This window comes from Vanellus vanellus (assembly GCF_965231255.1).
Source record: "Vanellus vanellus genome assembly, chromosome: Z".
In the NCBI taxonomy this organism is placed as follows: Eukaryota; Metazoa; Chordata; class Aves; order Charadriiformes; family Charadriidae; genus Vanellus; species Vanellus vanellus.
The window spans coordinates 13,492,112-13,564,200 of record NC_138908.1 but is presented as its reverse complement, the minus strand read 5'-3'; the positions used below and the strand labels follow the sequence as shown (position 1 = coordinate 13,564,200).

At 41.4% G+C, this 72,089-nt stretch overlaps 1 protein-coding gene across 1 annotated transcript; it reads left to right on the top strand.

Moving 5' to 3' along the window:
- Positions 1–14,506: 14,506 nt before the first annotated feature.
- Positions 14,507–52,972, top strand: MOB3B (MOB kinase activator 3B; the record flags this gene model as incomplete). The annotated part of the gene is made up of 2 exons (XM_082497218.1): positions 14,507–14,924; positions 52,690–52,972. 2 exons carry the CDS (start codon positions 14,507–14,509, stop codon positions 52,920–52,922), a joined length of 651 nt encoding a protein of 216 aa, XP_082353344.1. The 3' UTR covers positions 52,923–52,972.
- Positions 52,973–72,089: the final 19,117 nt, after the last annotated feature.

Sequence of the window (72,089 nt, the reverse complement as noted above, 5' to 3'; positions counted from 1 at the left end):
AAGGGGAGAAAGAAAAAAAAGCACAAGGCAAATGAAGAGGATATTTTGGAAGAGAGAGAGAGGACTGGGAGGAATAAAAATTCCTTATAGAGAAAAAACAATAGGGGAAAGCATTTCTGAATCTTTGTCTGATCTTACAGCATTGCTGAGATGTGTGTTTTCAGCATATGAAGCAGTATGGGAGAAGCTGCCTATTAACTGCCATCCAATTTGCTGTAATCACACAGATACACCTCCAGTGATTTGTACCTTGGTACTCTTTGGGTATTATCTGTGGTTTCTGAAGAAATATCAGTAGTCTAAGTTTCAAGTCTTGCTGGAGCCAGAGTAGTGGTCTGCAAGACAGTAACTCCCTCAAAAAACTGCTTGCTTAGAAACTCAGCTGTGTGGCTTGCCATCTTGGGTTCTCACTCATTTTTCTAAAGAAAACTTGGACTTCTGTCCCTGCCATGTTAGGATATGGATTCAATCTTCTCAGTTAGTCACCTGGGTGGCATGCTTTTCAGAGAGCAGATGTATTATTATTTGGGAGTACTCTCAGGATCTGTGGTGATTGCTGCCTCAAAAGTTATGATGGCATCTGCCTCTCTAATAGCAGATATTGTGTGTGATACAGCTGGGTTTACTCAAATAATTTGGGGCTGGATCAAAACCATAATATTTGGAATGCATGGGTGGCAAAAGATGTGATTGAAATGGGATAAAGAATAGCAGGGTAGCAATGCAGTTTCCTAACCATTTATTTGTGTAGCAACCAGAATGATGAAAGCATCCTAAAGGGGAGTAGGTCTAAGGCTGTTTTGGATTGATGCCAATTTAGGAATAAATTATAAGTGCTAAAATTTGTGTGACCATAACCAGCATTCTCAGTAATGTTAAAGATTCTGTAAAGTTCTAACGGATAAATTAAAATGTTAAAATAAATATAACAAAGTAATGTACTAGAAGTACTAAATGTATAGTGAAAAAAAAAATCTCAATGCCATTATCTTCTGGGTGTTGCAGGATGTGTGTTTCTGGTAGGAAGTGGGAGAAGGAAAGAGATACAGAACCTGGGCATGGATACACTTGTTTCTATTATGATGTAAACCAGGGTATGTTATCTAGGCCACGATCTGGATGAATGGGTGAAAAATGTGTTTCTGATCCAAGTTCTTCCCATTTGGAAGATTGTACAAAAGTGAGGGGAGGGCTGGGGTAGGTTAGAAAACCTCAGGTGCTAATCACCTTCTAAGACCAAACAATAAGCGATGTTTTGGGAGGATATTCTTTGGTGTTGTTTTTCTTCAGTTAAATACAATTTACCTGATTTATGTAACGTTCTCCAAATGATCTGAAAAAATTGTATCTTGCAGCCTACCTGGTAATACTTTTAAGTCAGTTTTCCAGCAGCAGAATAATGGATAATGAAGTGCCATATATTCAGATTCTAAAAGTGGGAGTGAGCTGTTAAAAGAATAAGATAGAAGACTCAGAGTCTTGAGTGCAGATAGTGCAGGACTGTTTATTCCAATGACTTCTCCACACATTTTGGTGGGTTTTGCGCTTCTGATCTCACAAAGCCTCTTTCCTCTCTTCAGTGATCTGGGTGGTTGGTTTTGGTTTGTATTTTTTTTTTTTGCTATAATTACTCTGAACCAACCTCTGCTTCTGACGTCTTAAGGGTTATGTGAGTGTGTGAGTCTTATGAAATCTTATTTTGAGGGAATAAGAATCTTACTGGTGCATGGGTTATACGCATGTGCTTAGTGCTGATACTGGAGGTGCTGTGAATTCCTCCACTGCTGTAACCACTGTTGGTTTGGATGTGTCTTTGATAAGACAGCCTCTCGTGCAACATATGTTCCCCAACATCTACAGCCTCTTAGTGAAAAGTGCCAGGACTTAGGTGACTTTTAGCAGTTCCCTCCAAAGCTCTTCTGTTCAGCTCTGCTTTAGATGTGAAGTCATGGAATGAGGTGTGGTGGAAAGTGACCTTAAAGTTACAAAGATTCATTAAGAAACACCACCACAGGACCTCCCTACTGACATTTTAGTTATACCGGGAAATAAAAGTTTGTAATGGTGTTGCTCTGGTCAGGTACTAAGACAGACGGACACCTTCCTTTTGAGTGACAGCATGTGCTACACACAAATGTACAAGTAGAAACAGGAAGCTATCAGGTTTTCTTTTTTCCTGGTCAGAAATTGTTGGGGAGTTACTGAAATTATGGTTTGGGAAACACACTGCATAAACTAGTTCTGTAGGAGGAGGCTTAGCCACCTAGACAACTCCCACCTTCAGACTGTGCCAGCTTCACAGTCAATTTTTGATTAAAATCAGCAACTGGCTTTCAGTTAGAGCTGAACTGAGCAGTGCCAGGCTGTGGGGAACCACTCTAGTTCAAAGCAGAATCCTTCAAATGGCACCTTCCAGAGATTGCCGACCGTGCTTTCCCTGTTTCCTGGCAGCTATGGCTCCACAGACCACAAGGAGTAGTACACTGTTATTTTGCTTCAGAGTAAACTGCTTGCTATAATGGTCGGGAAAGAATGCATCTTAATGGTCCCTGCTGATCATTTTTGCATGTTGTATGAATAATGATTTTTTGTTCCCTTCTTTCTGTGATATTGGGTATTTACTGGCCATAGCTGTGAGCAACTTGGTTTGAAAAGCCAGCTCCTTAGCTTGCAGTGAAGGAAGTTTTCCTCTTTTTATACCTGTTAAGAACCTAATTTTATAGCTCTGTCACAGTAAATTTTTTTTGTGTGTGGTTAGAAGCAAAGTACTGCATAATACAAAATAGTTTAGGGGAACACAAAAAACTGATCTCAGAGCTAGTGCTGGATGAGAGTTACTCTGACCACAAACCATAGAGAGTAATCAAATACTGTACTTCTGCCTATAAAGTGCTTGTCACAAAGACTAATTAAAAAAAACACTCAAACCCTCCTTCCAGGTCAGTTTGTGAGTAGAAGTTTGGTTTGCTGTGTTAAGTGCCTTTTGTTCCTTACAGCGTATTGCTACGGCATTGCTCCTCTAGTGCTGGTGCATTACAGTCTGTGCAGAACTATCCAGTCAAAATGGTCCTTGCTACTTACTATCTGCTAAACTGCATTAAAGGACAGCACATTTTCTTCTGTCCTGTACTCTCCCCAGGTGAGCAATCCTTGTTACAGCAGCAGTTGTATCATGAGTTGGAGAGGAGCCTGGTGGTCCTTGGAGGAGATAGTTAACTATCCTCAATGTTCTTTCCAATATTAAGTGTTTGATATATCATTTCTCTGACTTCATTTGCTTGCTTTTGTTATATTTCAGGTATCACAGATGGCAAAGAAAACACTGGGTTTTTTTTCCAAGTGAGTTCTGCAAGACTGCTGATTTCGAGCTCTGGAGAGTGGATGATTACCTCACCTCTGTTTCTAGCCTGGTGTGTGGGGTGTGTGTGTGCATATATTTAGCAGATTCTGTTTTTCCCCTGTGCATAAGAGTAGGCCAATGATAAAGTTGAACGTGATAAAGTTGCAGGGTGGTGATCAGAATGGTTCTCTGGAGAAAAATCTCTTCAGCCATCAGGTCAGTGTAGTCCTGCAAATTAAGACGAACATGTAAATCAACAGGGTGGATAATTTATTTCTCTGAATTTTGAAAGCACAGATCACACAAGAAGACACTTCTGACCCTACCACCAACTGCATAGACTATGCCTTGTGACTGCATGCTGCTGAGGCACAGTATGACTTGCCAAGTCGCAGGCTACCAGTACACCAGACCCTTGACCTACAAAGTCATCATCATTCTCACATCTGTCAAATCTTTTGTATTCTTCAAAAGACGCATGTACAAATACCTTGACATTATGCCTGCTTGGTATGAATTTGAAAACGTCCGTAATCAGCTGTAGTTGCTGCCACTCTCCCTGTCTGCCATATTGATGAGCACTTTGATGCAAACCATGGGAAACAAAGATTCCTTCTGTTGTTTCATCTACTTAGCTTTTCTGATAACCATGCAGAACTGTGGTTTAAAATCAATGGATAGGGTCCTACAGCTGCTGGAGCTCCATTTCAGAACAAGGTTTTAGATGTATGGTATAAATAATTGAAAGATATTTGCAATTAAATTATTGTATTTTTTCATATTCCTCCATTTGTAAAGAACTATGCATTTTGTCTTGTCTTGATCAGCTCTGCTTTATAAAGACAAATAAATCCTATCTCCCTTTTATTAATACTAAAGCTACCTTTACCGTCTTCCTACTGGAGTGTTTAGTGACCATAGCAATCCCACTCAGTTTTGAGTTATTGGCAGTCAATTTGAGGGGCTGCATAGGTCAGGCTTGAACTCAACTACTGACTCCCATGTGATTTTAGGCAAATTTTGTCTCTCAGCAACATGGAGTTAAGGGTGATTTTTTATAACTGAAAATCACCGTGCCCATGTTGAGAATTGTCACTGTTAGTAAGGGTGCAGTGCACCAACTGAAGATGCCATAACCTCCTTGCACGCCTTTGCTTTGGAAAACATTTCTAAAAACCTGAGCTTCTTAGGACAGTTGCCGAGGCACTGCATCACCAACATGCCTCTCCCCTGTCCACCCTCCCAACATTAACTTGAGCTTTGGTAGGAGAAGACAGACTAAGGCTCAAGGGTCTGAATGGATGGCCGCTGACCTTCTTACGTCTGGTTTTCAGTATCTATGCTTGAAGGAAGCCATTTTTTCTCCGTGGAGTGTTAGTTATTTGTCTTCGCCAGCATAGTGTATGTAACATGGCTCTGCCTTTGTATCTGTTTCCTTGCATGCTTTTCCTGGACAAAGAAATGAGTGGTTTTAATTAAAATGTCACTGAAATGGAATGTATGATTTAGATTTTTTTCCTTAAAGCAGAACACGTACATGGTTTTCTAGGGCTAAGATTTAGACCAAAACTAAAACTTCCTTTTAGCAGAGAAGCCATTGTATTAACTTGGGCAGAGAGACCTGCCCTCTGATTGATCTTTACACAAAGGAGAAGATTAAGGCCTTGACATGAGGTCTGAGACCACATTTTTGTGTGTGCATATTTTGCTGTTCCCTATCACTCATATGGCCTGATGGGCATTTTCTAACGGACTTCAATGTACTTAGTTTCAGGCTTTTGTATGGGAATTGTATGGGCGTTCTGAGAGTGTAGGAGTGACCAAGAAATCATATATCAACTCTTATGGTCTACTCAATTGTGCCAGTGTTTTTAAAAGCCAGAATGCTGATTTAGCAGTGAATTAAGGTGAACGGAACAAATTGATTTGTGAAGTTGAACCATAGTTTAATAAGGAGTTCTTATTGTCTTGTCAAATGAGAGTGTTCAGAGTGTAAAAGTAAAATTTTAGCTCTGTTGAGGTCAGTAAAGGAATGAAGAATAACAGTTCTCAGTTGCAGCAAATGCTGCAATAAGCATGCTACAAAAGTGTAACCACCCTACGCTGTTGTGGTGAGGGCTCCATCCACAGAGACTGAAAGATTTTGGCAGAAGCAGGGTTAGCAAGCTGGTTTTATTGCTACTTCTACCGCAGTAAGGAAGCTGAACCACCCAATCCACCAAGAGCAGCTGGCGAAACAAGGCACATGCATTCATGAAGGCTTTGTTTTATTAGTGGTGGAAGGACGTAGCAGGCCACAAGGGATAAATGAAGGCAGAGGCTGTTTGTGTACTTACAGAGAATGTGGTTTAGTGACTGCTTGCACAGGTGCTAGCCACAGCTCAGACCAGTAAAAGCCTGTGAACCAGGGGGAGAACTGGAAGAACCTGGGCATGTAACAAAAAAACAGCATTCAAAGGGACTGTCAGAACTGCATGCTTCACTGTGATCTGTCACTGTCAAACTTCGGCCCCAGTAGTTGCCTAAGCTAAAGGGAGTTCCCCACCTGCTTTAAAGGTTTGGGAGGTCTGAAATGATCATGGAAAACAATGATTCACTAGAGTGGCTGTGGCTGAAAAAGCACTCCCACAGATCTCCTATTCCCTCTGTCTCATCTTCTGCCTTCCACACAGACCTTTTCTTATGCTGTCCTCTTCCCTGTGCTGTCCCTTTCATCCCCCCCCAAGTAGGGGATGAAAGAAATTGACTGAGATGAAAGAAATTGACTGAGATGAAAAATTGTTTGTTTAATTATTGCAGTTTATGTGTTAGTCTCATACTGCTCTCTGCAAGGGGATCTGTAAACACCTGGGCCAGGTATCATAGGGGAGATGGCAAGAAGGCAAGAACTTGAAAGGGAAGGAGGTGAGGCAGGACTGACTTTCTAGAAAAAAAACTGTAGCCATACATAGCCCTGCATGACTATCAGTCTGAGAGGGTCAAGACCTTAAATTCCTCAGTGAGAGAGGAACAGAGGCTGAACTTCAGTGTGATCTAAACCAGGCATTTTTTTCAGTTTCTTTACTGTAGCTCTGAGAGATACCTATTTCAGTTCCTTAAACTGTATGCTGCAGTGAGGCCATGTTCCTGACTGGATTGACATGGATGCTGTTACAATATAAACTTTCAGTGAAGAAATAAGTGCCAGGGTACTCTCGATATCTTCACAGTGATCAGTGTACCTTTACAGAACTTCAGATGAGGTGTAATTACATTTAATGCTTGTAAATGGCGCTAGAACGATACTGGTTGAGAGGCGAGTCCCCTATTAAAATAAAAACATTTATCCCCATGGTGAAAAGCACGCTTAATTTGGGTTAATAAACATCACTTATCACCTAATATTTGAACAATCATATCTGATTCTGCTGCTGTCAAACAGCTGATGTACTTCATTGTAGACATGACTGTTGTTTAAGTCAGCTTCTAATTGTTTTATTGTTCTAAGCATTCTAAGTTTCCTAAAAGGGAGGAGGGAATTCTCCTTTTTGTAGTCTGTATGGAAGGAAAATTTGTTGAAAGAAGTGGAATTATTAAATGGTTGTTAAAAAAGCATTAGGATACTGAAATGCAATAGTTCTACCTAACATCGCCTCTGAAATCTGCTCGTGACATATATGATGAAAATATCATTAATGGCATTTGTCTAAAAAGGCCTGCAAACGTCATGTTTTATCCCCTGATGTCCACCCAAGCCATTGCTACTCATTCACAACAGGGACAGACCCTGTTCTTTAGCCATTTATTATTTTTCAGTTTTATCCCTATGAAAATCTCTGTATTCTAGCAGAATCATAAAGCATCATTTTATTCCCTTTGTCAAATGTTGCCATAATATTATCATAGCTTAGAGATATTCAGGCAGAAGCTGATCCAATACAGTTACTGTTTGTCATATGTTACATAGCTGTCAATTTTTAAAGCACCCAGTTATCCATTGTATTTTGCTTTCCCTTTCCAGTCTTTTACCTTAGAAATGGGGTGGAGTGGTTATTAGTCTAAACAAGAAAAGAATCAAAGGTCATTTATATTTACTTCATTGAGCCTTGACAGTTTGATTATGAAAATACTAGTTACGCTGTTTTCAATGCTTTTACAATTGTGGCTTTTATGAGTCTCATGAAATCACTTGCTCCTTTTTTTTTCCCCTATGCACAGTCAAAACAAAGGCTAGTTACTGCATGTCGAGTGAATGAATGTTGCTATGTATGAGAAATGTTTCCGACTATGGGAAGGCATCTTTCCAGTCTGCGCTTTCCACCTGGGTACTTTGAGGCTTCAGTGTTGGTTTATGGTTATCACACAGGGATTAGTGTAAGGTAATCCTAGTAGCTTTAGAGGAAAGGGAAGAACTTGGAGAAACCCCAGGAATCCTTTCTTGGGGAGGACTTTAAGCCAAATTCTGATTTTTTTTTTTTTTTCTAAAGTTTCTGGGACTTCTACCACAATAAACAAAAGCAAATTCTTGTCCTGAAGCATCAGTAAACTTCCTTTTACTGGTTGCTATCATTTACTATTGTTATTTTGTGTATTAATTGACATGTTCTAGGTTTCGTGTAAATAACACAGAAACCATGGACAAAGGCTGCAGCAGGACATTGTTGTCCTTAATAGTGATGGCTCTACCTGAAAACTTTCACTGTAAAAGCTGTGGAGAAGCTATCCAAGCCAGCACCTGGGAAACTGAGACGTTGTTTACACATATCTGTGTATAGTTCTTCTAAGTCTTACAGTAATAATCAGACACGCTTAATTCTAGGACCTTAGCCTTTAGTTTGGAACTTGCAAGATTGTTGAGGATAGGATGGAATGTAGAAAAAGATACACTGACCCTCAGAACCTGGTTCCTGTGTTTGTGCACTTTTAAGAGACATTTTCTCAGTAACCTAAATTTGGTTTGATCCTTTTTGCTTTCCCTTTCAACTCTGGCACAACCATAAGGCAAATCTTAATCTTCTTGTGTACATTATAGGTTAGTAAGGCAAGGAGGTTTTGTCCGAGAAGGTCTTATCATATCATGAAGTTTTCACTATGAATACAAATAATTGGAAGTTTCTTTTTCCTTGTGATTTTGGGTAAAACTTATCCAAACTGCACAAATTTATGTATGTAAATAAGATACATGGAATGTTACTGTTCCTACTCACTTGGCTGATTTTTACTTTGTAAATAGGAAAAGTGTTTTCAGATTTCAGAACAGGCCTTTCCTCACTTTGTACTTCAGTGTGTTAAACAGAGAACCTGTTCATTGTACAGTGTAAAACTGGCTCTCAAACATGAGCCTGGAAGTAGAAAAAGTGTATGTTTGCTCAACCAGAAAGGGGAGTGGTATGTGTATGTGCCTCCATATAATGTGTTTGCTGCCCCAGTTGTCTGATGTAGCCGTAGTAAAATGGCCCCTTGTATGGACAGTGAAGTATGAAGGCAAACATGAGAGGTCTACAAAGATGTGGGACCTTAACAAGATTTGGATCCAATGTGTGCTTTCCTACAAGCTTCAGCTGGTTTTGGATCAGACTATGCAAGTGCTCAAAACTGAGGCTTATATTTTGGAAAGAAAAATGTAAAGATCAGCTGATGAAGAGTTGGTTTTCAGACAGTGTCTTGCTGGATAGACAACTTACTGTGTGTTTGATGTCAAGTCATGTCTCCTCACTTTCTTGATTAATAAAATAGGAATTATACCAGCCACCTTCTCAGCAGCCCTCTAAAGCTTGCATAATGCTCGCTAGAGTGCTGTGATGAAGGTGTGTGTTTATGAACAGTATGTTATTTAATGTTCTCATTGCCTGTGATTTAATAGAAAATATATGATGAAATCATATAGTATGTTTTTAACTCAGCCATGATGGTGAACGTGGTGTGTGATTTGTTGATTTGTTGTGTGCAGTTTTTTTAGTGGTATCTGCATGGGTAGGACTGGTTTATGATTTCCATATATTGACTTGGTATACCTGATATTTAGAGTGAGTTGCTGTCTCTATATGTGCGTGTTTCTGCATAAGGCTGGGGACAGCAGCATTGATTACTGTGGTGCTGATGCCATGGATGAAGCTTGTGAGGGTCTGGTTCTCTGTTCTGAGATTATGTCCAAATCTGCCGTTACCATCCTTAGCCATGGCTCCGTTAGCAAGGGAATTCACCCAACTGCATTATTCATACCATGGAACAGTCCTTCAGGAAAAGCTGTTGGTGATTGTCACACATTTTCAGAAATACATTGCTCTGAAAAGAAAGAAGAGAACTTGAGATGGAGGAGTTGTCTGAGCTGCCCATACCATATATTAAGCACCTAGTTCAGAAGAGCATCCAGAAAAATAGCTTTGTATACCATCAAACCAAACACCATGAGCCACAATGCCACTCTTTATGCCCTGTTGTATAGTTAGTACCTGTCATAAAGATCAGAAGCCTGTTTCTATCACCTTGGACACAGGTGTAAGTCAGGAGCGGTTCTGCTAACATTACTATAATATGAGAGGAGACTGCAACATATCTATTAGCAACAGTAAAATTTAATTTTACATGGAATGAGGGTGGGTGCGACTGTACCACATATTTCAAGGAGTTGTGATCCAATCTAACCAATACTACAATGTTGTTTGTAGTGTTTCATCTCTGAAGTAACTCTTCCAAGGTGAATTGAGATAATGAAACTCATTCTCATCAGATGAAAATTGTCATGAAAGTGAAAGTTACATTCCCAGTACTTTAAAAATCATAGAATCATGGAATGGTTTAGGTTGGAAGGGGTCTTCAAGATCATCTAGTTCCAACCCCCCTGCTATGGACACCTCCCACCAGACCAGGTTGCTCAAAGCCCCATCCAACCTGGCCTTAAACACTTCCAGGGATGGGGCGTCCACAACTTCTCTGGGCAACCTGTTCCAGTGTCTCACCACCCTCACAGTAAAGAATTTCTTCCTGATATCTAATCTAAATCTACCCTCTTTCAGTTTAAAACTGTTACCCTTCATCCTATCACTACACTCCCTGATCAGGAGTCCCTCCCCGTCTTTCCTGTAGGCACCCTTTAAGTACTGAAAGGCTGCTGTAAGGTCCCCCCAGAGCCTTCCTTTCTCCAGGCTGAATAACCCCAACTCTCTCAGTGTATCTTCATAGCAGAGGTGCTCCAGCCCTCTCATCATCTTCATGGCCCTCCTTTGGACCTGCTCCAACAGGTCCATGTCTTTCCTGTGCTGAGTGCTCCAGAGCTGGATGCAGTACTCCAGGTGGGGTCTCACAAGAGTGCAGTAGAGGGGCAGAATCACCTCCTTTGACCTGCTGGCCACATTTCTTTTGATGCAGCCCGGGATACGGTTGGCTTTTCTGGGCTGCGAGATCACAGTGCCAAGATCACAGTGCCGGCTCATGTTGAACTTCTCATCAGTCAGCACCCCCAGGTCCTTCTCCTCAGGGCTGTTCTCAATCCATTCTCTGCCAATTCAAAAGGTTTTGCTCACCACTTGTTATCTGATGAGTTTTCCTTTCACTAATGCTATGCGAGATTTTGAAGCAATAGCTTTGCTTTGGAAGTCTACATTACAAAGTTTTAATTGACAGTATGTGATCTGGGATGGAATGACAAGCCCCTCATCCATGATTGTTGATTCAGGCACATTGCAGCAACGTGTTGGAAGTCTAATGGTGAATGAGTTCCTGCAATGGCTTAGTGATTCAGTCCAAAGCAGAGGAGTGGCTGTCTTACCATTAACTACCACCACGTTATTGCCTAAGCATTAAAGGTGCTTTTAAAGCCCACAGACTGGCTAGAGCTTTCCCATTAGCTTCAGCCTCTGAAGGATCCAAACCTAAAGTGTCTGTGTTTAATCTCTGCTGAAAATCAGGTGAGCCTGTTCTTTTGTGAGTAAAGTGAAAGCTTCTTTATTCCAGGGAAGTAATGGTGATGCTGTTTTGTAACTGTTCATAAAAGCCTAACCAAGCTGGTTGCTTGAGTGAGGGGAGTAAAGGGCAGCTGTGTAACCTACAGGAAAGCAGTCTGTTTCAGAAGTGAGGGGGTGAGTCTCAAAATTCTTGTTTCTTTCTTTTCATTCATTTCTGTTAGTTTCTGAGTGAAGACAAGGGTTAAGTAGATAGCAAATACTCTCAGGAAGCAGGATGCAAAGAAAAGTATTTCAGAGGGCTGATTCACTGCAATGTTTCTGTGAAATTCAGGTCATACACTTTCTATTTTGTATTCTTGCATGTGAAAATGCATGAGAAAGCAAGTCTGTCCATCCCTTGGCTTTGCACAGCCTTCAGTTGCATTTTAAGAGAGAGAAAAAAATCAGCTCTTAGTAGAGCTGCGTCTAAGAGAAGTTAAACAGTGAGTTTGACTTCTACGGTCCGGTTTGTGCAGATAGTATGTAGTTTTGTATTATGTATAGTGATAGAAAGATGAAAGAAGAGCCTTAGCTTTTATTTCAAGGTGCTGAACAGCAAACTTTCTGGATGGAAAATGTCTAGGAAATTCTTGTTCTGATTCTGCCTTGGTGTGTTAAAGAAGAGTTTCATCTGGCTGCGTAGTAGTCTTTTGGATTAGTTTTTGGGTTGTATTTGACTGTGATGTGTGTGCTTTGACAGACAATTTCAACGTAAGACTCCTAGTACACAGAAGACTTGAGATAATGAGTTGTTTGCTGAATGTTTTGGTTGGTTTTTCTCTGCATTAATTGGTTTTATGCAGACTTACTAAATGTATGGAGAGGAGTGGGAAAGAGTACATATTTAATATGATTAATTACGCTTGCATATTCAGTAGAAAATAACTTTTAAAATATGGTGTCTTCTGTTTTTCTTGGAAAAGGTTTAACAGCAGTGAGTACTGTGCTTCAAAATGTGTCTTTTGAAGATGAGTTTTATTTGGGGCTCAGCTTGTTGTTTTAATTAAAACTCCTTGCATGTTCTAGTCAATATTTCCAGGTGAGGAAGGGAGTCAAAGCAGCCACATAAGAGCGCCAGGTATATTAAAGTGGGAAAAAAATAGTTACCTGAGCTGTAAAACTCCCCAGCTAACATCCTTATTATTGCAAACTGGAACATTGGCTCTGTGCCACCTCAAAGGGTGTCAGTCACAAGCTCCGTCTGTGCAGCAGTACTCACCTATTCTTTGAAAGGCTTTTAGATAAACAGCTGACTGCCACAGAGCATTTGAGAGCTGGAGTTCATGAGTCTTAGTAACAAACAACAAACTGTAGGGCAAAGTTGTCTCTTTAAAGTACCTTCATTTCCTGCCAAGAACACTTCACTAAATTGTTCCAAGGCTAGTTTTGCTTAAAGTCTTCTTTCCCTGACCTTTGTCAGGTTTCAGGTTCTCTGGATTTGGACATTCAGGATCTCTGTTTTTGAACATTGCTCCAAGGGTCATATCAGCTATGACAACAGTCTCCTTGGAGTTCATCCCTGAACTTCTTGTATTTTACTGGCACAGAAAGAATAACTGTTTATGAACTCATGATTGGAGTATCCCTCCATCATGCCATCAGGAAAAGGAAAAACAGGCACTTCTCTGCTGATTTTGTTTAGCTGCTTCTTGCTGGCATATTGACTGGATGCTGACCTTTCAGCTATTTGGGAGAGGATTTTTTATGGCATACACATTCTGTTGTGTGGGGACGGGTTCTAGCATACCAGATTTCTCTTTGCTTAGGTACGTGTTGTTTTCTTGTGGTGCTTAAGAAAAAAGAAGCACCTTTTTCTTTTCCTTTCTCGCCCTCAGCAAAGCTTTTGGCAAGTGTCTTCAGAAGAATTTAGTGCTTTCCACACACAGCCTACTAAAATTTGCATGGACTTGATTTCTGTTAAGGGAACCAGTGGCGCATACGTAATCCCATGATGAGAATTCATCAGCCACTGATACAGTAGGATTTTTGTAGTGCTGTGCAAATTTAAAATATATTGTGTTATTTAATTTAAATAATGCACAGCATGAAATGTTTACTGTCTGTCTTTAATCCTAATCGAGGTAGCCCCTATCTAGCCTATCACCTACTAATTGCTTACATTTACTGATGATAATACTCTTTTGCATGTATAAGAACAAACAGGGCTCTAATGGAGTACTACTATATTTTTTCAGTCAGACTGGCTGTCAAAACCATTCATTGTTGCCAGATTAGGTTAGATGGAACAAGACAAAGTCTGTGCCGTTCCTTTTGTAAGAATGACAATGCCAAGTATTTCCCTGTAGAGAAGATGAATAGAGCTATAAAGAAAGTGGCAGCTTCACCATTGCTTTCTACTTATTCTACACAGTCCAATAGAAAATTAAGACCACTACTGAATTCCTGAAGGTGAGTCAAGAAAAATAATAATCTCTGTACATTTCTGTGGGAAATAGGAATAATTTCTGTGCAATTTTTTAGGTTTCACTCTAACTAAGTTCTGTGACATTTGCAAAAATAAATAGCTCATTAATTAAAAATAAAGAACAAATGTGGAAAAATCTTGCTTGGGGATTTTTTTGCTACAGAGAAGAGCACTGAAGCTATTGCAAATGCTTAGAGGCACCATGGGTCACTTTAGGAACAGTTAGATAAGACATCTAAATTGTTGTATAGTATTTTGTCCACTAAATTTATACATGCATTATGTATGGTATGCAGTCATGGTAAAAATGCAGCAAAGTTAAAAGATTGGTTTAAAAAAGATGGGAAGATTATACAAGATTTATTGAATTCCCATCTTTATGGTAATTTAAGAGCCTCTATTTGGGTAGAAATTTAAAGAAGACAGAATTTAATTCCTTAATACTTTAAAAAATTAGGCTTTTTTTTCCTTTTAAACATTCATCAGGTTAAGGGCGGCCAGTTTTTAAGGCTAGCTTGTTATGTATTTGATTTTCAGCTCATAATTACTAGAAAATGATGGTAAAGCAGTAACAAACTGACAAGGCCAGACTTGAGCTTACCACTAATGTATATTGTTTCCATATCCTTAGGGACATGAAGCCTTTCGGGGAGGCTTTCAAGAGGAAGAGCTAGTAGACTGCTCTGAAGTTGATACAGGCTTCTCTGAGAAAAAGAGCAGCGCCTGGAGGACCTGTGATAGGGAAAAACTGTTTTCAGATACCTGCATTAAATCTCAGCTGTGCTTTTCTGCCAGCTGCTGCAGAGCAGATTAGCAGACATGTCCATAGCGCTCAAGCAAGTCTTTAATAAAGATAAGACTTTCCGCCCAAAACGCAAATTTGAACCTGGAACGCAGAGGTTTGAACTTCACAAACGAGCACAGGCCTCTCTGAACTCAGGCGTGGACTTGAAAGCGGCTGTGCAGTTGCCCAGTGGAGAAGACCAAAATGACTGGGTGGCTGTCCATGTTGTTGACTTCTTCAATAGGATCAACCTCATTTATGGAACTATCTGTGAGTTCTGCACAGAGAGAACCTGCCCAGTGATGTCTGGAGGCCCTAAGTACGAGTACCGGTGGCAGGACGACATGAAGTACAAGAAGCCCACAGCATTGCCAGCACCCCAATATATGAATCTTCTCATGGACTGGATTGAGGTCCAAATCAACAATGAGGATATATTTCCTACGAGTGTAGGTAAGTGCGAGGAACAAGTCTTAAAGCACCTTGAAACTGCCTTTCATTGTGTGTACTAAGCATGTTCTCCTCCCAACCTCATTTTTAGAGACTGTGAAATTCAAGCCTTTAAACAGCAGATAGAGAGGAGGAGGGTGTGTTGCAGGAATAGTGGGAAACATATGAAATGTTAACTGTGGCTGCTATATATGGTCAGATTTGTTAGCCTAAAATGTTTTTGTTCTAGCCATTTGTCCCTGGTAAGCCTCTCAAGTTAATTGCTAGGGGTGGTTGGCATTGCATTATTAGCTTGTTGAAAGATAATCAAGTTTGCATTGCTTTGCACTTTGCATACCCACGTAGGCAGATACAGAATGGATGGAAAGCAAAGCCTAGTTAGAGTGGTATCTTCCATTCCAAGTGTGTACATTTGTGTGCACTACAAGGCAGTGGAGAATCAGGAATGCAATGAACTCTGCCTTCCCACCCTCTCTTGACTTCCCATCCAAAACTGATGAATTGGGAAGTGAATTATTCTCCAAATTACTGTTTCTAAGACTATATATATATATAAGTAACAAGCTTTGCTATGGTTTAACCAGGAGGCCCAGATGAGACAGCTGTTAGGGGCAGCACAGTTTTCCTTTTATAATACTATAGTTGGTTTTCCTGAAAAGTAGGGTGAGTATCTTTGCTGGAATAGTTCCCTCTGGATGAGAAGGACTTTGCAGAAGAGTGCGTTGGGTAGTGTAGAGAGCCTGAATCTTTAGCTGTGGCTGCAGGTAATAAAAAAAGACAGGATGTTATACATTAAAGATGTCAGTGTACATATGTAATTTTTACTGGTTTTAGGTAATAAGTCGTGATTAATTTCTTGCATGTTGGAAAACTGGGAGCTTGCTGTAAGAAATGTGAGGTGTTATATATAAGTACTTGGCATAGATACATAACAAATACAAAGAATGCTTGTGTGTTAAAATTAGTTCAGATGAATATTTTGCAGTTTGTATGCAGCTAGGGCCTGTGGCTAATTGATAGATGATACCTCAAGAGGCTGCATCTATCAGTATTTCCTGACCTTTGAAGTACCTTATTCTTGGCCTCGACAGCTATTTGTCCTGACAAACTTGTGGCTTGTTTCACAGTTGCTATCACCTTTCTTTTCTACACTAATAGGTAGAAAGAAGGCGGTTGCTATATCTTTTAATCTGAACTTTGCCAGCATAGCAAGAAGGAGGAGCATTTCAAAGGAAGCAGTATCATATATTTTGTGTAGTGATAAATGGGTTTGATTTCTCAAGCATTTGTTGTTTTATGTTTCTTCAGAGTGAATGATTTTTGGAATTGAAGACGGGTTGAATGTGCAGTGAAGTATGTGATTTTGCTTCCATTGGTATTTCTGGACTCTTGTTATACCAAGTTTCCATCTTGGAGTATTCCAATAATACTTTGTGCTCTTGCAGTTTGCATATGGAGAAAACATTGTCTGTCTGCAAGTGTGGAGAGCAGGTAACACACTGACATGTTGATGGGCTCTACTGAACCAACGAATAATCTATAACACCAAGCTTTCAGCTCTAGATGCTCCCCCCTTATGTTTGTAGTAAGATACATCTGGAGAAACTTTTATCCTGAAGAACTGAATCAGTAAATACCCTCAATCTCCTGTTTTTCTCCTCCCAGCAGTTCCTGCTATTGTAAATTAAATCAAATCTGAAGAAACTGAGGAAGGGGGAAGACCTGTGGTCTCTAGAATAGGGCTGGACTCTGTTACAAACAGCAATGTTTGATGTCTGAAAAATCTGAATTGACCCAAAGGAAGGAGAACAGTCTGCTTGAGCCTTCATGGAATGGTGGACTGTACCATGGTTGTATTACAGACCGAGATGACTGGACAGTCCCATAAAGAGATTTTATAGATATCCTTTGGAGCATTATTCTGTAGAGCAGCACTTGCATCCATATTCTGCTCTCCCCTCCTCTTGAGCCTTCGTTGCAGATACCATAGTGGCCACCTGCACAGTTCTTATTATCTTCTTGATTCACCGATTTGTTAGTAAAATTACTTGGGAGACCTTAGATCTTACAATTCAGAAACAGATGCATACTCTGTTGAATTTGGCATTCTGGGTACCTCTTCTCTCAGCAAATCCCTACTTAGGCACCTGGAATGGTCAAAGTGAAGTTTTGGTCTGTTTCTGGGTAAGTTACTTTTCTTTCAATGGAATCTTTCTGATTTATTTGCATGTAAATCCCCTATACAGAGTTCTGCTGAAATAAACAAGAACACAAACTTCTTTTCTGACATGACATAATGAAAAACTTTTCCCAAAGAGGACAATAAAGCAGTTGAGAGGGGGCCGAGAGAGGTTGTGCTGTCTCCATCCTTTGGGGTTTTCAAGACCAGGCTGGTAAAGCCCTGAGCAATCTGATCTGATGGCTATATGAAGCAGAAAACTGGGAAGCAGACCTCCCAAAATCTGTGCCAGGCTGAATTATCCTGTGATTCTTAATTCTAATTTCAGCACTGACAGGCTGCTTCAGGAAGAAGAGCTAAACTGATTAGAAACTGATTAAGCAGTTTAAGAGGCTGCAATTTGGCATTTAATGGAAATACAAAATCACTTTTAAGATACGACAGTTTTTGTAGAGGTGGATTTCAAAAGTTATTGAGTTACGGTAATCAAATAGCCTAGTTATGGCTGATCAAAATGAAAACATACTTCTAAAGTGTTTAAAGCCTAGGGCTTCAACTGAAAAATTAATGTATCTTTAGAAATACACTGCTTAACTAGTAAAGTTTGGTAGCTGGCAGCTTCAGTGTTTTTGCACAGAGCGTGCGTGTGGCACTACTTCCAAAAGAAGAGCTCAATGTGTCAACACAATGCACTTACAAAAGCAGACCAAGACTCTGGAGGGCCCTTGTGAATGTGATTCAAAACAACTGCTAAATCAAGAACTTTTTCAATTGTTTCTTACTAATATTGTAGTAGAATTTTTCTGGTTCTCTAGCCAGTAATAATAGTTACCACTTGGGACAGTTTTCTGCAGAGGAGCAGCTGACTGGTGGTTGTGAATAGAGACTCTTCAACTGCTGTTATTGAGCAAAGGCCTCTTCACCATACAGCCTGAAAATAGAAGCATGGTGAGAATGTTTGACATCATTGACTTTGTCTTACAACTGTCCCTGTCTTATTGCTCTTCCAAAGTATCAGGAAGTGCCCATGGTGTGGGCAAAGTGGCATTTGCTGGCATTTCCTGCGTATACTTTTTCTTCAGTCTTTGCATCCGTTGCAGTTGCATCATCTAGGAACAGCCATTGCTTCATGCACACCTGCTCTGCAATAAAAAAATGTACAATCTCTACAGCTGGTTTGTCTCCTTCATTTTAAGACAAAGCTTTGCCAGGGGCTGAAAGGAGGGGTCAGATTGCAGGCTGTTAACTGGTCATTAAGTCACCCAGTGGTGGATGGATATGGCTGTAGGGTACCAGCTGAAGACTAGTGTAAACTCCAAGCAATCCTTTCTGCTTGATCTTCACACCTGTTACACCAATGCTGGATTTGGGCTCTAGAAGTTAATTTTGTTTTGTAGATCTTATCTTCTTTTCACTGTTGCTGCCCTTCCTTGGGCATGGGTGTGCTTGCCAAGAGATTTGAGTTAATCTCTTGTGCAAATGAAATAAAGAAAATTCTGCAAGAAATCGACTATTATATGGCTGTAGCTTTCCTCTAGTCATTAAACTTTATGAATTGTGTGCATATATGTATATTACAGCAAATTTATAGCAGCAGCACAGCTGTCATCTTAGAAAGTTTGGTGTCTTGAAGTATATGTGCCTGGAAAGTATCAGGTAAATATTTTACCACTAGATTATATGTCAGAGCTTCCTTCTTCTCTCCACTTTTCCCGTGGTTCAGGATTTAACAGATGCTTCTACGTAAACTAAGCTGGTGGATAAATCAACCCACAAGCCTACTAGGCTTCGAGAGTACCATCAAAGAAGATTGATAAATTTTGTGTTCACCCCATCTGTATGGGGAGTGATGCAGTTTACTAGACAGCTATCTATCTGGCCTTCTTAGCATTGCATTACTTTCTTGCTGACTGATTATACTTTGGAGCAATTTGATTCCCTAATTTTTGTCTGGTATCTAAAAAGTCTTGATTAGTTCAGGCATTCTGCTTATGCAAGAATAGGGACTGAAGCTTAGGAGTAGTCTAGGCAATCCTCTAGGCCAGTCGTTGTTGGCTGACAGGTGACTGCTCCCAAAGCTATCCTCCCCAGCTGTCTTCCCCAACGTACCCTCTTCAGCTGATGCTAGATGTGCCATTTGAGGAACATATAGGTCTGCTTCCAGCTCAGATGTATAAATTAACCCATTCTTTAGTCTAGTTCTGATAATAACAGAAAATATGTGCAGTAGAAAATAAGTGCAAATTCTTTAGCATAATCTGCTTTTCCATGAGAAGGATTTGGCACTGCTGGTATGAAGGAATGCTGCCTCACCTAGAGAATGCATATTAGAAGGCTGATGCCTCATATGCCAGGTTATTTGTGTTATGAAAATTATTAAGTGCTAAAAAGCACTTTTACTAACATATGGAAATACAGGTCTCAATAGATCTCTTCTTCCATTTTCCATGCTACAGAAACTTAAAAAAAAACAAAAAAAAAACAAGCAATAAAAACTGAAGTGGTAGCATGATTGGTAGAGGGAAAGCTCATGGAGAGAGGGGTGTGTTAGCTGGCTCTGCAAAGGCTGAAAGGTTTCAGGATCTCTACTTTGATACTCCTTTTGGAGGAAGAAAGAAGTATGGAACACCTGCAAGAAGTGGTGTCCCACATGGGAACTGGAGTGGTGTGTCCTGTAGCTTCCATGTCTCTTGTTCTCAAGCAGTTTAGCTCTCCAGCACATTGTGATTGTGTACACTGTGGGACATTACTTGAGTTAGTCTCTCAGAGGATCTTCAGCTCTGCAACCACAGCTTCTACTGTAACTGAACTTGTGACCTCTTCTCTTCAGCTACCTTCACAGCACAGCTGATGTCTATAGTGGGTTAAGTCTATGGCATACTGAGGCTAAGATTGTGCCCAACTCAAAAGGGTGGGAAATTCAATACCTTGAACATGCTTTGCCTTGGAAAGTGGGTTTGTGTGGACTGAGTAGTCTGCATTCCACAGTGTTGTGTGCATTCTTTTCCCTGACAACAAGGAGAATAGCTCCTTAGTTGAAAACTTATAAAACAGACTTTGTCAGATGTGTTGCAAAGCAAAACATGTAGGAGTAGCATTTGCAGATCATAATGACTTTGCTGGTTCATTTTTTGGAACTCAAACAAAGTAAGATTCACAAGTGTCAGCTTTCTTAGTGGCTATTTTTTGCCTATGTTTATTTTGCCAAATTTAAGTTGTTATTTAAGCTCAGAAATATTGTAGAAAATTCATGGTAGTCTCTACTCCCACAAAATATTTTCATCCTTAAGGTCAATCTTTTGAGGACAGCACTTGTACTTTTGGGACATGTTATATGCAGAATCTAGCCAAGGGAAGAGACATATGTCAGTGGGGTCTTCAGCTACCCCAGACATATGGTAACAATCATCAGAATAAAGTGTGGTCATAGAAGTGTAAAATAATTTAGTCCTGTTTAAAGTACAATCTCAGTCTAACTTCACTGTGGAATGGCTGGAGTGCTACAGTAGCATGGTTCTAAGGGAACTTCTAGAAAGCCTAAAGGTCTTCACTTCAGCCAGCGGAATGTGCAGCAATACTGCCTTTAAGTTTGGCCACTTTCTTTCAAATAGAATTTTGGCCTTCTAGATTCACATAGAGTGTGTAAATAGAGCAAAATTAGAAATCTTAACAAGGGAAAACTCAGTTTCTTTTCAATTAAGTACTCATGTCTTTTATAAATATTTTTTGGATGAAAGTCAAATAGGTAGTTAAAAAATACATGGTTAAAAAACCCTTGTGTTGATTAAAGCCCTGTGTGAGCCTTTGTATCAAAATACTGTGACCAGCAGGACTAAGGAATTGATTGTCCATTTGTACTTGGCACTGAGACTACACCTCGGATACTGTGTTCAGTTTTGGGCCTGTCACCATGATAAAGACATTGAGGTCCTGGAGGGTGTCCAAAGAAGGGCAACGAAACTGGTGAAGGGTCTAGAGCACAAATCTTTTGAGGGACGGCTGAGGGAACTGGGGTTGTTTAGCCTGGAGAAAAGGAGACTCAGGGGAGACCTTATCGCTCTCTACAACTACCTGAAAGGAGGTTGTAGCAAAGTGGGGGTCAATTTCTTCTCCTAAGTAACAAGTAATAGGACAAGAGGAAATGGCCTCAAGTTGCACCAGGAGAGGTTTAGTTTGGATATTAGGAAATATTTCTTCAGTGAAAGGGTTGTCAAGCATTGGAACAGGCTGCCCAGGGAAGCGGTTGAGTCACCATCCCTGGAGGTATTTAAAAGACATGTAGACGTGGTGCTTAGAGACATGGTTTAATGCTGGACTTGGCAGTGTTAGATTTACGGCTGGACTCAATGATCTTAAGGATATTTTCCAGCATAAATGGTTCTATGATTCTTTAGTCTTTAAACACAAAAACCAGAGCGACATATTCAGATAATCTAAAACATTTGTAAGCACAGTGTTTGTCCTATAATGCTGCATAGAAAACCGTCAAACTTTATCAGTATTATTTATAAATGTGATTAAGTCACTTGTAGGCTTACCATTAAAGACAACTGTAGTAGAACATTTCTGTGCCTAGTTATGCAGAAATTCTGTGCCTTGAGGAGCTTACATGCTTGGAGAAATTAAAGTCAGCAAGAAATTATGGGAAGAAAAATTGTTTGCAGAGAAAAGCTGTTTAGTATGGATCCTGCTAGAATTGTTTTTTCTGCACCAGATTAGTTTGACCACTGTCTGCAGCTGAACTGGTAGTGCTGTACATGACATGACTAACCCTTGTCTACATGGCTGCATCTCATTGTTTATCTTTTCTTCATGATTGTGTTTACATGTGTTTACAGCGAAAAAGGCTATACCAAAAAAGTGAAAGCTGGGGATGATGGTGGTGGTTCTGAAGGGAGTATTGGAGTGCTCCCCTTTAACTTTGTCATTGTTGGGTTCACCATTTCTGTGGTACATGGGCCACTGCAGTCCCTCATGCAGGAGATCAGTATGAACGCCAGTTATCAGAATTCCTCCAGGTTGAAGGCAATACAGTTATTTTGCATGGTAGTCATACTTAGTGGTAATATAAGGCATCCTTCTTGTTTTTACCAATACATGTGTACTGAGGGTCTTAAGGATCTTTGATCATAACATGTATAACAAGGATGGACCTTACTTTACCTTGTCTCACCATCATGTAATACACCTCATTGCTTTTTATCTAGTTAAACCAGGCATGTGCTGCCAATGCCAGCTAGCACCCAGCAGTGGTAAAGCAAGAATTACCCCGTTAAATTACTTGGGAGTGCACACAACCTAGCGACCTCCAGGTGGGGTCTCACCAGAGCACAGTATATGGACAGAATCACCTCCCTTGACCTGCTGGTCACACTTCTTCTGATGCAGCCCAGGATATGGTTGGCCTTCTGGGCTGTGATTGCACATTGCTGACTCATGTTGAGCTTCTCACCATTCAGCACCCCCGGGTCCTTCTCCTCAGGGCTGCTCTCGATCCATTCTCCGTCGAGCCTGTATTTGTGCTTGGGATTGCCCTGACCAGATGTAGAGCCTTGCCCTTGGCCTTATTGAACTGCATGAGGTTGGTATGGACCCACCTCTCCAGCCTGTCTAGATCCCTCTGGGTGGCATCCCTTCCCTCCAGCGTATCTATCTCGCCACACATCTTGGTGTCATTGGCGAACTTGCTAAGGGTGGACTCACTCCCACTGTCCATGTCGCCAACAAAGATGTTGAACAGCGCAGGTCCCAAAACATGTTTCCTGCAACATCCCTACTAATGGAAACTTCAAAAAGTAAGCAGCACAGAAGAAAGTTTGGAAGTATTTGTGTGTATAGATCCACACTGAGTGGTAGAAAATAAAGTAAGTGAAGACACTTGAACAACAGAACAAAAATGGATACTTGTCAGCTTATGTCCCATGCTTCAATTGAGTGTATGCGTACTCTGATTCTAACACTCCCAGCTGTTGCTGGGGGACCGCCTGATTTCAGGAAAACTAAACCAAAAATTAAAAACTGTGGTAGGTTGTTCCTCTCTGTGCTTCTACGGTCTGTCCAAGCAGGGATAAAGTGCTTTCATACACCTTTGTTAACATCCTGGAGGAATCCAAGCAGAAGTCATTAAGTACTGGCTGGTGGCCTTCCACAGCTACGGTGCCAACACCTTTATAAATATGACCAACACAAGACATGTCTGTAGGTGGTGAGTGAAGGGTTTTTTTTCCTTGATAATTATGAACTGTGTTTTTCCATCCACTGGTGCACGCAAGCTTGTATTTTTACATGCCTTGCTCGCTTGCTCCTAAAACAACTGTCCTGTGGCTGTACATGTGACATGTACAACTTTACGTGTTCGTGGTTTTTAAGCATGGTAGAACTCCATCGTCTCCCATCTGCCCTCAAGATACCTCTATTCAGTTACACCCTCAAAAATCTACATACCATTTGACTGTTGGAATTGCACATATATACAACAGAAGCTGGAATTTCGTTGATGTTCTCTTTCATTCTCCTCTTAACATATATAGATGCTGGCATAATTGTTTGTCTTTTTTACCCCATAATCTGAGCAGTTTTGACTGGAACCCATCAGGCAATGCAGTCCAAGAACTGCATGCAGTGTAATGAGAAAAAAAAATGTGCATCCTGCATATGCCTTTTGGTGTTTAAAGCCAAAAGATGAAAGCCAGTTTTATCAATGTAGCTGTGACAGGACAAGCATTTGTCCTGCAAAGAGATCTGCTGAGTCACAGAAGTAATGTGAAACAGTTATCTTCACTCTTACCTTCTACCAGCCATGTGGGGAGAACTGCATTAGCTGTCTGAATTAAAGCAACAGTTTCCTTCTCTACTGTAGCTTCCATGTGCCTAAGCACTGTGAGATGCCAGACAGCTGTTGTTGCGCTGCAACTCACGTTAACGACAGGGCTCCCAGGAGAAGGCTCTGCAGCCTGACAGTCATTCTCGGGCTGAGTTGTAAGCTCTGTGTCACAGGGATGAACAACTCTTACAGTAAAAATTCTTTTCGTATAGTAAGCTATATGCCACAAAACTTACATATGCAGCATATGGACTCTGGAAATATAAAATAATTTTCAGCGTTTGACACTGTTCATACGAGACCCAAAGTCTTGTGGTTACACATTTAACCTCAAAGAATTGTTTTCAAGTAGAGAAAACCACAAAGCCAAGGTCTAAATTGTTCCGTTTTCCCTGAAGACTGACACAAGATGCTCTCCAACAGATGATGCACCACAGCAGCTGGTGCCTCCACATGCAAATGGATATAGGAATTTCCTAAAACACAGATCTCTGTAGTGTTTCATGAGTCTCCTTTTCAAAAGTTTTGCTTTACTTGGAAAATCCTCTGAGCCATGTTTGGAATCCTTGGAATAGGGGGTAAATGCACGCTGTGGTACCTGGTGGGTGACTGTTTTGTATGACTGAGCAGAAAACCCCACTTACACAAAGTCAAAGATGAGAAAAGACTTGACAAATGCTCAGAGCATCTCAGCAACACAGTGCAGAGGAAACAGGCTTTACTGACAGTGCTGACACACAGGATTTTTTTATTCCTTCCATCTCACAGTGAGTCACACATCTGAGAAACACCACAGGAGCTGTGCCCTTTCATATGCTTGAAAATATACAGTGGAAACTCACATAGCCTTCTCATAATGTGAATTAGTGGCACTTTGACTCATGAGAAACAAAAGGAAGGTTGCCGAGACATCTGGAATCAGAAATGATCAAGAAGGGAATAATCAAAGTCTGTTAATATTTGGAAGGTGAAAGGGAGGACAATGAACAGCTTGTCTTTGAAAAACAAAACTCTCATCTGGATGTGGAAAGAAGTACCTTTTAAGAAGCGGATGTTCAGCTGAACCAAGAAACATTATAGTTTACCAATAAATGTATACTGTCAACACTAGCATGGTGAAGAAATGGTAATAGTTGTTTGTACAGCATCAGCTGTAGTCAGCCTTAACAGAAAGAGCTCAGCCCTCTAATAGACAAATCTCTAAAGCTTGAAGCTGTAGTACTCAGCAATGGAGATACGTCCAAACCACATGCTAGATGACATCAGATCTTTTAGTAAAGTGCCAGTGAATATTTGGACATTAAAACAATACATCTGTTTAGAATTTAAGTGCTATGAAATTAGTCACATACCATGGCTGCCTTTCTTTTGGAGTTTTAGGGCTTGCTTTTGGTGTCATTTCTTTAAGATCTAATTGTTGAAGAGCCCTGTAAAGCAAGGCAAGTGTTACTGTTTCATCTGTCAAATAAGAGACCACAGCTCAGGTAATCAAAGTAGTCTGCATAATGTGTAAGTAGCTATTCAGATAGGAAATTCTGAGTAGAAGTAATTTTTCTTTGATTACATGGGGGCTTGTTGGTGGATCCAGAAGCAGGTAGTGTCAGTGATTCCAAGAATACTCTTGGTCTATTCCTAAACCCCTAGCTTTGTTGTATGCATTTGGACTAAAGGAAAATAAAACTGAAAGGCTTTAGAAAGACTTCAATCCCACACATCTCTAGCCCTTCAGGAGAATACTTGACAGAGTTTCTGTCGGAACTAAAAGTGTAGATCAGGGAAAGGTTTTGCCTAGGTGTTTGTTTACTCAGGACCCACAAGATTACAGTCTTTTGAATATTTGGTTCCAGGTCCATAGTTTTTGAGCACATGATTTGCAGAAGAAAGGCTGTAAAGTTCAAAACAAGGGTTCATCCAAACCAATAGAGAATGTCCATTGAAGAAGAGTATAAGAAAAGGGAAAGGTACTATTTTCCAGCTTCCAGAAATCCACATGGTAGAGATTGTCTCAAAGGTGTCAGAATATCCTTTGATCTGGGGGATTCTGGCAAAAATTAAGATCTCACAAAAGGCAGTCCCACTGTTTTATCTTCATGGTGACTCCCTGTTCTGCTCATTTCAGTTTTCTACTGGTTTGGGCTGCATTGAGAATTTCTGCCTGTAAATTTTCTGGGTGAAGAAAAGAGCAGTTGGAAGGTTTGGGGTGAAGATGCATACTTCTGTTCTCCTTTGAAGTGAAAATAAGGGGTCTCAAACTTTATGCCCATTTTGTCTTTCATTTACACTTGCAGTTCCTTTAAATACTTTATAAATTGTCTTTGGACAGGCGTACTTTAAAAACTCTTCATGCCACAGTAACTGCCACATCCAGACCCAAAATTTTTGAATAAAAATCACTGCTTGTTTTAGTATTCAGGTTGTGTTGCAACTTGAGCTAGTTGATTACCAGTTAACTAACGGTATATATTTTTGCTGCAGAGATCACAAACGTCTCTAACTGTCCTAAGGCACAGCAACAGATGTCAAGAAACTTAAAAAAAAAAAAAAAAAAAAAAAAAGTTACAGTAATCTAGTTGCCTTCTGAGAAACCTTCATCAGCAAAAGAGAGTAAAAAAGCCCACAACTGAAGCTTGTTGATGCAAAGAAATTGGCGTTATTCACTCATGTGGACATTTGGCACTGGGATTGTGATAAAGTCTTAGTTTTGCATAGTCTATGCCTCCTGCAGGCAATTGGGTTACAGGACACTGAGGACTTCAATTTGAAAAGCTGCAGCTGCTTGCACATGAGCTGAGAAGCTTTACAGTAAAGCAAGCCATGATGTAAATATTCAGGATGAAAAAATTGTCACATGGAATGTAGCTTTCAGCTAAAATGAAGGATTTCCTTGTTATCTCTCCTGTCATCTGCCCGAGCTTATCCTAGCATGCCTCCTATTATGAGGGCTCAGCTGTAACACACACAAAACTTCTTTTCATTTCATTTAAACTATGACTTAACAGTTCCTCTTTAAATAAAGTTTAAAAGTCTTTCCATTCTCAGAGTAAATGCTGGTGACAATGATACCTTCCTTGATTTTTTTGAGCAGGCTTTTCTTTACATGAGTTTTTATAAGGCTAATTTACAAAAGTTACATTTGATGTATCAGGATCTTGTTTTGTTGATAGTGCCATTTCCCCTGACATTTTTATCAACATGTTGGGTTTTGCAAATATGGAGAGAACAGAGTCAGGCTCTGACAAACGTCATTGACTTTCAGTGAGATTTCTGAATCTAAAATCTGAATCTTTTGTAAAACCCTAAAATCTGAATCTTTAGTAAAACCTTTGTAAGACAGACTGATTCCATATGGCGTAACTGGGAGCATTAAGCTAATGACTTCTGTCTTTGGAAGTAGTTCAGAGTCTGTAGGCCAAAAGAGAGAAACAGAAAAAAGCACAGTTCTTTTTACCAGCTGCAGTCTGTATTCACTGCTTAGCCAAAGCTGTCCTAAAGGTCTGGGAAAATAACAGGTGGGTTCTTCAGACACACACCAGTACCTTTGTAGTCCACCAAACTCAGTTTAGGGGGGATGTAGTATGGGACAACAAAAATGGGTTTCTGCCTTGGCAAAGAGTTCTGTGTCAGGCAGCTGCAGAGATCCTGCAAAAAAAAATTAGAGCCACCTTTGAAAGCTATTTCATTTCTTGCTTTATCCTGTGATCAAACCCACAAAAGCTCAGCTGAAATAGCAACAGCCAATGAACTGTACCTGCCTTTCAGCATCATAGGAATGTATAGCTATGGAGGTCACACATGGAGCTAGAGATCTCATTAGAGCCCTGTTCCTTCAGACAATTCAGAGACCCCAATTTTTCTAATAAATTGGCTTTGGAGTCTTACATTTTCAAAATGAGCACCTCCTTTTCAATCTTACTACATGTTATGCATCGTGATAATGTAAACTGTGACCTGCTAAATTTCTGGCCTCAGACTACTAAATAGACATTGACAAACTTTTCCTGTGATAACTAACTTCCAATCTTCTTCCAGCAATGACAAAACAAACTGTCCAGTGGTCAGAGTCATAGTCCCTCTTCATGGAGGTACACAAAAAACATTGCTGGCTGAGCCTGTACCTTAGTTATCTGCACCCCTGAATCTATTCCCAGTCTTCAGGCTGTGATGTTGATCTGAAGTGGAAGTGTATCTGCATTCCTTTTCTGCTGTTGCAGAAGGAATTGCTTTCTGAACCTGTCAAGATGCCTGTATTCAGTACTGTTTGGTCTAGGACTGGTACCATAATTTACTCTGTCAAAGTACTCCGGCAGCTGTTGGAGTACAACTCCAGATGGCAGTTGTACGGTATAACCATAGTACAAGTCCAGGTTGGCAGATGAGAACAGGCCTCCTCAGCTCCTAATGGGGTCATGTTTAAATAGTTCCCTATCAGCTCCAGTGTAAAGGTGTTCTTTAAAGGCCATGAGTGCAGCATGGTAAGACAGTGAGCACTCTGGCCCTGATCCTGACACTTGGAGCTGTCCTGGACAGAATTACAGAATCATTTAGGCTCTTGAGATCATCTAGTCCAACCTCCCTGCTGAAAGCAGTGTTGTGTAGTGCGGGTTGTCCAGTCCATGGATGGAGACTCTGGAACCTTTCTGGGCAACCTGTTGCAGTGTTTGACCACCCTCACAGCAAAAAGTGTTTTCTTGTAGACAGATAGTATATCATGTCTTTTAATTTGCGCCCGTTGCCTCTTGTGCTGTCAGTGGGCGCTACCGGGAAAAGTCTGCCTCCTCATCTTCATTTCCTCCCGTCAGGTATTTATAAACATAGATAAGATCTGCTGAGTCGATTCTTCTCCAGAGTGAAGAGTGCTACCTCTCAGTCTCTCCTCATATGAGAGATGTTCCAGTCCCTTCATCATCTTTGTGGCTCTGTGCTGGACTCAGTTCAGTTAAGTCCATGTCTTTCTTCTACTGGGGAGCCTAGAACTAGACTCAGAACTCTAGGTGTGGCCTCGCCGGGCTGAGTAGAGGGAAGGATCACCTTTTATGACCTGCTGCCAATGTTCTTCCTAATGCAATCCAGGATACTATTGGCCTTTTTTGCCATGAGGGTGTATTGATGGCTCACAGTCAGCTTGGTCTGCCAGAACCGAATGGTCCTTCTCAACAAAGCTGCTTTCCAGCCACTCAGCCCCGAGAGTGTACTGGTGCCTGGTTTGTTCCTCCTCAGGGGCAGGACTTCACATTTGACCTTGTTGAACTCAAACAGATTCCTCTCTGGCTATTTTTCCATCCTGAGAGGTTTCTCTGAACAGCAGCACACCCATCTGGTGTATCAGCTGCTCCTCCCAACTTTGTATCATCTGCGAACTTCCTGAGGGTGTGCTCTGACCTGTTATCCAGATCATTAATGAAAATAGTGAACAGCATTGGCCCCGTATTGGGTCCTGAGGTACACAGCTAGTGAATTACCTCCTTCATGCCACTGATAACAACCCTCTGGGCCCAGTAGTTCAGCCCATTTTCCATCCACATTATTGTTCACTTATCTAACCTGTACTTTGTCAGCTTGTCTATGATAATGTTATGGGATACAGTGGCTTCACTAGGGTGATTATCTACCTAGCTAGTGACCTCATGATAAAGGCCATCAGATTGGGCAAGTGTGGTTTGCCCTTGTAAATCCAAGCTGACTACTTACAGTCATCATCTCATCCGTCATGTATTTGGAAATGCTCTCCAGGAGGATTTTCTCTCAATACCTTCCCAGGGATTGAGGTGAGGCTGACTGGCCTGGAGTTTCCCACATCTTGTCACTTGCCTTTCTTGAAGACAGGAGTGATATTTGCTTTCTCGCGGCTTCCAGGAACGTTCCCCAGCCACCTTGACCTTTCAAAGGTAATCAAGGGTGCCTTGCAGTGATGGACAGTTCCCTCAGCACTTGTGGATGCATCCTTTCAGACCCTATGGACTTACCTATGTCCAGTTTGTTTAACTTTTCCCTAACCTAGTTTTCCTTCACTAAGGGTAATTCTTCTTATTCCGTACTTTCCCTTTGGTCTCAGGGGCCTTGGATTTCTGAAGGCCTATCTTATTAGTAAAGACTGAGCCCAAGAAAGCATTGAGTACCTTGTCCTTTTCTGTATTTCTGTATCATTTGTCACCAGTTCCTGTACCCCATTCAGCAGCAGATCCACATTTTCCCTAGTTTGCCTTTTGCTGTTTATGTACTTGTAAAATTGTAAAATCCTTTATTGTTGCTGTTCATTTACCTTGCCAGATGCAACTCCAGTTAGGAGCAACTTGTATCTGGGATTCTTCCAAGCAGATAGATCTCTGAATATGTTGAAAGGTGCTTTCATGTAATCCAAGGTTGTGGTCTTGATTTTTGCCCTCTTGTCTTGTCTTAGGATCCTGACCTCCACCACCTCATGATCACTGCAGCTGAGGCTGCCTCTGACTTTCATGTCCACCGCCTGTTCTTCCTTCTTCATTAAGTGTCAGATCCGGCAGGGCACCTTTCCGTGTTGATGTCTCCGCTGTCTGTGCCAGGATGCTGCAATGCACTCAAGAAGTCTAGATTGCTTAAGCCCTGCTGGACTGTCCTTCCAGCAGATGTCAGGGGGGTTGAAGATCCCCTTGAGGACCAGAAGCTGTGACTGTTAAACTTCTTCCATTTGCTTGCAGAGATCTTATCCACTTCTGTTTCCGGAGCAGGCAGTCTGTAGCAGATACCCACCACAACAGTGCCCATGTTGGTCTGCCTGCTAATCTTGACACAGAAGCTCTTGACTGACGCCTGACCTGTCCAAGCCAGAGCTCTTTGTGTTCCTAACGCTCTTGGACAGCAGGTTGCTCCCCTCCTTGCCTTCCCTGCTCCTGCTTTCTTAAAATCCCACATCCCTCCATTGCATTCCTCCAGTCATATCCACCAATGTTTATAATGTGGTCACTTAGAAGAAGCGTTACAATTTCTGATGTGCTTATAACTACCTTTTAAATACAGTTTTGTGTTAAAATCATAGATGGCAAACTAGTAGCTGACAGCAATTCAGAAGTGCCAGGAGCAGTGCTGGGAGACACAGGCAGGTGACTCTCTGGGGAGAGATAATGGAAGGTGTGGCAAACAAAATCAGTTTCTATAAAACCTCCTAGAACGTTGCTAGTTATACAGCCTTACTTGTTCAGAAAATATTTCTTGGACGATAGACCAGTGTCTTGTAGGCAAAGAGAAAAAGAAACATAGACTATGGAAACATACACTATGAATCAAATAATAGAAAAAATTTGAATGATTTAAAACTAAAAAAGCCTTCGCGGTAGTGTGGCTGATTACAAAAAGCGTAGGCTATTGCAGGTCAGGCTTACTAGAGATAGATTAATTTGACTTGATGTTATAACTGGTTGGCTGGATGAGGGGAAAGTCGTGGATGTCATCTACCTTGACTTTAGCAAGGCTTTTGACACTGTCTCCCATAACATCCCATTAGGAAGCTGAGGAAGTATGGGCTAGATGAGGTGACAGAGAGGTGGATTGAGAGTTGGCTGCGGGACAGAACTCAGAGGGTTGTGATCAGCGGCACAGACTCTAGTTGGAGGCCTGTAACCAGTGGTGTCCCCCAGGGGTCAATACTCGGTCCAATTTTGTTTAATATATTCATTAATGACCTGGATGAGGGGACAGAGTGTATCCTCAGCAAGTTTGCTGATGATACCAAACTGGGTGGGGTGGCTGACACCCCAGAGGGCCGTGCTGCCATCCAGCGTGACCTGGACAGGCTGGAGAGCTGGGCAGAGAAGAACCTAATGAGGTTCAACAAAACCAAGTGCAAGGTCCTGCACCTGGGGAGGAAGAATGCTAGGCACCAGTACAGGTTAGGGGCGGACCTGCTGGGAAGTAGCTCTGTGGAGAAGGATCTGGGGGTCGTGGTAGACAGTAAATTATCCATGGCCCAGCAATGTGCCCTTGTCGCCAAAAAGGCCAATGGAATCCTGGGCTGCATAGGGAAGAGTGTGGCCAGTAGGTCGAGGGAAGTCATTCTCCCCCTCTACTCTGCACTGGTGAGGCCACAACTGGAATACTGTGTCCAGTTTTGGGCTCCCCAGTTCAAGAGGGACAGGGAGCTGCTGGAGCGAGTCCAGCGAAGAGCAGCTAAGATGATTAAGGGCTTGGAGCATCTCCCTTATGAGGAAAGGCTGAGAGAGCTGGGACTCTTTAGCCTGGAGAAGAGAAGGCTGAAGGGAGACCTTATTATGGCATACAAGTATCTAAAGGGTGGGCTGAAGGAGGATGGAGCCAGGCTCTTTTCAATGGTTCCCAGTGACAGGACGAGGGGCAATGGGCACAAGTTAGAACACAGGAAGTTCTGTTCAAATACACGGAAACGCTTCTTTACGGTGAGGGTGACAGAGCACTGGCACAGGCTGCCCAGGGAGGGTGTGGAGTCCCCTTCTCTGGAGATTTTCAAGACCCGCCTGGATGCAGTCCTGAGTAATGTGCTCTGGGCACTCCTGCTTTAGCAGGGGAGTTGGACTAGATGATCTCTAGAGGTCCCTTCCAACTCTGATAATTCTGTGATTCTGTGATTCTGTGATTCTGTGACTTTTTTTTTCTCCAGTAATTAAAATGAAAATTCCTATAAAGCCATATTTTGATTTTCATAATATTTTTTTCTTGAATAAAATGGCAACAAACCACATCTTTCTCTTGTTTATATTTTGTCTCTATTTGGCTGCTATGTGTCCCAACATTTTCCTCTATAATGTCTACATTCATCTGGTCTAGATTTAATCACCCAGATAGGAATTCAAAGCTGTGAACTTCCACCATCAATTCTGTTCCCTTGGGATTGAAGTTTTGATTTATAACCTATTTGTCAGAATATGATCCCAAAAAAGCAAGTAGTTTGTCTTCCCCTGTGAATTTCCAATACCCTTTGCTGCGCAAAACGGACACTGCTTTATTTTTTAAACTTTAGTTCCAGGTGACTGAGACAGACAAAGAAATGAGCGTGAGGACTCTCAGCTGCAAAGTCCAGCCACTAATTCAACCAGCCAGTCTCTGCAGGCTTTGGCAGATGGTTCTTTCTTAGCACAACATCCTTAATGGCTCACTTCCCCTTGTTGGCCAGGGACAAGCTATAAAATCATCTAATGGTACTTAAAGATACCTATTAAACTTTCCATCTGCGTGCTACGTTTGAACTCCACACGCTGCCTTTTTACTAACATTGTTTTCCCAAGAGAGACAGCCACAAAGCTTCCAATTTATATTTCAGTTGGTTTTGAACATCTGCGTTTTGAATTTTTTTTACTTAAATTTTTTTTTTTTAAGCAGAAGTGCAAAATTCTCTGGATGTTTACTTTTAGCTTTGAGAGTCTCAAGGGAAAAAGAAGAGCTTGGAGTAGCTTTTAAAATCTCAGAAATTATTAATGAGTTGAGCATGTCAGTGTGTATACGCCAAAAATGAGAGACTCTTTGAAGGAGCCCTGCTTTTTAAATGATCAGAATGTATAAGAGGTAGCATGTGATTCAGGGCAATGGGAGTCTCTGAATCTAAGGCCATACTTATCATTAGCTTCCAGCAGTGTGGTGAAACTTTGTTGCCTGAAAGAATAAAGTAAAGAGCAGTAGGGAAGCTGTAAGTTTTCTGTGATCTGGAGAGTGGGAGGAGCTATTTACAAAAGTCTTATGCACGGAGGGCACCAGATTAGCTCTCAGTGACACCATACACCTGTGCACTAAGTTGAAATAGCAGAAAATGATTACACTGCCATGGTTAACTGACTATGATTAACTGCATAAGAAAGTCAAGCAGGCCAAGGGATTGTTAGTGGGTGAGCTAACAGAATAAGAGGAGTAACAAGCCAGAGACGGCTGAAGTAGATTGTACTCCGGCTTCAGTGGCAATTGAAATTGGTCTGTTCTTCCGAGAAAGATCTAACCATTCCTATTACTGCAGGGAATGGGACAATTAACTATCCTATTGTTGCTTTACTTTAGGAATTAGGTATTCAGTGTTACCCTGTTGATCTGCTTTGCTGGTGTTTTGTTTTGTCTCTTGAATCTATTGACCTAAACATTTTTATTAGTGAAATCCATCTCCTTGATTACATTTTGTATATGTATTCATCTTCCTCTCCTCACACCCTGTATTTTTTTCACATGAGTGTTTCCCAGCTGTATGACTGCATTTTGACAACAGTCTGGATAACTGGTCATGATAACGTGGGTATGGCTGTGGCCAACAGAAAGGGTTTCAAACTATGTCTATTTTCAGTAGGCCCATCATCATAGAGTCATTTTCTTGAGTACATCACTTTCTCCAGAAAAATTTTTTCAGGGTGGCTTGATTTGTTTTGACTCATTTTCAGCACCTTGTCACATAAATTGTCTCAGCTCACCTCTGTGTAGAGAGTTTTTCTGTTTTAAGAAGCAGCACAATTGAAGAGTGCTGTATATGAAGGGTTTTCCCCATCTAGTCCTTGTTCTTTATTATTTTTGATGAATCCCCTTGAAAAAAGTGGTCTCTTGATAGTGATAGATATTTGCATACTGAAAGCTACTTTGCAACGTTGAGATTGCAGGTGATAAATGTGTAAAACATTGGCTAGAAAAGGAATCAAAGTGTGGGAGTAAATAGTTAAATTCTTCCACTGTGGAACTGAAGAAAGTCAACAGTGGAGTTCTGCAACCTATACTGGGATTTCGATTGCTTAACATAGTCACAGGTAAGCTGGAAAAAAGGGTGAGCAATGAGATGGTAACATTTGCTGATGGTACGAAGTTATTCAAGGTAGCGGGACTGGGACTGACTTTGAAGGAAATACTGTGATGGAGGAACCTCATTGTTTTTCTTTCCAGTTCAGAGCACTGTGTGAGACCATGGTACTCACTTTGAGGAACCAGGTCTGCTGGGGGCTTATGGGGTCCATCTGTCATAGAAGGGACAGAGCGTCTTTGGTCATAGGCTTGCCCAGCTCGTGAAGAGGGCTTTAAGCTAAAGTTGTCAGAGAAGGGGAACCTCAATCCATCTCACTCCTACCAGTTTGATGCCAGTGCCAGCAATGGATGCCCAGAGCTTGGGGAAGGATCACAGGTCAGCAGGAGAGGACTTGGAGTGCAGCACAAAGGAATACCAGCCACTCTACCCAGTAAGTTAGCCTCATTGGAGGCCCAACTGAAATGCCTGTATGCAAATGCACATAGCATGGGGAATGAATAAACAAGAGGAGTTAGAGATGCACGCAAGCCTGCAGAGCTATGATCTTATTGACATCATGCAGATGTGGCAGGATGGCTCCTATGACTGGAGTGTTGGAATGGAAGGACTTAGGAAAGACAGGCAGGGGAGATGGGGAGGGGATGTCACCTTCTATGTCAATGACCAGCTGGAGTGCATGGAGCTCTGCCTGTGGGTGGATGAGGAGCCAATTGAGAGCTTATGGGTCAGAATTAAAGGGAGGGCAGGGACAGGTTACCGTACAGCGGGGGTCTGCTACAGGCCACCTGACCAGGAAGACCAAGCGGATGAAGCCCTCCATAGGAGCAGCCTCACATTCACAAGCCCTGGTCCTCATGAGGTACTTCAACCACACTGATATCTGTTGGAGGAACAAAACAGCCAGGCATAAGCAATCCAGGAGGTTCCTGGAGTGCATTGATGATACCTTCCTTCTCCAAGTCATAGAGGTGCCAGCAAGGAGAGGTGCCATGCTAGACCTTGTTCTCATCAACAAGGAGGGGCTGGTGGGGAATGTGAAGTTCAAGAGCAGCCTTGGCTGCAGTGACAATGAAATGGTGGAGCTCAAGATCCTTAGGGCAGTGAGGACAGCACATAGCAAGCTCACTACTCAGGACTTCAGGAAAGCAGACTTTGGCCTCTTCAGGGATCTGCTCCTTAGGGTTCCATGGGATAAACCCCTAGAGGGAAGAGGGGCCCAAAAAACCTGGTTAGTATTCAAGGATCACCTCCTCCAAGCTCAGGAGCAATGCATCCCAACAAAGAGGAAGTCAGGCAAAAACACTAGGAGGCCTGCATGGATGAATGAGGATCTCCTGGAGAAACTCAGAAAAATGAAGCCTACAGAGGGTGGAAGCAAGGGCAGGTAGCCTGGGAGGAATACAGAGAAAACGTCCGAGTAGTCAGGGATCAAGTTAGGCAGGTTAAAGCCCAGGTAGAATTAAATCTGGCCAGGGAAATCAAGGGCAAAAAGGAAAACTTCTACATAGGTATATCAGTGATAAAAGAAAGATTAGGGAAAATGTGGGCCCACTCCAGAAAGAAACACGAGACCTGGTTACCCAGAATGTGGAGGGGGCTGAAGTACTCAATGACTTGTTTGCCTCAGTCTTCATCGGCCAGTGGTCTAGATGCACCACTCAAGTTGCAGAAAGCAAAGGCAGGGACTGGGAGAATGAAGAACCACCCACTGTAGGGGAAGAATAGGTTTGAGAACGTCTAAGGAGCCTGAAGGTGCACAGATCCATGGGACCTGATGAGATACATCTATGGATCCTGAGGGAACTGGTGGATGAAGTTGCTAAGCCACTATCGATTACATTTGAGAAGTCATGACAGTCTGGTGAAGTTCCCACTGACTGGAAAAGGGGAAACATAAGCCTCTATTTTTAAAAATGGAGAAAAGGAAGAGCTGAGGAACTACAGGCCAGTCAGTCTCATCTCTGTGCCTGACAAGATCGTGGAGCAGATGATCCTGGAAACTCTGGTAAGGCACATGGAAAATAAGGAGGTGATTGGTGACAGCCAACATGGCTTCAAGGGGAAATCATGCCTGACAAATGTGGTGACCTTCTGTGATGGGATTACAGCATTGGTGGATAAGGGAAGAGCATCTTATGTCATCTATCTAGACTTATGCCAAGCATTTGACACTGTCCCACATGACTTCCTGGTCTCTAAATTGGAGAGACATGGATTTCATAGATGAACTACTCGGTGGATAAGGAATTGGCTGGATGGTTCACTCAAAGAGTTGCAGTCAACAGCTCAATGTCCAAGTATAGAACACCACAAGAGTGGTGTTTCTTGGGGGTCAGTACTGGGACCACAGCTGTTTAATGTCTTTGTCAGTGACGTGGACAGAGCAATTGAGTGCACCTTCAGCAAGTTTGCCGATGACACCAAGATGTGTGCAGCAGTAGCACACTGGATAGAAGGGAAGCCCTCCAGAGGGACCTGGACAGGCTGGAGAGGTGGGCCTGTGCAAACCTCATGAAGTTTAACAGGGTCAAGTGCAAGGTCCTGCACGTGGGTTCGTGCAATCCCAAGCACAAATACAGGCTGGGTGGAGAATGGATTGAGAGCAGTTCTGAGGAGAAGGACTTGGGGGTGTTGGTTGATGAGAAGCACGTGAGCCGACAATGTGGACTCGCAGCCTAGAAGGCCAACCGTATCCTGGGCTGCATCAAAAGAAGTGTGGCCAATAGGTCAAAGGAGGTGATTCTGCCCTTCTACTGTACTCTCCTGAGACCCCACCTGGAGTACTGCATCCAGCTCTGGAGTCCCCAACATAAGAAGGACATGGACCTGTTGGACTGAGTCCAGAGGAGCGCCCTGAAGATGATGGGAGCACCTCTACTATGAAGACAGGATGAGAGAGTTGGATTTGTTCAGCCTAGAGAAGAGAAGGCTCCAGGGAGACCTTACAGCAGCCTTTCTGTACCTAAAGGGGGCCTACAGGAGAGATGGAGAGGGACTCTTGATCAGAGGGTGTAGTGATAGGATGAGGGGTAACAGTTTTAAACTGAAAGAGGATATATTTAGATTAGATATCAAAAATAAATTCTTTACTGTGAGGGTGGTGAGACACTAGAATAGGTTGCCCAGAGAAGTTGCAGATGCCCCATCCCTGGAAGTGTTTAAGGCCAGGTTGGACGGGACTTTGAGCAACCTGGTCTAATGGGAGGTGTCCCTGCCCATGGCAAGATGGTTGAAACTAGATGATCTTTAAGGTCCCTTCCAACCCAAAGGATTTCACGATTCTATGATTTACATGGATCTCTCAGAAACCATTAATTTTCAGTATATTGTAGTAGAAGTTAAACTTCATGGCAATTTAAATATGCACTGCTTATTTCTCTCTCATTGCGGGGGTTAGAACAGTAAGGATAACCTCATGAAATCAGTTACAGTTTTGCCAGTCCTCACATGCAAAGTACATAAACCAGACCCAGAAGTGTCTAAGAAAAAATACTGTTTGTTATTTTTTTCTGGGTTTTGTCCAAATAAGTTGTTCAGAGGTTTCTTGTCTTAGATGAAAATAATACAAGTTGTGGGCAAATAAAAATGCTAAGTAAATTAACAGCCATAAGAAAATTCACAAAAATAATGAGCTAATGAAGAAATTTGGTAAGGCATCAAAGCCAAATCAGACTGTTAGGAGAATAATTTCACTCTAGAAAGTTTTCATTTGTACAAGACATCAGGAGGAGGAGAAGGGCCAGTAGTAGAGGCTGGCAGAGCTTAAGAGAGCTTTGCTATCCACGACTTGCATGGAGCAGTGTTTTGGTGTTAACATGAGAAAAACATAAAGAAAGTACAGCAAAAGAGAGAACGAAAAAGGAAAGAAAGCACAAAGCAGGTGGGATGTGTGTGATTCCACAAAGCTCTATCTTCTATATTTCATATTAAGCCTCTTCAGGCTTACGTCCATGCTTCTTCACATAGACACACAAGACCAAAGACGTAAAATGGACAATGGTAGAATTATGGAACCTTGCCATCAGCTGTCCTTATGTTATGTGTTTTTTGTTTTTACTGACCGCCTGAGCTTTCTGGCAACAGGAATGTGATGCTTTAATGGAATCACATACTTTAAGAATTGTTTAGGGAAGTTACCTTCAGAGGTCATGTTATCTCCTCTTTCACCCCAAACTATTGGGTTTCTAAAGCAATTGCAAATCAGAATGGCAGAAATTGTCCTTCTTTGTCACACAGAGGTTGCGTCAGAAAAAATAAAGACAAAGTTTTAATTGTATGTTCTCATTTGGAACAGCTTAAATTTAACTGAAAACAGTAATTTAAAGGTAAGGTAAGTGGATCTGGAAGGTTGATCTGTATGCTGAGTAATGAGGCTACGTATTTTACACTTGGGTTTCTCTCTTTAATATTTCTAGAGCTGCTGCATGTTCTCCTTTTTGCACCAGAAAGTTCAGCAGAGATACTGCAGCTGCTCTTTGTGCTTAGTAGTGCATCCTGAAAACATCTGTGCTGTAAACAGATTTTTTGAATTGGCAGGGTGCCACAAACATCTCAGATTCAGGGACTGATGCACCCTTTATTCTAACCCAAAGTTTGCTGCTGGGAAGGAAGTGAAAATATTATGGACTGTACGTACTGCTTCGTGATCTACACTCAGGAACAGATTTATATATATATATGTATATTCTTCCATTTGCCTGGTTGTTAGGTGATACTCTCTGTAGTAGTGACAACACTTCTCTTGGGACTTACGGTTACTCAATGGTGGTCTGGAGGAGCTCTAAAACTGTAGCAAAGTTTTTTGTAAAGGACTATACATAGCAAATTTTGAATGAATAAACACACAGTGGGGTCAGTGTGATGTCTTTGTGCACTCTTCAGTCATCTTGTATGCAAACTGAAACACAACTTAAAAGGCATCTTTTGACTGAACCCTCAATCTGTCTTAATAACTCAAAAAGAACAGATTTTTAAATGAATTTATTTTGTTTAGTCTTCTGGATTCTGTCTTTAGTGTTCATGTTTCAAACTTTTTTCTGCACAATTAAGAAGTCTCAAACCTGGCATTTAATTTTGGGATAGATATTAAAAGATTTTGTGTATACATGTATGTAAAACCAGCCCAATTTTTTACATAGCCAAATTATTCCAGGAGCTTAAGTGCTGCAAGAAAAAATGTCCATGTAGGAACACTTGTGATGGTGCCATCAGAGTTCCCCGTACTCGTTAAGGCAACATGATCTCCTAGGCCCTTGGAGAGGTCTGGGAACAAAGCCCGTGATTTTTTAATGTCTTTCAGCCTTCACAGTGTTTGGAATATGTTGACCACGCCCCGAGACTGGTACACGCATTGTCCTGGGAATAGCCCCACTGAAAAAGTTTCACTACTGAAAAAGTAGTGCATCCTGGAAACATCTGTGCTGTAAACAGAGCAGCAGTGGAAGAGTCTAATTGTGGTGATGCTTTCAGGGGAAAAATAAACAGACTAGCAATGACCTCAGGTCTGTGGAGGGCAATGCAGTTGTATCAGGGTAAACTTAACTCAGTTCCCTAAGTAGAAATTTAGAAACTGTAGTAGAATGTGTAATAATAGACCATCCATACTGATGCAGTGCTCTGTTGAACATTTTTTCATAATTACTCATTTTTTGTTAATACAAAAGGTCACATTTCTGTGAAACCACGAGTGGATGCCTAACCACGGTCCAGCCAGAAGTATGACTTGATGCAGAAATTAGTTTGTGAAGTTCTGTGCCCTGTGTATTGAACAACACTACACTGTAGTATCAGTCTGTTATGACCAAATGGAATATAACAGCTATCTCTTTCTTTCTTTCTTCTATTCTGTCTAGGTTTTAGCATAGACATGTTTGCGCAGAAGGTTTTTGAACACAGTCTGTAACCATTTTCCTTTTAATGGCATTGTATTTTCGAGCACAGATCCATGCTGAATCTGAGTGGCAGGCCACAGAGCCTCCTCCATACATTCTCTTTTCTTCGGAGTCATGTGTTAATTCTTAAATGTAATAGATGAAACTGCTGGATCTCAGGGCATGCACAAATAACTGCTTGCCTAAAGAATATATTGTCTAAGTTCACAATTATTTAGTTAGTGTTTGTAGAAATCTACTTTTGAGGTTCAGGGAGCCTATATGTATTTGCAGATGAAGGCACTGTATTGAAACTGTAGGCATGTAACAACACATCACTATGCTACTGTTAAAAATTAAATGTTTTGCTCAGTGTTCTGCTCTCGTCCTGATGGATCTATGTGATCCAAGCAGAGAAAATCAAGTACTTGGTCTTTGCAGACCGTCAGTTTTATCTCATTGCAGTTACTAGCAATGAACTCCTTGCTGTGAAAATGTTTGAGTTTATCGCCATTATTCTTTGGATAGTCCCACTTCCATGGCCATGTTACGCTGGTGCTGTCAGCAGAATCACAACTGCTGCTGGGTTTATCTCTGAGGTAGGAGGAAAGAAAAAGGTACAATGCCTTAAGCACGTAAACTCTAGAGCCTCTCTGTATCTTCTGTCATAGGGTCTGTTCACTCTCATGAAGATCTAACATTGTAAGACATTGTAAGACATACTGAACTGGAAATCCTGAGGGTGAGAGGGGGATTTGAGAGATTAATGCTGTCTTCAGGATTTTAGAAATCAAAAATAGAAACAGGTCTCTTGTGAGTAAGCAGGAGGAAATAAGAAATCCATTTTCTCTGATTTATTAATGTGTTGTTTTTTTTTTTCATGGAGGAGCCAGCTTGAGCCCAGCACCTACAGATACTCTTCAAAATGTAAGAGTGGAACCCTTTTGAAAGTCTGTCCTTGCCTGCCAGCACGCTGACCTGTCAGAACTCTGCTAGTAACCAAGTACCAGAGAGATGGGTCTCTAGTAGTTTGAAAATCCTCATCCAGTTCTTGGTAGTCCTTTTTCCGGTAAGGCACAGGTGACTTCACTCCAGGTGCTAGTAGTTAATTTGTGTTTGGCAGCACTGTCTGAAATGTAGGTGCTCTGCATCTTACACAGTTCATTGATGCTCACAGCCTAAACACACAGACTTAAAGCCTGCAAGCACAAAAGAGGTGCCAACTAGCACATGTGCTACTGTTGCCTCCTTTTTAAGGATGCTTAAGGATAATTGCTGAGCCAAGACCACATTTGCCCATCATCCTGCTTTACAGATAGGAAATTTTAAGTGTCCAGATACATAAAGCTTCCAGCTCTGTGTCAGGTTTTACACACGTTTTGTCTGCCCTTCAATGTCTTAGCTTTCAGGCTGTGTTAGTTACAGTGTGACCATATACATGCCTGTAAACTTAAAAGGTGATTGATGTAATACAGTGTATGAGCAGTGGCAAAGATCATGTAAACTTAAGTTAAACCTACAGATAAAAACGCAGACATTAAAACATTAAACATGAAGATAAATTAATGTTTGCTCCTCAGATTATTAATGTTAAACATATAGATAAATTAGTCTCTTAAGCAAGAAACTTAAAAGTATATGTTTAACTTTGTTGCTGAAGTGGCATAATCACCCTTGCTAGTATAAGTGCACTTAGTCTTACTGTAGATTACTAAAACTGTGCTAAAACCAACAAAAAATCCCTTTAACCCCCACCTTCAGTTAAATTGTCACTGAATAATTGTCGTGGTTTAACTCCAGCCAGCAATGAGGACCATGTAGCCCCTTGCTCGTTACCCCCAGCTGGGATGGGGAATAGAATCGGAAAAGTGAGAAAAAACTTATGGGTTGAAATAGACAGTTTAATAAGTAAAGCAAAAACTGCCCATGCAAACAAAGCAAAAGAAGGAATTCATTCAGTGCTTCCCACGGGCAGGCAGGTGGTCAGCCATCTCCAGGACAGCAGGGCTCCATCACACATTAACAGTTACTTGGGAAGACAAACATCATCACTCCAAACGCCTCCCACTTCCTTCTGATTCCCCCAGCTTCATATGCTGAGTATGACATCGTACGGCATGGACTATCCCTTTGGTCAGATGGGGTCAGCTGTCTCAGCTGTGTCTCCTCCCTAGTTCTTGTGCACCCCCAGCCTGCTCGCTGGTGGGGCGGTGTGAGGAGCAGAAAAGGCCTTGACTGCTTAGCAATAACCAAAAACATCCGTGCACCCTTAAAACGGCTCTCATCCCGAATCTGAAGCATAGCCCCACACCAGCTGGGGTTTTCTTGTTCTTCTTGTGAATGAATCAAAAGTAATTCCTGAAGAACTAGCTTCTAGCTTCTAGGAAAAGATATTAAGCTCAAATAATCTTTGCCTTATTTTCCTTTCAGTTTTGTGGCATTCAGTAAGCATTAAATGGAAAAACAGAAAATGTTTACAGGCAGTTTTCAAGACCCAAAGAAGACTTCATGCAGCTGAAGCTCTTGCAATGTAGAAATATTTTTTATTTAATAGTGAAAAGGTCTGTTGATAAGATGATGTTGCCTGTGACTAGTGAGGCCTGAGGTGTTTATTCTAAAGGCAGTGTTCAAGGCTATCAAAAATCTTTGATTTTCCAAACTTTGGTGAGTGGGAATTGGATGATTGATGCTGAGTTAGGGAAGGATTCAGAGTGTATTAACCCTGTAAAAGATCTGTTAAAGAGAAAATTTTACTCCAGTGAAATCAGGGAGCCTCCCTTTCTCAGCTGAATTTGATAATAGAGCAAATCAACTTATTTGTGGCTAGTTATGTTTTAAAATATTCTTTTCAGTCGTTCTCTTTGAAAACTTTTTGTCCTGTAGTGCATTTGATTTTTATTGGCTTATTTTCATGCAGAAATTTTATTAGCGTGTGATTCTTGCAAAAGTAGTTGGTTAAGGTCAATTTAATGCAACTTTTGAAATTGATTCTTTAGTTGTCCTTTGCTAGTGACATTAAAATAGTATTATGCTGCTTAGCTTCATGATGCTTTAAAAGTAACAGGATACTCTCACTCGTTAGATTTTCCAGACTCATTTTCAATGAAATTAGTGGTAAAGCTTCTTTTGATTTCCAGATACCAGGTGGAGCCCTAGGCATCTGAAGAGACAGGTCTTATCTATTCATGACACGTTGGAAGAATCTGTTTAAATGATAGTAGCTCCTTTGCATGGGCAATAGTAGGTTTTGAGTGCCTTGTAAATCCAAGCGCCATTGGCCTATACTTTAATAGTAAAGATAGTCTTATAGGGGCACATGCAATCAAAATGCTCAAATCCTGTTGATATGACTTTAGTTTCTGTTTTGGAATTACACTGGATCCAAAACCTGTCAGTCAATGATAGCTTTTACACAGGCTTCACAGTATGACTGTGTGTGGGTGTGTTTGCATGTGTGGATTTGTGTGTGTGTGTGCATCTGCCTGCTGACATAACCTGAAATCTCTTGGACAGTGTTGTTGTCTGTGAGCGTAAAGTCTTGTGTACTCTGCTTCCTATTCCAGAATTATTCCTTTCATTAGATGAATATATTACTGCAAAATGCAGGAGTGCTTCCAGGAGCACCACTTTACCCAGTGGGCTACAGAGGCGTGCTGTCTTCTGCTGCCTTCTGACATTGCAAGTCTTTTCTTCTTTTCAGCACAGTGGCTTCAAGATGGCATGGAGAGTGCAGCTGCCCAGGTTCATCAGCTTCCTATTAATAAACATACTTCCCTGCAAAACAGTAGAAAGAGATTTGAGTGTCCTTAGCTCTGGAAATACTGAAAAAAACCCAAACACTTGAGTGATATATAAAAGACAGACAACACTACCTTCTCTGGCTCTGCTCTGAAATGAAATCAGTCACCACTGCCTCTGGTACTGAACCTGATGCAACCAGTGCATACCAGAAATGTGCTGAGCGTTCCTCAGAGGAAAGCTGGATATCCTGTTTAGTGTATGAACATCAGTTAGTGTTTGCATGGGAGGGAGGGACTGACCTGTTCTATTAATGCAGTTCTGAGAAAACAAGAGAAGCAAAACTTTGGGTGCCTGGGGAGGTCCTTGCATGAGTAAGGGCATGGACTGGCAGCAACTGAAGACAGAGTAGCTTGGGTTGCAGTTACAGGCTGCTGAAGAGTGAATCTGGCTTAGCTCTCTCATGTTTGAGAGTGCGTAAGTGTGCTGGGAGCCGTTTGCTTGGGTCATTTTTCTTCAGCTGATGGGTTCATTCAATTTTACAACCCTTCAACAGTTGTAAAAACAGACTAGTGAAAAGCATCTGTTGTGTTACCCCCAGATCTGATGTTATAAAAGCGAAAATACTTAAACATGTAAAAGCAGATCTAAGAGCCCTGACTGGCTCTTGGTTATCAGCCTACAGAATTCCCTCTCAGGACACCGGACTTTATTCCAGGCTGCACTGTTGTAAATTGGGATTAACTCAAGCAAAGTCAGGGACCAGGATTCTATTCTTGGGGGGTTTTGTTCTTAGTTTTCTGGCTCAGAACATGCAATCTTCCACTGAACTTCGGTTGCGTGCTGCTATATAATTGTCTTTCCATATCTCATGAAAGAGCTACATTTTACTGGAGGGAAAAGTAACTTATTTAAAACTTCTAAATCACCTCTTCAAGGCACTGTCGATGTGCACTGAAGATACGCTCATACATATACAAGATTCCTAAGACAGCACAGATATCAAAGGGCCAGAAAATGACTTGCATTAGGAGACACAAGGCCTGTGATCTGAGGTGTTACAACTGCTTGAATGTTTCTTCTAGCAGCCCACTGAAAAGGAATTTAGCCACAGTAATCGTCTGAATAAGGATGTTTCTTTTGTGATAATAACCTTTCAACTACAGTTACTTGTTAATGACATGCCATGAGTTTTGGCAGAGGTAAGGCCTGTGTTTTTCACTTAACTGCTGGAACATCTGTGTCTTGGGGACAGGAGGCTGTTTTGTCTGATTCTGAGTGCATCTCAAAGAGCATGCTGCTTGCTGCTTCTGATAATGTTTCACATTGCTGCATCTAGCTGCATCAATAAGCTTGAGAAGGGGCCCTTAGAACAGCGCATTTCTTGCAGTGTCCCTGTGAAATTAACGGGGAACCAGAACGTTTATTCCCTGAAGACAACAGAAGTTAATAGCAAAAATAAAAGACATGCTGGCCAGTGGTGCAGTCAGCATGGGAAGCCAAAACCATGTCATTACTCAGAAATTGTCAGGCCATAGTAAGTATTGAAGGAGCAAAGCTATTAACAAACCTCTGCCAGGTGGGGAGGGAAGTTTGTTCATTGATATCTTGGCCAGGCTCGAGTGTTCGTACATACTTTTTCCTTACATTCACTCATATGGTTAATAACCTCTCTTTTCCCATCCTAAGCTGTTACACTGCCAAATGGCTGCTATATTTTCTGTCCCAGAAGAGGCTGCATTTTGTTCACCTGTACTATACTTTCTGGTAAGGCAGGGAGAGCTCTAAATTATTCTAATGGATCTCCAAGCCAAGCCTATTTATACTGTGTATATATTAATGCTATATAAAGTTGTTCAAATGCAATGCTCCAACAAATCTCATTTTGTCGCTATGGTGAAGGTGGATCTTCCAGGGAAGACAAATGTATTTGGAGAATTACACTGTCACGCAACCATGGCTCTGCAGTTCTTTATGGCATTTAGTGTTCTCATTGCCTTGGAGACCTACAGATCTGTTCTAATGGGTTTATCAGCCTGATTACTGTCTGGGGTAAAACTAGCCTTGCTTGGTACAGGCAGCAAGAGTATTCTGCTCTCTGGCATTGCAGTGTTTCTCCTCTGTTACTCTGCAGCAGCAGAAGCAGAAGTAATAAGTAACAGGGAGAGGGTCAGGTTGTGGTCAGGAACAGCCATTGTAAATTTGCTTAAAATCCAAGGGATCTGTCTTAGGCAGTACAAGGATTTAGGTCTCTCTGTCCTCTGATTTCAGGGAGAGGCAATTCAGGTAGTTTGCATACTTTGGTGTTTCGCAGTACTTGTGTTGTAAGACACCTCTTCTGGTGAAGTTGTTAATTACATGGCAAAATTTAGTGCCATCACCAATTTCTTGATACACAGCAGCAGGGAAAGCTGTTGTGGATGTTCAGGTGGTGCAAAGCCTCAGTTTCCTGATCTGTACCCTGTTCCATTTAGAATTCTCGCCAGGACAGCACTTGAGTTTTGTTGAAGATCTCTCAGTGGGCCTGCCTGCTGATCTATTCACTCAAGAGTAACGCTGTTAGAGGCAGTCCTGCTTAAAAAGAGAAAAGGACACTGTTTTGCTTAGAAAGCCATATAACCGCAAGAGTGTTTTCCTTTCTTCTTCTCTCTCTGATATAAAAGCAGAAAGGAGGGCAGTATCAAGAGGACGTGGGTACGTGGTGGTCTAGTTTATCGCTCATATTTTACAGCTGCCTGTTTATTTACGTGAGGAACAAAGTCCAGCAAAACTGACATTGTTTTCATTGGCCCTTGAGACAGACACTTCCTTGACTAACACACTGAGATAACATTAAACATCTGCTTGGATCAGGATAGGTGTTTTTGAAGCAAAGCTCCCAGCAATAGCTGAGGGCATCTTTTGCAAATTTTTGTGCTTGGGGCAGGGACAGGAGAAGGAAAACACAGAGGGAGGAGAGGACAAGGGGTTCGCTTCAGGTGCCTTCTCCAAATTGTCAGTTTCTGGTAACACTGTTTTCTTGCTCCTTATTGTAAAACTGGAAAAAAATCTTACTTTCCTAGGCTGTTATGTTTTTAAGCTGTGTTTGCAATACTGTCATGTGAATCCTTTTGCCAGTGGAGAAGGGAGTCTCTTTTTTCCCCCGTGTTTATTTTTAAAAAAGAATGAATTACAACTGTGGCCTGTAAAAGGATTTTCGAATGTGCAGCAAAATTTCTGTGCACAATTGCCAAAGGGCTTACCAGCTTCCCTTGAGTAAAACAAGACTTCAGGCTACACAAATAGAGAAGGTCAAAGATGCTCATGCATCTGGCATTGCAGAAGATTTAACTGGGCAGTCTTTTCAATGCATGTTACAGGCAGGAATGTCAGCCACTTGAGAGACGCATGTAACATTACAGGCAAAAAGTCTGGGTTGTTCTCTCTGGTTCCTCAGGATGGATTTCTGGGACCATATACATTCTGACTCTTGCCTAGAGATAATGAATCAGGCAACAAAAATAAACTGTATCATGACTTTTCTTCTGTTTCCTCTCTAACCTGTGCAACTGACCTACTTCAGGGGAGGCTATGATACATATTGAAGTAAGCACATTTAAGATTGTTGTATAGCAAATGAGACAGACATTTTGCCTCTTATTCAGCCCAGACCTTTAATTACCCTCCTTTGTCCCCACCTAATTTAGTTTCTTTATCTTTTAGTGTCTATGTCTTAACCCACCATTTTTTTGCATCATACAAAGAACAGGTTTTGTATCAAGAGGTGTTAAATAAGAACCTTCATCGTGGCATTAAAACTGTATTTTAAACCAACAGACCATTAACCTACTGCTAGTCACTGCACAAGATGGTCAGCATACTTTTCCATGTTATTGTGACCAGCCTTTTGAGCAGATAGCAGTCGCAATACTGCTTTTGGTGAGCAAGTGTCATGAAAGGAGTGCCATGACACTGTTTGCAGTTGTCATGTATGTAGAATACTCAAAGAAATAGCACAACAGATCAATCGCATGGCTTACTTTGTTAGCACTGTGCTATATGTCTGTTTGGGGATGGATAGATTAGATCTGGATGCTCACTCTGGCACAGGAGCAAATCACCTGATAGCAAATTAAGAACGTGTAAGGAATGAAGTTGATAACCTACAGTGGGAGTAAAGCTGTTTTTGAAAAGAAGGGGAAAATCTCTTCATTTTCCAATGGAAAAGAACTTGATACATGGATCAGGCAACTTGAATTTTGGAAGTTGTAGAGAGTCCTGCTCACGTGAGGAGTAGCCTTTTCCAGCAAGTCAACAGGAGCAAAAAGGTCAAGGGAGTATGAGGAGGTTGGAGCGCAGGGGAAACAATGTGATTGTTCCCCTGTGCTGCTGTGGTGTATCTGTCAGCAGGGTATATGGGTGCAGCTTTTCTGCAGGAGGAGCCCATCTGTTCGTACAGCAATGGCAAGTGGCAAGTACAGCACACACTCCAGAGAGGTACGGATACAGTCACACTGGCCATGTTTGTTACTGGTTATACCGTGTCTATCTATCCCCCACTGAATTGTTTCCCAATTGCATATATAACCCTGAATTAAATGAGCTTCTGCTGTGTGACTGGGATGTTTGAAAGCTGCTTGCATGTTCTTGGGACATAATGGGGAGCTCTGGGATTTTGAACACCAGGTTAACAAAAAGAACCCGTGTGTTACTTTCTTCTCATACAGCAGCACTGTGGCTCAGCCTACAGATGAATCAAGGCTGCCAATTAATCATCCAGAAATACTTTTTCAGCAACTAGCAGCTGATTTCAGTGCCATCTTTGTATTTCTTTGCCTTTTAACAACCATAATTTAGCAATCTGATTTGGTGTTTTTACATTCTGTCTCTTTACAGTATCACCTTGCAGATTGTAAGACAGTCATCTGTCTTCTTGGAAACATTTTTCACTGTTAAAAAGCATCCAAAGTTTAAATAAATACTTGGACTTTTGGTGGGTTTGGTGGTGGTTTTTTTTTTTCCTCTTCCTCTCCGTTTTTTAACTACAGAGTTCCAGGAAAGGAATTATTAAACCTGAACTTTATGTGAAATGAGGACTTGGAGAGGGAGAAGGCAAGGGCTACTGTGGCTGAGCTGAAGGACGGAGAACAGACAGACTCCTTAACAAGTCAAGGATCTAAATGTAAGCTAGTCCGTTCCCAAGAGCCACTCGTAATGATTGTGTTCTGTGGTTGATTTATTTATAACCATAGCCGTTTCAGTGGGAACAAAACATTAGGCCAAATTCTGACCTCAGAATATAAATCGTGAACCATTTCACTCTGATTTTTTAAATTTTGATGGCATTACTTTGGATTCATACTACTGTAACTGAAATCAGAATCTGTTCTGTTGTATTAGATTTTTTTTTTTCTTTGAGACTGCATTTCTCCTATCCTTTTGTCTAATTTTGAACAAAAAGAACAGCAGAGTGTATGTTTAAACTAGTGCTGCAGCCACCTCTGTATGCTCATCTGTACCTTGAGGCTGACCAGGCTGTGAGCCTCCTCCATACTCCAGGGACAGACTGGCTGGCAGGCTTGCCAAGGCTAAGGAGTGTACCTCACTGCACAGCTCCTAGTTTTGTTTAGTGGTACAAGGAGGCACTTTTTAACTATTTAGGAAACCATGAAGACCCATTATGGATTCTGCTGTACCCAGGTGATAAATCTGTGATAGCAGCAATGCTTCAGTGTTTATTTAAGAGTAAATGAAACAGAGATAGCGTTGCAAAACTCTGCAGAAGTTCCACAATGGCAAGTGAAACTGCACAGCCTGTCTGAAAACCTAATGCACGTGAAGAGCAACGGGAACACTGCATGTTTATTATGCACCCTAGACTGTTCTGCACCGGCTGTTTTTTTCCTGTGTGTTATTTATGTGTCCTCAAATTGACTGCCTAACACATCTAAAAAGCTGTCAGATGAAAGTCCTCACTCAGAGCAGAAACAATGTTCTACAGCCTTTGCACTTACTGCCTGTAACTGTTAAGGGGGAACATGGGCTGCAGAGAAGTTAAGGGATTTGTCGGCTTTTTTTACTCAGCTTGTTTTAGTCAGTTAGTATAGAAGTATGAGTTCCTTCATTATGGTAACATTCTTCAGTAACAATCATATGTCACCCCATGGAAGATAAAACTAATTATTCTTCATTTTGGGACATGCCTTTTCTGGATCAGAAAATACAGTGCCTTCAAGAATTCATCTCTCAATTCAGTGAATCAGCTTGCAGTGACAAGTGCCAGCTATTCCCCTTCCCCCTTTTTAAGACTTAACATTTTGTTGGGTGTATTTTTAAAAATCTGGTTTGGGTAGCTTTTACAAAAATAATAAAGCAGGTTGCTGCTGTAATCATTCCTGAATTTAGCCATGCTCTGGTGGCTGAAATGTGATCCCCCTGGTTAATATGCAACTAACTGGGGTTTCTGTTATGCTTTTTGATAGATTGTATTTCTTTTGCCCTTGGAAATAACAACAATCGCTTGTTATAATCCAGGTGTTTGGCTAATCATGTGGAGTTTTGACTCAAATATTGCCAAGACATCTGTATGTACTATCATTTCTGTAGCTTAGCGTTGTCTCAGTTCATGGCTTGAACATTTAGGCCTCTTCCTCTGTGACCTTCGATATTAGCTTTAGCATTGAGATGAATGGATGTGACAACCAAAACCAAACATTTCTTAAGGAGATAAAGTAGTTGTGCTTTGATAGATTCAGCTATTTCTCTGGTCCCGGTTTTGTACATCAGGAATAAGAAGGGCTGCACTGCATCTCTAAAGCTGCTTGGAATTATATCAGTTTCCGCTGAACACTTTACAGGCCAAAAAAACCCAAGACACTTTCCCACGTTATCTGCACTGCAGTGATAGCAAATGTTAGAGGCAATTCAGGGATATGCTGAGCAGTACACTTCTGTGTGCTGATGTGCTTCCCCACTCGCATGCTGACACACATAACAATGTTCACATCCACAGTGCATATACTGTGGTACTTCCAGGACGTTTAAGAGACGTTTAGATGTGGTGTTGGGGGATATGGTGTAGAGGAGAACTTTGTAGAGTAGGGTAGATGGTTGGACTCGATGATCCCAAGGTTCTCTTCCAACCTAGACAACTATATGATTCTATGATTCTATTCCTTGGCCATGGAGTCCAAAACAAGGCACATGTTTCTGTCGATGGGACTCAGACTGGTTACAGCCACAGTTGATCATTTATATAATCTGTAATCAAAAATCTGTTTTCAGTATGGGAAATTCTCACTGTATGTCCTCACATCCCCCTCAGTGAAACTGGGCAATTTGTGCATTAATTCACCACTTTCATGAGTGCTAAGCAGTATTTAACAGGAGACTAAAATTTGAAAACTAGAAAGCTTGCAATAGGGTTAATTTAATATCTCCATCTTCTTTCTGCAAATAATAAATGTTTTTCTTGTTGAGAGCGTAAGCTGGGCTTTTAGGGAGTAGAGGACTGGTGAGCTGTGAGGCTTTTTTGTGTTTGTTTTTTTTTTTTTTTTAAAGAAGCAATAACTGCAGTTATGTAGTTCAAATCTGACTAAAATGTGAAATATAACTAAAAAATCAGGAGGATGTGCAACAAAGCAAAGTAGCAGTAGAGTTTTGAACGTGGTACTAAAGTCATCATGTCTGAAGCACAATCATAGAAGATGATGAACCCTTCAGCTTTTTGAGGCAGCTGAGTGCTACACAATCTCGTGCAAGATCAGTCTTTAATGAAGGGAGGTTTTGAAGGAATTATTGATGCCACATTTTGGATGCCTAGCTATTTACTTGCAAGTGTTGCTTTTGCTGCTACTTTGGAGTCTTCAGCTGCAATTTGTTGTGTAACTTCTAAGGTATTTTGGATGAGCCGTTCCTGTGTCTCTTCAAGAGTTCTTCTATTAAAAGCGCAATCAGATTGGTACCCATAAGTGGGAGGAAGGTGAAAGCAAAAGGGTCTGTCCTTCAGTCAGTTACTTCAAATTCAGTATTAAATTTCATGCTGTGAAATGACACTGTTGAATAAGATGAGCAGGAGTGTGTTTATCACTTAAAGGACAATCTGTGTAGGTATGCGTGTAAGGAAACAGCTATCTTGGGATGTAAAGCCATTTATGCTAATGGGACAGTGTGCACCACAGTGAAAATCACATTTCTGAATGTTACAGTACTGGATGTTCCCTCATGAAATTATTTGGGGAAAAAGGACCAGTACCTGTCAGTCTTGATCCATTCAAGTTGCTTATGTATTTGGTTATCTTTGGGGCTAGTGATCAGATAAATGTATGGATTAAGTGATCTTCTGGGCTGAAAAGGAGGCCTAGGAAGTCATACCCTAGTTTGCAGTTACAAACTAATGCTTTGGTCCAAAGCCATCGTCTCGGGAGGATCACAGGAATGTATGACAACCCTGCCTTCTCTATTCACAGGTGTTCCCTTTCCAAAGAACTTCCTTCAGATCTGCAAGAAGATACTCTGCCGGCTTTTTCGGGTGTTTGTTCACGTCTACATCCATCACTTTGACCGTATCATCCTTATGGGGGCTGAGGCCCACGTCAATACCTGTTACAAGCATTTTTACTACTTTGTGACAGAGCTCAACCTCATAGACCGCAAAGAACTAGAGCCTTTGGTAAGTGTGGGATCTGGGAGAAAGCTTTAGGAAATTTTCCTCCTCCCTTCACTGAGCCTTTCCCACACTTGTTGTAATGTGTTTCCTCTGGGAATAAAGTCCATGGTTGAATACAGACAATTTAAAGGGATGAACTCTTGCCTCTGTCCATAGACCCATTCCATCTGCTGCAGTCTTTGTGAGATGCTCGGTAGGTTCAGTAGAAAGAGAAAAGTGCAATGTATTTTACATGGAAAAATACAAAGTGGGAAATACTGTTATTTGAAAATAGAAGTTAATTTGTCTTCTGCTTCTTCCTGTACTATATATTTTATATATAATTTTATTCTGTCTTTTTTCATTGGTCAGTGACAGCATGGTACTCGTAGCAATCGCTTGAATGCATGTGAAGGGAACAGTGGTCTATATAAAGGTGAATTGTTTTGTTTGTTTGTTTGTTTTTTTAATCTTTAAGTAGGTGTTTGTGAAGGTATTGAGTGTGTTAGATCCAGAGTGTAATCTGGTGAGACAGATGAGGTGAGACAGAGGTTCAGACAATTAGCAGCATAACAAAAGCAGACACTTCCTTTTGGACTGAAATAGATCAAAATTGAATTTATTGTGTCTAAAAGTAAATCTCCAGAAATGGAAATGGGACTCTTTAGCCTGGAGAAGAGAAGGCTGAGGGGAGACCTTATTAATGCTTACAAGTATCTAAAGGGTGGGCTGAAGGAGGATGGAGCCAGGCTCTTTTCAATGGTTCCCAGTGACAGGACGAGGGGTAACGGGCACAAGTTAGTACACAGGAAGTTCCGTTCAAATACATGGAAACAGTTCTTTACGGTGAGGGTGACAGAGCACTGGCACAGGCTGCCCAGGGAGGGTGTCGAGTCCCCTTCCCTGGAGATTTTCAAGACCCGCCTGGATGCAGTCCTGAGTAATGTGCTCTGGGCACTCCTGCTTTAGCAGGGGAGTTGGACTAGATGATCTCTAGAGGTCCCTTCCAACTCTGAAAATTCTGTGATTCTGTGATTCTGTGAAATGCTTTTGCTCTTGCTTGCAAATGCAAATAAAATAAAAGTGTAAGCAGAGAAGGAAAAGTAACGCACAATTCAGAAAGCAGTTTATGCACAAACATTCACTGTGGTCATTTAGCCAGCTTTAAAAGGGATCAGGGCAACATTTCTCCATGGGTCAGAGTTTGGAAAATACTGTGTTGTACAGCTTATTGATGAAGTGCTAGAACCGCTGGGATTTCTTTTTCCACAGAATTGCAGAACAGCTGAAGTTGGCTGGCACCTATGGATATCATGTAGTCCAAATCCCTGCTCAAAGCACTGTCACCTAGAGAGGGCTGCCCAGGACCACATCAAGTTTTCAGTTGTTCCACATAAAGGCACGTTGCAAGGAGGTGTATGGCTTAGTTGGTATGAAACACTTCTGAAAGTGTGGCAAAGTGATGTTTGCCTGCATTTCTGCAGGAGTTGGAGCTTTTACAGGTGTGGTACATGTATATGCTTATGTTGATTGAAAGAGAGCCTGTAAAGTGAGACAAAAGGGATGGTCTTGTTCGCAGCAGTTCACAAGGCCTGCTGAAAGACACTGCATATGGCACGTGCTGATAACTTGCAAGGTATCTGTAGTTTCTTTTTAGATAGGAAAACTTAATATGCCCTCTAAATTTGTCCTAAGGGATAAAAGAAGGCCCAGCAAAAAGAATTTTGTTGCCAGACTAGTGATCCTAGGTTAACTGTAGCTGTTAAATGCTGAGGATGTGTTACAAGCAAGATGCAAGGCAGGATATCTCAGAGGTAGGACAAGAGGCTGTCTTAAGGCCATCACAAGATCCTTGCTTGCTTTAGAATACAGAGAGCACAAAAATGATTTAATGCTGCAGTTGGTGGTTAGCGATATTCCTGCACTAAGCAGACAGGCAAAGGATTGCGGCCAGAGTGGCGCGCAGGAGGTGGCCCAAGTCCAGCAGCAGAGCAAGCTAGAATGTGTTCCAATTGGTGCGTGCTTTCCCCTTGCATTCCAGCATTCCCTCCCTTCACAAAATTATCCTTAGGATCATCACATGATGTGGTATTATTAACTTTGCTGAGATGGAGGGTCTCCCAGAAAAATGTTTCACCTGCAGTGAGGCACCATGTCAGCAAACTGACAAAGCTCCACCTCCTTCCATCTTTCTGTCCTTGACTTGGGTAGGTGTCAGCCTTGTGGAAATGCAGAAAAAAACATATGTCTGTATTTTTGTCTTCAGCTGGTCAGAGAGGAGGGAAGAAGTTGCCAAACAAAAGCAGACATTACAAATAATCTTGAATTTTAATGCAGTATTTGAGGACAACCTGTGCCCTGCCAGGTTCACTATGGCAGGAAATGAACCCACATTATCTCCCTTAATTAGAAAATGGTCCAAGAGCTGATTAAATAAACAGACTGCCACATGCTTTAATAAACAGGAAGGCAGCTGATTTATCAACATAACTTGAAGAAGGGAGAATAATTGGGGAAGCAGGCAGTAGATGAATAGTAATATTAGCCTGCAGGACTTATGCTCTTTGTTTAAAATAGATTTTATCAGCCTTTTGCAACTCAGTACAGCTGTTATAAAATCAAATGAAGCAAATGAGTCAAATAGGTTTCCCCCTCCCATTTGGGAGTTGCGTAACTTGTCCTTTCTGCAGTCAAAGACAGGGCTATAGTTAAAAATGCTGAGTATCTTTCCCATCCCCATCACAATGTTAATTTGACAGATTCCCCAGTCTTTCGCAGAGCTGTTTTATGTAGGAACAAAAAAGGAAGCTGGCACAGTCACTGACCCTGCAGGTGGTCCTGAGGGAAAAAAACACATGTCCAATTGGTTAACTTAGGGGAAAAGAAGAAGTCTGAAAGCATATCTGCCCTTTTCTGCAGCTAACAGGCAGACAAGGCAGTCTGCACCATGAGCGCTCTCAGAAGACCTTTAAGGCATGCCTCCCTATGGGGACGCTATCAGGAAATAAACTGAGGTTTGAATTTTAATATGTGGCATCCACTTTGTGCTGGCTCGCTGTGTAACCAGCTTTATTTTCCACTGGCAGTAGTTCACCTTAAATTCACTTCTGAGCCTCTTCCCAGGGCCAGAACTGTGTAGCAGAGTGGTGCCTATTACCTCCATCCCACCCTCACCCTGTGTAGGTGACTGCTTGTATAGGGTACTTTAAAGAGTTCATCTAAAAGTGCTTTTTGGTGAGAATCTTAATGCAGCTGCCTCAGCACAGTAACTTACTGTTTAAATGGCAGCCCAGCTACAGCGAGTAATGCCCCTCTACTTCCTTCCTGTGATTCCTTTTCTGTAACAACAGTTTTCATAGTATGCAGGACTTAAGAAATGTACCAGAGTACTTTATAAGCACATCATGAGCAAAACAGTCTTGCTCCGTGGAATTTTATTTAATTTATCACCAGTTAACAAAACTTTTGATTACAGATGTGGGTATTGAGGCAAAAAAGACAATTAAACAAAACACTTTGTGAAGAAACACCTTTCTTCCCCAGACTTTGATTCAGTAAAAAACTTCTCTTCCCCCCTTCCAGGTCTCAACTCTGCTTGGTTTTGCTACATATTGCAGTTGGCTACTCCTAATCCCTTTGGTGAGATGAGGGGCAATGCAGGAGACTGGGGATGTGTGTACTGCTTCTTGCTTCTTACTTGTTTTCCTTCACTCCAGCATGGGTTTACTGTGGGACACAGTCCCTCTGTGGTGTTCCTGCTCTGGTGTGGGTTGCCCATGACCCGTAGTCCCCTCAGGGGTGTCCCTGCTTTGGCACAGGACAATTCCTTCTAAGAGTGTGTCTCCAACCACAACCTCAGCATTGCCACCAGCCATGTGTCCTCTCCTCTTAGCGGCTGCTGCTTTTTAAATGTCTGTGGGCAGAGGCACCATGCGCTTCTCTGGTTGAAGTTTTGGCATGTGGTGGGTTATTTGCAGCGGTTTCACAGAATTAGCTGTGTCTGGCCCAGGACAGTTCATGACCACCCACAACAAGTCACCCCTGTAGCCCCCTAATACCAAAACCCTGCCAGTTATGCCTGGTAAATTGCATTACATTCTCTGCAAAGTAAGTCATGTACAATCTGTTGGTTAAAGCCTTGCTTTCTGTTTACAGTTTTGTTGTGGGTTTCTTGCCTGTCTCTGGGTAATAACTTCCGTCATGAGTTTTCCCATGTGGAATATCAGAATATTTAGCATTTGACAGAAGTATTGTGAGCCTAAATTCAACAGTGTCTACAAAGTACTCTCTGATGCCACAAAGGAAGAGTTGTAATAAGAGTAGAGCTTGTGCCTAGTTCAACTTCCTACCTTCAGCAGCAAGCTGGATCCTTGACACATACAAAAGGAATGGGAAGACCAAAACGTCCTGTGTTCCTTAACTTGGCATTCTTTGGTTTGCTTTGGTGTTGCTTTAGGAGTTCCAGTGGTGAAAACGGGAAGCGTGTAAGCACCACACACCATCATGCTTTCTAGCTCTGTAGACATTACATGAAACTAGCAGTCTGTTGGTCTGGGCTCTGAACAACAGATCCAGACCCTTGTTTCCCTTCTCTCCCAGGGCGTAGATTGGATATCTTCAGAACTGCTTCACAGAACACCTTGTCATTATTAAAGTATTCTCAATATATGCAACCGTGTACTCTATCCTTGCTTGCAAAAGGTGTAGCTCTTTTTAGTTAAGATACAACTTGAGACCTGTTTTTAATATATTTTGCTGGGACAGGTCACTCTCAGCTTTTTTTACTTTTAAGGAATACAAGCTGCTGTATGCAAGGCAACATAATCCCTTCCAAATAGTTTTTGATTTTGTTAGCTCAACACAGCAGAAATCATTCGTAAATCTGATTTCCCTTAAAGAGAGGCTTCCAGTGATGTGGCAGCATCAGAGCACAGAATTTCCTCTGGCTTAAATAACACCGTTTCAAAGAAAAAGAATTCCTCCTTCCATTCCTCAGTGTGAGGGAGTGGGATGTCTTTTTTAGCAGTAGCTGGTTACCGTCTTCAGATGCCTGGTTTGGCTTGGTCATTGCAGAGCCTGTTTACTGCTGCACTCCAAGCCTAGCTGGAGTGGGCACAGATCTCGTCATGAAACCTGAGGATCAGTGCAGCTACAGCAACATGACCTCTAGAAAGGGTGGGGGGAAGAAAAACCTAAAACCTTATGAAAAGCAATAAAATTAATGCCAGATAGGCATTAAACCACAAAGTGGTTGGGTTTTTTCCCTGTCAGACAGAGAGACAGAGACAAAGAATCCAGCAGCTATACTTCTTCGGTCATGTGAGAGCCTTCTGATTCAGAGGCCTTAGAGAATCTCAGTGGAAAGCATTTTGTCAGATAACAGTTAGTTAGTGATACAGCCATCTACTCCCAACTTCTCAGCATTGATCTGTATGTATTGCAGTATCTTGTTTTGATTTCTAAATCTGTGTATTTTAATTTGCCTGTTATATCACTGCGCCTTGTGTTTTTCAGAGTTAAAAAAAAAACAAACACCTAAAAATGTGATGATATTTCACTGTTAAATTTGGGAGTCTGAACATCGTGTAATTCACTTGAAGGAATAAGGTTCCCAAGATGCATTTATTTTTTTTTAAAACTTGTGGGAGGTGTGGACCCAGCTCTTTTTCTCACTATTGAGACATGACCTTAAATTATATCTCTAAAGAAGAGGGATAGGGGAAAAAAAAAAAAAAATTGGTCTTTTTGCTATGCAAATCTGTGCAAGGTCATAGAGGGCCTGAGAATGTGTGGAGGGCTTGTATATTCAATATGTACTCTGAAACTTGTGTTCTAATAAAAAATCTAGGTGGCAAACCCAAGTATATTTCACCTCTCTGTGGCCACCCAGTTACAGAATTATGAGTAGGTCAAGCATTCGTATCATGCCAATGAGCAGCGGGAAGTGATGCGCAAGGAGGACCCTGCCAAAAAGGGAGGAATGATTCTTGTAGTTTAGTACATTTGCTTCTCTCACAGCTATTAGGAATTGACAAATGCACAAATCTGTTTGCCAGAGATAGCAGTGTACGCCATTTTTGTACATATTTCTGTTTAACCAACATAGTGTCCTCTTACAGAGCAAAGAGTACCTTTTGTGCTCTTTCAGAAATATCCAAAAATATATTGCAAACGAGTCAAGATTCCCATCAAATTCCTACATAACTTTGGAAACTATTGATGGCTGTGAAATTTCCCTCTGAGGACAGGGGTAAAAGAGAGCAGAATATGGCCATCTGCTTTGCTCATTCTCCAGAAGTCTTTTTTTAATAAGTTCTATCCTGTGAAAACTTTGACCTTTTTCTCAGAAGTCACTTTTTATAAACCTCTTTTTTATGAGAACAGAAAGTAATAATTACACTTGAATGAAGAAAAATAGAGAAGGATATTATTTATGTGTGCTGTTCTGATAACTGTTAAAATGCTGATTTCATTTAGATGCAGAGACAATCAGCCATGGTAGCAAGTGGGTAGCACTGGGGCTGGAAGTGGTGGCAGTCAGTGGTGCTGAATGTATAAAAATGGTGAAGCTGGTAATTGCCTCCATAAGGATGGAGTTCATCTGCAGAATAAGCAAAAACAGTAAGGTTATCTTCCTTTATTCTCCATTTTTCTCAGTGTAAAAGCTTTACAGCATGATTTGCTTCTGAGAACATTTTCATCCAATATTTGGAGCTGCTTAAAAGTAACCATCTAAATGTGGGGGTTTTCCCAACTCTATAGAAAACTGTCTTTTTGAATGGAATTTCTAGTGCTTGTCCAGGCAGTCTACTAAGTAAAGAGATGAATGTTTAATACATTAACCTAATTATTAAACTGTTCAGTTGTTTGGGGCTTTTTTCCTTTTTTCCCCTCTCTCTTTTTTCCCCCTAGGAAGCAGTATTATATATTATTTGCAAAAGCCTATTATGGTCTGGGTGAGAGAAGATTTCAAAGTTAAATGTGTTCAGGAAACTAGAAATTAAGCATTGATGCTTGTGTAATGACCATAACTCTACCTTACTATATTTTGAGATTCAGAGCTGCATTGATGCCCCGATGACACTGAGATTAATCTGAGGCACTTTTTTTTCAGTCAGTGGAATTATTCCAGATCTTTCCATAAAATTCAGAGAAAAATCTAGCCCTGCAGTCACAAGTGGTATGTTCATGTGCTGTTTTTCCAACAGCACGAGTATTGCACAATATGCTGCTTTGTGTGCTGCTGTAGGGTGCTCTGCACCCCGTGGATGTGTTAACTGAGGCACGTTTAGCAGAACAAGAAAAAACTACAAGGGGAAAGGAAGAGTTATTTTTGTACTTACAGCCAGGATGTCAGAAGTGCTGCCATATGTGTGGCATTGCTGGTGAAAAAATTTAAAATGGGTGCAATCTTTCCTATTTTCCAGTCAATGGAGGCTTCACCTCACTGCCATGACTTTTCAAATACCATGGAGTGTCTTGGCAACTACATCAGCGAATTCCCTCAGGACTCTGGGATGCATCTCATCAGGTCCCACAGGGATCCGTCTGTTCAGGTCCCTCAGGTGGTCACAAATCTGATCTCTTACCATGAGAGGGACTTCACTCCCCCATTCCCTGCCTTGTGGTCCATCCACTTGAGCGGTGTGGGAATAGAGGTTGTCAGTGAAAACTGAGGCAAAAAAAGTTGTTGAGTACCTCAGCCTTCTCCTCATCTGTTGTTACCAGTTTGCCAGTCTTGCTCATGAGGGGGGATACACTTTCTTTGACCTTCCTTTTCTGGCTGGCATACCTTCTTATTTTTCTTGGTGTCCCTTGCCAAGTTCAGCTCCAGATGCACCTTGCCCTTCCTGACCCCATCCCTACGCAACCAGGCAGCATCCCTGTACTCTTCCTGGATACCTGTCCCTGCTTCCACTGCCTGTGCATTTCGGTCTTGCCCTTTAGTTTGACCAGCAGGTCTCAACTCAGCCATGCCAGTCTCTTACCTTCCTTTCCTGATTTCCTGCACCTGGGGATCAAGAGCTCTTGCACTATGGAAAGTGTCCTTAAATATCTGCCAGCTCTGTTCTGCTCCCCTGTCCCTGAGGACAGTTTCCCAGAGGGTCCTATTGACTGACTGCTTGAGCAGCTGGACATTTTGCCAGGACACTTTCCTGAGCAGTTTCACACAGCCTAATATTTGCACAAGACACATGGTGGAAACACAGAGCTGTGGGAAATGTTATGGGGCAACTGTCGCTTTTGTGGTAGCCTGCACTTCTGACGGCACAAACACAGCCAAAAGTGTGGTCCTTTACTGTGTGCTGGATGAGTGAGTGTCCCTACCTTCACGTGGGAGTTTGGGCTTGCAGGAGTTGCTAGTGCTAGTCCTGCCAGTTGTTAAGGGGATCACACAGAAGTCAGGATAACAAATCAAGAAGTCTCTAATTCTCATGAGTTTCTCCATCCTGTTTCAGGATGAGCTAATTAAAAGTACTGTAGGCAGATGGCGCTCAGGTGAACACTTAAGACTCTCTTTTATGCTTTTTGCTTTGCCAGGGCTACAACAAGGCATAAATATCAGTCCTCCAGCTCTATCACTACTGTGCATGAGGCCCCAGTAGCTGCTGTTACACATCCAATTTACTACAAACAGTACATCTTTTCACAAAATAATTAACAGCTTTGCTTTATCTTTGTCTATACCACAAAAAAATGTTTAGTCATAAGGAAATTCTTTGCCAGAAATGCCAGAGACATAGTAGAAATACCATAAACGTAGCCCACCTGGCCCTAGCCCCATCCATTGCTCACAGTAGAAAAATCAGCAGTAGCAGGCTTAACAAAACGTGGCAAGTATTGGCATTTTGATGAAGGTACACTCAGATGGAACACATCTGAGTTAAACAGGGTGATTAAATGAGACTTCTTCTGCAGACAACATTGCAAGCATATATTTTAAAATAAAAATGTAAGTTTCTTAATAATTTGATTTTTTCCAAATTACTGGGTTTTGTGCTTAGCTAATATTTAATGTTTATGGTGAAAACTAGAATTTGCACTTTTCCAGTCAATTTTCTCCATATGTCCATTTACGATCTTTATGAAAGCAGTGATGGTACCCATAAATCAATAGACTGTGAAATATAAATTATTTGCCAGTCAGCAGAGGACTGTAGAGGACAGTAGAGGAGAATTAATTTCATTAAAGTCATTTTGTTCTTGTTATCACTATCTCTTATAGCTACCCAATTCTATTTTTATATTGCTGCTCATTGCCATCAAAGTACAGCCTTTCAGATCCTTCTGAAGTGTCTTGTATTATAGCACTTTCAGGAAGCAAGACAACAATAATATTAACACACTGTTTTAAAGATATTGTCTGGCTTTTTATTCTTCTAGACTTCTCAGTGTGTTCTGTGTGCGGGCTGGCTGGCTTAACCTTTAGGCAGGGAACACATAAGGTTTAGCCTTGTTCAGAGTCATAGATGCTGTTTATGCTTCAGAAGGATAACTGATCGTTCCCTAATTAATCTATCATTAACAGACTCTGACCCAAAAATCTATTAGTGAAGCTTCCATATGAAAAGCTTTTCTTTCTGCTTTCCTCATGCCTTCACATTGGGGCATTCAGAGGGAGAGCTGGCTACTCCCTGCCACTCTGATAAGAACAGGCAAGCTCAACCCAAACAGCTCCTTCTGCAGAAGCTAGCACCTAGCTTTCCCATCCTTTCTGATGTGATTTTGTTTATCCTCTCGTGAAATTGCATGCCATGCCCTCTGCTAGGTGGAATTGACTATCAGCCTCTCTTAATGCAAAATTCACTTGCCAAATATTTACCATGTGCCTTGTAGAAAACTGCCCAACAGTTACATGTGCCAGTAGATGCAGAACTAATACCCAATATGTGTGTACATACAGATAACCGAGTCAGAGGTCGTTTGCCGATGTGTGTCTGTTTGTGTGTTCAGTGGCTGTCCTTAGGCATGTAATGTAGGCATATAGCTGTTCTAAAACTGTTCAAAATTCAGGTACTTGTATGTTCACAAGTATAATTCACAGTATGAATTTACCTAATAATTTAGTTTTCCTACAAGGTTGTTGCTTATAGTTGCTTTAAATTCTGTTATTCATCACAAAGCGATAGAGTGACTTAGTACTTGTTCAGGTATTATTCAAAATTATATAAATACTCATTGAGTCAACTTTAAAGTAGGTATAATTTCTTTCTTCCCCCTCCCCCCCCCCCCCCCCCCCAGTTGTTTGCTTTAGTAAAAGAGTCCCCATTCAGGCAAGGCTTGTCACTGCTGCCAGCTAGCCAGCAGTATTTTTTTGCTTCTTAAAAAAAAAAAAGGAAAAAAAAAGAAACCAAGCATTCTCTGCCCCCAGTCCATTTTTTACACTTCAACGAGATATGGTGGTAATATCCAACCGTATTTCTTTTAAATTGTAGAAATTATGAGAATTTCTCAACAAATGGATCTGATCACTAATTGAACCAGTAGATAGTAAATAAATGCCATCTTTTCTATCTCCTCCATTCCCTGCAAGAAATTAGGGGACGAATAAGAACTCTAGGACTTAACATTGCTGAAAAGTAGTATTCTCAACTTTCATCCTCAAAGAAAGCAGAGTCATAAGATGCACTGCAGTGCCAGAATTTCTGAGTAAATAATTTCTGGCATGCATGTTTTTAATGATTATTTTTATACATCAGCTGCTTTGCTTGCACTGAACCCAAGCGCACTCTGCTGAGGAGGACAGAAGGACTTTCCTACTAACAATTTTCTGTGTGTCATTGACACATCAGAGGTTTTGGAGTGGTTCTTTTTTGGTGCTCTGGATTAACCGCTGTGCCGTCTCGTGCTTCGACACATTTATCTCTCATTTGTGGATACATAAGTACAGGTGTCTGTTGCTGGTGAGGAGTACAACACGTAAGTCGTGTTTTACAGTTTAGCTAATGAATGTAAATTATAGCCTGTTGAATAAAAAGGGCTTCTCCAAAGTAATCCACATTTCACAGTTTGTAATAAACAACACCACATTTGTACTTCAAAGAGATTATTAATACAAGATAAAAAGTTATAGTTAACAGTCCAGAATAAAGTGAGAACAGGAAACTTTTGAGGAAGCTTATTCCTCCAAATGTCTTCAATTTTGCAAAACATTAAAAGAGCAGAAACTAACTGCAAAATAGCACCCATCTGATACTTTTGCACGTCTTTTTTTTAGCTTTTTTTTACAATGAACTCCTATGAGATTTCTATAATACAAAAGACATAACACGTAAAAAATCTTTTCCATAATTATTTAATTCATTTTGAGCCTCTAATGAGTTAATGTGACTCTTCCCTAGTCAACAGGTTGTTGCTCTCTGCTAGCTCAGTATGTGTGGGGAGTAGCTAGCTCAATTACAGCAACAAGGAGAAAAAAAGAGCAGAAAAAGGCAATTGTGGTTGCAAAACCACAAAAAATGACATAGGCATTCCAGGTCAGCTGTGATGTAAAAAAGGAATTTGAAACTATTTACTTTGTAATGGATGCATAAGTATTGCTTCTGCTGTACTCACATATGAACTTCCTGCACATGAACTTGCTCCTGTGTTTAAATGCTCAGCTGAATCAAAGTCAAAATTGCTCCCTAGTAACCACAACATGATACTTTACTCTGCCTGTTCTAGTAACTTGTAGCCAGTGGGAATCACGGAATCACTGAGTTTTCAGAGTTGGAAGGGACCTCTAGAGATCATCTAGCCCAACTCCCCTGCCAAAGCAGGATTGCCCAGAGCACATTACTCAGGACTGCATCCAGGCGGGTCTTGAAAATCTCCAGAGAAGGGGACTCCACAACCTCCCTGGGCAGCCTGTGCCAGTGCTCTGTCACCCTCACCGTAAAGAAGTGTTTCCATGTATTTGAACAGAACTTCCTGTGTTCTAACTTGTGCCCATTGCCCCTCGTCCTGTCACTGGGAACCATTGAAAAGAGCCTGGCTCCATCCTCCTTCAGCCCACCCTTTAGATACTTGTACGCCATAATAAGGTCTCCCCTCAGCCTTCTCTTCTCCAGGCTAAAGAGTCCCAGCTCTCTCAGCCTTTCAATCAGAGTTTCAGTTCATGCCCCATCAAGGAAAAACCCCAGAGAATACACTGTAGGTAGATTTAGAAAGTGGCAAAACCGTTGAGAATTTAATTAAATAGACTTTTCCATCAGTAATTTGTATGAGTCTATTTACACTAGTCCTTATACCAGTTAGCAGAAGGGGTCCTTGCTGATTGTCTGTGCTCTGCGTGGAAGGCACATTAACAGCAAGCCGCGACTGGGAAAAGCATTTTCACCAGCACTGTGAAAAGTATGATGGGAACTCCTCCATCATGGTTTCTGTAATGCTTTTGGAAATGCTTTTGTCCTATCTGCACTAGCATCTCAACTGCTGTTATTACTGTGGAGAGAACTACTGCTGTTCATCATCTTCGACAAAATATCATCTTCCCACTTTCATATATCCAGTGCTTCTCTGAATAACATAGATAAGCTGCCCTTACTAGACTGAAACAGGGAGACAATCCACTGATTGAAAGTTGTCAATCTTCACAAATAAAAGACTGCTTAAAAAAAAGGCAGCAAAACTTGAGATTACTTAGAACTCAAAACAACTTGAAATTCCGGATAGCTGTTCAAAAAATCTAATTTCCTTTCTGTAACACTTTGTGACTTAATACAGTAGTCTAACTGACATCAGAAGCCAATTGTGAAGACATTATTTAAAACAAGTTTCAGGAAAGCTATTCTACCTAACTGAAAATACATATTTTTGTAATTTGAACAGTACTTGATGAGTGACTCTATTAGTTTTATTGAGTGTTCGTTTGGGCTGTTGTTATTCTTTCTAAACCCACGTGAACCAGAAAACTGAGAAACAGCAATTCCAATTTTTCTAATTGTCAAAAGAAAAAATCTGACTTGGCAGTTTTGTTAAAAAAAAGGGAAAGATGTAGTTGTTGTCCCACTTAAATAGATCTGTTAGTGTATAAAATTATGTATGTAAAATTCCTACTTTATGCAACAAAATTATAGTTCATAGTAGAGATCTAACTTGTCTCCTGATAAATTTTCTGCAAAATTTTATACTAGAAATAGTGTTACTGTTTGTTTATTCTCTCTGCATGACCTCAGTGCCAAAAGCAGCACATTTGAAGTTCATTTAATAAGGGAAGATACACTAAAACCAACCACGGAAGGACTTCTATTTTATGGTTACAGAAGACAAAAATATGCAGAAGGTGAAAGTACCTCCTTGGACTATGATACCTTTAAGCAAGTCAGTCATACAAATGCATGTCCTGTGTTATCTACCTGGATCTTACCCTACTGACAGGTGCATTTCACAGCGTAATCTCCTGATCCTGTTCCCACTTGCAGTCAGGTGATAAAATGCCCTTGTCATTAGTGATAAGGGATTACATTTTCAGAAAACAGTGTTATCTGTGTCCTGCAAACATCACCATATAAATTCAGGAGTAATCAACTAGGATTATTATCAGGCCATCCTTAGCTTCAAAATAACCACCCTGAAGGCAAACAGATTGTAGAAGAGATTAATTTAGTCCTGTGCATCATGATAATTGAGACTCACTGAAGTGGAAGACATCCTGAAACCTAACAAAAAAAATATCCAAGTTATCAATATGCCCATTGGGTAGCAATTACCAGTCTGTGGGTCTTTTCTGTCAGTATACAGGGACAGGGGCAACTAAAGAAGTAGAGGAAATTTCTTATAGTAACTGTGGGGAAAACAATTTCTAAATGAAGATTCGAGGCATGACTCAAACTAAAAATGCCAGGAAAAAAAGAGTTTTGTGAAATTGTTACAAATCTGGCTTCAACCTTCCTATCCTGGTCAATTAGCTGTCTGAATATAGATTAGTTGTGCAGCACAGGATCTTAGACTGTGTGATCTGTGCTATGCTATAGTAAACAGCCTCTTTTGTGACCAGAGTACAAAGCGCTTTGTCCATATGATGATGATTTGTCAATTGTTGAAATCTTAGTGAAGAAAACAACAAAAAAGGTCACAGAAGTCCCAGCCATTTGTGCTTTGAAGAACAGTATGTAAAATGTTCTTTTAAACCTTTTGCTTCTTTGTCTACTTGTTCTGTGGTTCTGATTTGAACAACGAAAAGACTGTGAACTGGCTCCACCGGTACAGCACTGAGCCTCTCTGCATATGTATGGAACTCCCCTTTGGTGTGTCCTGCTCTTCTGTCTGTGAGAGTAGGGAGGAGAAAGGTATGTCCCAGTGATGCTTCTGTCTGCTCCAGCAGAGCCTTCTGATCATGAACCACAGATCAGAAGGGTTGTTTGTGTATTGCCTTCCTGCCCAACATCGTGTATTTATTCACAGGATTGTTACAGGGATATTAAGTTCCTTAGCCGTAAGAATATGGTTAAGGCTGGACAATGCATTTTTTGGGGTTGTAGTGTTTGAAGACATGAGTACATGATAGGCTACATGTGGAAGGTTGTTTTCTGTAAGTTGGTAACATGGGACAAATGAATTGTGCATGGTGTCCATTGCTGGCATCTCCTCACTGTTGGCTACTTGGTCAAGTCTTCCAAGCTGCTGGGTACCTCTGGGCAGGGTATCCCTGCCCATCAGGAGGTAATACATTTCTCTAATCACTTCTCTGCTGAGACACTTGTATACACATCTTAAACCCTCACTGTGTTTAAAACAGTTAACAAAGAGCTAAACCAAGCTGTTGTCACATCATCCTTGGCCTTGCCATGTGGCAGTAAGAGGAGGCGAGGAGGGGGAATGCCAAGCCTCACTCCGCTGCAGTTTGGGGAACTGGAGGTGAAGGTGGGACACAGGCACTGAACAAGAAGGAATGGAGGGATGCCATCCAGAGGGCATCCCTCCATCCTGGACAGGCTGGAGAGGTGGGCCCAAGCCAACCTCGTGCAGTTCAGCAGGGCCAAGTGCAAGGTCCTACATTTGGGTCAGGGCAATTGCAAGCACAAATAGAGGCTCGGCGGGGAATGGCTGGAGAGCAGTCCTGAGGAGAGGGACCTGGGGGTGCTGACTGACGAGAAGCTCAACATGAGCCAGCAATGTGCAATCACAGCCCAGAATGCCATCCGTATCCTGGGCTGCATCAGCAGAAGTGTGGCCAGCAGGTCAAGGGAGGTGATTCTGCCCCTCTACTGCACTTTCGTGAGACCCCACCTGGAGTACTGCATCCAGCTCTGGATAAGAAGGACATGGATCTGCTGGAGCATGTCCAGAGGAGAGCCACGAGGATGATCAGAGGGCTGGAGCACCTCTCCTATGAGGAGAGGCTGGAAGAGTTGGGGCTGCTCAGCCTGGAGAAGAGAAGGCTCCAGGAGATCTTATTGCGGCCTTCCAGTACTTAAAGGGGGCCTACAGGAGAGCTGGGGAAGGACTTTTTCCTAGTGCATGTAGTGATAGGACGAGGGGGAATGGCTTTAAACTGGAAGAGGGCAGGTTCAGATTAATCATTAGGAAGAAGTTTTTCACTTTGAGGGTGGTAAGGCACTGGAAGAGGTTGCCCAGAGAGGTTGTTGATGCCCCATCCCTGGAGGTGTTCAAGGCCAGGCTGGACGTGGTCCTGGACAGCCTGGTCTAGTGGGAGGTGTCCCTGCCTATGGCAGGGGGGTTGGAACTCGATGATCTTCAAGGTCCTTTCCAACCTAAACCATTCTATGATTCTATGATTTTATGAAGAATTCAAATCTTTAAAGCAGTCCTGGTTCTAGTGAAGGTGATTATTGCATTTATTAATTTTTCTGGTGTTCTTATAGAATACTATTATTTATACTGTTTACTCATGTCATTTCATCCACTTTCCCATCAGCTTTTACACAAGACAGACTGCAGATCCCTTGCTTCGATTAAATACTGGTAAAAAGGTCTTTTTTTTTATGCCTTATGACGCAAGCATAGAAACACCCATTTTCTTAGGAGAACATGATTCTTTATTGAGGAACTCATTCTTCTTGTAACCTATTCAGAGTTGGTCAGCATCTCCCCACAGGTAGGTTTGTCCCATTAAAAAGATCTTTCTTCAGCTCTTCATGCATGCTGATGTCAGATTTTTTCTGTACTTTTCTTGCTTTATTTAAAAGTGAGCTGAGGAGCAGAAATTAAAATAGCTAGGTATAGATTTATGTGCTGAATGTATCTGACATGCATGTTAGATAGAGCAGTAGGAAGGGGAGATCACCAGCCATCCATCAGAGATAGACTGATTACCCTTTTAAGACTATGTGTTGCTTTTCCCCCTTCTTCTGGGAAATTATTTTGGTACTCCTTGAAAAATATTGAGGAATGCATCCTTCTGTGAAATCACAAATACTAAGGAAAGAGACAGATATCTGATGCTCACAAAGTAGCTTGTTAGCCTTAACTCCATCAAGTGAGGAAGTACTTTGAGGACTTGGCAAAGAATAGCAAATGTTTCTCTTTAAATTACTTAGAAGTCGGTTCTGTGTTAAATTCTCCACAGTGGCTGGTGTGTGGGCGTATTCAACACACAGATAGGGTCCAGATTTTATTTTATGTTTTGCATTTTGTCTTTGAAAACAACATTTATTTCTGTCTTCATTTTTTGAGTTAATTGCGTAATCCAAAATTGAGAACAGGAACAAGTCTGAATGCAGCAATACAGAATAATTCTCTGGAATTTCTTGTAATTTGTTTTCAAGAGGAAGCACATCTGGTATCAAAGGGTCTGGTATGGAGTTTCTGTTAATGATGTTTTGGCTGTTTTGTCAGCACAGAAAGACTTTGACAGTTTTAAATATCTTTAAAAATGTTTGTGTGTGCCTGTCTGTCTCTGTGTCTGATTCTCTAACTTGTCTTGTCTGGTCTGTGTATTTCATTTAATATGCAGCTGGGGCTGGCTATCGCAGTACCTTAAGCCAAAGAGTCATCATTTCCAGTCTATCTGCCTTCTCAGAGAAGTCAGTCAACAGCTAGTTGTCGTTTCCCATGTTTGGGAAGTACCTTTATGTACTTTTAGTTGATAATTATTAGGCAAGAACATACCTCTACACCTTTCCCAGATGAACAGTAAAGTTTCAGAGAAGCACAAAACCAGGAAGACTCAGGAAACACTGAAGACTCAGCTATGAGTTTGTGTTAAAGGCAGTGGTCACCTAACGGCTGTGCACCACCAGAATAACTAAGGAGCCAGATTTCTGTTGAGGTTTGAGGGGGACTTCTCTGCTGAGTTAAATGGAGTGGGACTGTGTGCAAAGTTCCCTGGTGCCCATCTGAATCAGAGAGAGATGTTCCAGCAGGCTCTGTGAAGAGTGGGTGATTAGTTTTTAAAGGTTAAGTATCTCCGAGACCGCATTTGGCAAATAGGAGCGGTTTTCTCTGTAAAAATCCTGGCAGTAGGCTCTGCAGCACACAGCATGCCTTGTGCTGCCATCCAGCTGAGGTTGGACACTGTGGGTATGACCCTTCCTCTCGTTCTCACCAACATTTTGAGTGAAGCTATCTTTTTCTTTGCCTGCTTCATAATTATATGAATCTCTTTGAGAAACCATCTCCTGTTTGTTTTTCTTCCCTATTGTAAATTCCTCTGAGAAAAAAACAACTAGAAGTAGGTCACTCTTACAAAGCATGTACTAATTCATGTTTTGTTTGGGATTTTTTTAAAAGCACATCTAGTTCATTGTCATTTGCTGAAATCAGTAAAAGCTGATGCATGTATGTGCAGGAACGCAGTGTGATCATATGTCTGTAAGTCTGTGTCATTCTTTTACCAATAACAATATCGGTCAATACAGAAAAGTTTCGGTGCATTGGAAATTATGATGTTTTGTAAGTTTTAATATTTTTGTGACTTTACAACTTTAGTGGAACAGAAGGACTGTTAAGTAGAAGCAGGGAGAAAACTGCAGAGCCATTTGCAGGCAACATTCTCCTGACAGGGTAGGGAGAATAGGATTTGGGGGGAAGACAGTGGATGTAAGGGACCGTGAATATAACTGCATAACCAAACAAAAATGCAAAAATTAAGGGAGACAGAGGCTTGGGGAGAATTTGTATTACTGTAAAAAATAAATTCTGCCTCAACAGAAAAGTTAGGAATGGCATGGTAGGTTCATGCTTGAGCAGTGGAACACTCACAGCTGCGTATAGCTGAAACATTTCAGAAACTCACATGGCAAACTGGTTCAAAGTCCTCTAGTTTACATCTTATGTATAGATTATCTAGGCTCCTACTCTTTCCTTTGCCTGGACACATTTATCCATGTCTAAACTCCTCCCTCAGATGGTATTTTTTTTTTCTTTAATGTAAGAATGGAGATGAATTTTGCACGTTGAATGTGTTGATTATGATGTTTTATTATTCCATCAGGAGGCAGTTTGTCTCCCACTGCTTCTGAAGGAGGGTAGCCAAGTTTACAGTGACTCCGATACTGTCCACATTACCCTCTTTAATGCTTTTCTAACAGGGTAAGATGCTATTGTCTGATTGCAAATAGCTGTTTAGCAGCAGCTGCAGAAAGAAGTGATGGTGTTTTACCTCGCAGACCTATCAGCTGTGGTTATTGCTGGTACAGTATGGACGTGCAGACCCTTGAGTATGTGAAGATTTAGGGGTCTGCAAAGATCAACACTGCCTCAAGAAGCATTATCACCTAGTTAATCTTCAGATAAGGGAAATAATAATTTAAAATCCGGGATGAAAACAAAGACTTTGGAAACAAGTACACCCTTCCCAAGCTTTCTACTTGCAGCAGGTGTTGCTGAGGAAGATGCCGTTTTTCTATGGGCCGAGGAGGCACCTCCTTGCAGAGCACCACAAGCCTGGCAGCACCCTGCAGAGGCAGCTGGGAGTGCAGACCACTGGGGAGCACCTGGCACCCTCGGCTGGGAAAACCAGCTCTGGAACCGGTGTCAAGCCCTATCATTAAAACTCCCGCGTGGTGTTAAACCACAACAGGGCTTGTGGCCCCGGCCTTGCCCTGTCTTCTCTAGGAAGATCTTCCTGAGGGCTTCAGATCAGACTGAGTGCTGCTGGTTTTACCCGCTTCTAGATGCCTGCTTTGGTCAGATAGTTATCATGGTGTTGATGTGGGAGTAAATTATATGCTGCTCTTCAGTATTTCCTAGCATAGTTGCTTCTTCTGATCTCTCAAAGAAAGAAGGGGAGGCGTTTTGTATCTGCTTATGTATAAAGCAGGAGGAAGCTGTCCA